Source organism: Leptodactylus fuscus, unplaced genomic scaffold (genome assembly GCF_031893055.1).
Source record: "Leptodactylus fuscus isolate aLepFus1 unplaced genomic scaffold, aLepFus1.hap2 HAP2_SCAFFOLD_98, whole genome shotgun sequence".
Lineage (NCBI taxonomy): Eukaryota > Metazoa > Chordata > Amphibia > Anura > Leptodactylidae > Leptodactylus > Leptodactylus fuscus.
In genome coordinates this window covers 95,713-164,575 of record NW_027441034.1, presented here as the reverse complement: position 1 = coordinate 164,575, position 68,863 = coordinate 95,713, and the positions used below count along the sequence as shown (strand labels likewise).

The window sequence follows — 68,863 nt, the reverse complement described above, 5'->3', positions numbered from 1 at the left end:
TGTATTCTATGTGTCCTCCTGTATTCTATGTGTTCCCCTGTATTCTATGTGTCCCCCTGTATTCTATGTGTCCCCCTGTGTTCTATGTGTCCTCCCTGTATTCTATGTGTCCTCCTGTGTTCTATTGCTTGTCCACCGTCTGTTTCTATGTGTCCCCCTGTATTCTATGTGTCCCCTGTTTCTATGTGTCCCCCCCCTGTATTCTATGTCCCCTGTATTCTATGTGTCCCCCCCTGTATTCTATGTGTCCCCCCTGTATTCTATGTGTCCCCCTGTATTCTATGTGTCCCCGCTGTTTCTATGTGTCCCCTGTATTCTATGTGTCCTCCTGTATTTATGTGTCCTCCCTGTATTCTATGTGTCCCACCTGTATTCTATGTGTCCCCCTGTATTCTATGTGTCCCCCCCTGTATTCTATGTGTCCCCCCTGTATTCTATGTGTCCCCCCCTGTATTTCTATTGTGTCCCTCCCTGTATTCTATGTGTCCTCCTGTATTCTATGTGTCCCCCCCTGTATTCTATGTGTCCCTCTGTATTCTATGTGTCCCCCTGTATTCTATGTGTCCCACCTGTATTCTATGTGTCCTCCTGTATTCTATGTGTCCCCCTGTATTCTATGTGTCTCCCCCCTGTATTCTATGTGTCCCCCTGTATTCTATGTGTCCCCTGTATTCTATGTGTCCCCCCCTGTATTCTATGTGTCCTCCCCTGTATTCTATGTGTCCCCCCCCTGTATTCTATGTGTCCTTCCCCCTGTATTCTATGTGTCCTCCCTGTATTCTATGTGTCCCCCTGTATTCTATGTGTCCTCCAGCTATTCTATGTGTCCCCCCTGTATTCTATGTGTCCCCCTGTATTATATGTGTCCTCCTGTTAATCTATGTGTCCTCCCCTGTATTCTATGTGTCCCCCCTGTATTCTATGTGTCCCCCCCTGTATTCTATGTGTCCCCCCTGTATTCTATGTGTCATGCCTCTTCTATGTGTCCCCCCTGCTATTCTATGTGTCCACTGTATATATGTATCCCTCCTGTATTCTATGTGTCCCCCTGAGTTCTAGTGTCTGTATTCTGTGCTCCCCCTGTATTCTATGTGTCCCCCCTGTTATTCTATGTGTCCCCCCCTGTATCTATGTGTTACTCTGTATTCTATGTGTCCTCCTGTCTATATGTATCCTCCTGTATTCTATGTGTCCCCCCTGTATTCTATGTGTCCCCCCTGTATTCTATGTGTCCCCCCTGCTATTCTATGTGTCCTCCCCTGTATTCTATGTGTCTCCTGCTACTATATGTATCCCCTTGTATTCTATGTGTCCCCCTGTATTCTATGTGTCTCCTCCTGTTCTATGTGTCTCCCCTGTTATTCTATGTGTCCCCCCTGTATTCTATGTGTCCCCCCCTGTATTCTATGTGTCCCCTGTATTCTATGTTGTCCCCCCTAGTATTCTATGTGTCCTCCTGTATTCTATGCGACCCTCCTGTATTCTATGTGTCCCCCTGTATACTATGTGTCCCCCTGTATTCTATGTGTCCCCCCTGTATTCTATGTGTCCTCCTTGTATTCTATGTGCCCCACCCTGTATTCTATGTGTCCTCCCCCCTGTATTCTATGTGTCCCTCCTGTATTCTATGTGCCCTCCCTCCCCTGTATTCTATGTGTCCCTCCTGTATTCTATGTGTCCCCCCCTGTATTTCTATGTGTCCTCCTGTATTCTATGTGTCCTCCCTGTATTCTATGTGTCCACTCCTGTATTCTATGTCCCCCCCCTGTTATTCTATGTGTCCACCTGATTCTATGTGTCCCCTGTATTCTATGTGTCCCTCCTTGTATTCTAATGTGCCCCCCCCTGTATTCTATGTGTCCCCCACTGTATTCTATGTGTCCCCCTGTATTCTATGTGTCCCACCCTGTATTCTATGTGGTCCCCCCTGTATTCTATGTGTCCCCCCTGTATTCTATGTGTCCTCCTGTATTCCTATGTGTCCCTCCTGTAATCTATGTGTCCTCCTGTATTCTATGTGTCCCCCTCCTGTATTCTATGTGCCCCCCCTGTATTCTATGTGTCCCCTGTATTCTATGTGTCCTCCTGTATTCTATGTGCCCCCCCCCCTGTATTCTATGTGTCCCCACAGTATTCTATGTGTCCACTCCTGTATTCTATGTGCCTCCCCCCCTGTATTCTATGTGTCCCCCTGTAATCTATGTGTCCTCCTGTATTCTATGTGTCCTCCCAGTATTCTATGTGTCCCCCTGTATTCTATGTGTCCCCTCCTGTATTCTATGTGTCCCCCCTGTATTCTAAGTGTCCCCCCCTGTATATCTATGTGTCCTCCTGTATTCTATGTGTCCCCCCCTGTATTCTATGTGTCCCCCCTGTATTCTATGTGTCCCCTCCTGTATTCTCTATGTGTCCTCCCTGTATTCTATGTGTCCCCCTGTATTCTATGTGTCCCCCTGTATTCTATGTGTCCTCCTGTATTCTATGTGTCCCCCCTGTATTCTATGTGTCCTCCTGTATTCTATGTGTCCCCCTGTATTCTATGTGTCCTCCTGTATTCTATGTGCCTCCCCCCCTGTATCCTATGTGTCCCCCTGTATTCTATGTGTCCCCCCTGTATTCTATGTGTCCCTCCTGTATTCTATGTGTCCCCCTGTATTCTATGTGTCCTCCTGTATTCTATGTGTCCTCCTGTATTCTATGTGCCCCCCCCTGTATTCTATGTGTCCTCCTGTATTCTATGTGTCCTCCTGTATTCTATGTGCCCCCCCCCTGTATCCTATGTGTCCCCCTGTATTCTATGTGTCCTCCTGTATTCTATGTGCCCCCCCCCCTGTATTCTATGTGTCCCCCTGTATTCTATGTGTCCTCCTGTATTCTATGTGCCCCCCCCTGTATTCTATGTGTCCCCCCTGTATTCTATGTGTCCTCCTGTATTCTATGTGTCCTCCTGTATTCTATGTCCCCCCCCTGTATCCTATGTGTTCCCCCTGTATTCTATGTGTCCTCCTGTATTCTATGTGCCCCCCCCCTGTATTCTATGTGTCCCCCCCTGTAATCTATGTGTCCCCCTGTATTCTATGTGTCCCCCCCTGTATTCTATGTGTCCTCCTGTATTCTATGTGTCCTCCTGTATTCTATGTCCCCCCCCTGTATCCTATGTGTCCCCCCTGTATTCTATGTGTCCTCCTGTATTCTATGTGTCCCCCCCCTGTATTCTATGTGTCCCCCCTGTATTCTATGTGTCCCCCTGTATTCTATGTGTCCTCCTGTATTCTATGTGCCCCCCCCCTGTATTCTATGTGTCCCCCCTGTATTCTATGTGTCCTCCCTGTATTCTATGTGTCCCCCCTGTATTCTATGTGTCCTCCTGTATTCTATGTGTTCCCCCTGTATTCTATGTGTCCCCCCCTGTATTCTATGTGTCCCCCCCCTGTATTCTATGTGTCCTCCTGTATTCTATGTGTTCCTCCTGTATTCTATGTGTCCCCCCCTGTATTCTATGTGTCCCCCCTGTATTCTATGTGTCCTCCTGTATTCTATGTGTTCCCCCTGTATTCTATGTGTCCCCCCCCTGTATTCTATGTGTCCCCTCCCCTGTATTCTATGTGTCCCCCCTGTATTCTATGTGTCCCCCCTGTATTCTATGTGTCCTCCTGTATTCTATGTGTTCCCCCTGTATTCTATGTGTCCTCCTGTATTCTATGTGTTCCCCCTGTATTCTATGTGCCCTCCTGTATTCTATGTGCCCTCCTGTATTCTATGTGTTCCCCCTGTATTCTATGTGTCCCCCTGTATTCTATGTGTCCCCCTGTATTCTATGTGTCCCCCCTGTATTCTATGTGTCCCCCCTGTATTTTATGTGTCCCCTCCTGTATTCTATGTGTCCTCCTGTATTCTATGTGCCCCCCCCCCTGTATTCTATGTGTCCCCCCTGTATTCTATGTGTCCTCCTGTATTCTATGTGCCCCCCCCCCTGTATTCTATGTGTCCTCCCTGTATTCTATGTGTCCCCCCTGTATTCTATGTGTCCCCCCTGTATTCTATGTGTCCCCCGTATTCTATGTGTCCTCCTGTATTCTATGTGTCCCCCCCCTGTATTCTATGTGTCCTCCTGTATTCTATGTCCTCCTGTATTCTATGTGTCCTCCTGTATTCTATGTGTTCCCCCTGTATTCTATGTGCCCTCCTGTATTCTATGTGTCCCCCCCCTGTATTCTATGTGTCCTCCCTGTATTCTATGTGTTCCCCCTGTATTCTATGTGCCCCCCCTGTATTCTATGTGCCCCCCCCTGTATTCTATGTGTCCTCCTGTATTCTATGTGCCCCCCCCTGTATTCTATGTGTCCCCCCCTGTATTCTATGTGTCCCCCTGTATTCTATGTGTCCTCCCTGTATTCTATGTGTCCTCCCTGTATTCTATGTGTCCCCCCCCCTGTATTCTATGTGTCCCCTCCTGTATTCTATGTGTCCCACCTGTATTCTATGTATCCTCCAGTTTTCTATGTGCCCCCCCTGTATTCTATGTGTCCTCCTGTATTCTATGTGTTCCCCCTGTATTCTATGTGTCCCCCTGTATTCTATGTGTCCCCCTGTATTCTATGTGTCCTCCCTGTATTCTATGTGTCCTCCTGTGTTCTATGTGTCCCCCGTGTTCTATGTGTCCCCCTGTATTCTATGTGTCCCCGTGTTCTATGTGTCCCCGTGTTCTATGTGTCCTCCTGTATTCTATGTGTCCCCCCTGTATTCTATGTGTCCCCCCTGTATTCTATGTGTCCCCCCTGTATTCTATGTGTCCCCTCCTGTATTCTATGTGTCCCCTCCTGTATTCTATGTGTCCCCCCTGTATTCTATGTGTCCCCCTGTATTCTATGTGTCCCCCCTGTATTCTATGTGTCCTCCCTGTATTCTATGTGTCCTCCCTGTATTCTATGTGTCCCCCCTGTATTCTATGTGTCCTCCTGTATTCTATGTGTCCCCCCTGTATTCTATGTGTCCCCCCTGTATTCTATGTGTCCTCCTGTATTCTATGTGTCCCCCCTGTATTCTATGTGTCCCCCCCTGTATTCTATGTGTCCCTCCTGTATTCTATGTGTCCCCCCTGTATTCTATGTGCCCCCCCTGTATTCTATGTGCCCCCCCTGTATTCTATGTGTCCCCCCTGTATTCTATGTGTCCCCCTATGTTCTGTGTGAGTCTCATCCGTCTGCAGAGAGATGTAGTATATATGAGCTGATCCTTTCATGTCTCTTCTCTGGATCCCCCCCCCTCCCCCCTGATGTCACTTCTCTTTGTCCTCATGTTCTGTCTCGCGCTCGGCTCTGCTACATCTGCACATAATGACTTGTATTATACAGAAGAGGAAGCTGATGAGGATGATGAGGACACAGACACTGGAATCACTGGCCGTGCACTGGGGACGGGACATGTTCCAGGCATTAGATTATCTCATCTAGTGAGGAAATCCCTCCCTGCTGCCAGGAAGACTTATCAGAGGCGCGCACTGCAGATACGGGGGCACAATGCTCTAAGTCAAACATTTCCAGACTTTTCACAATAGTATATTTAACCCCACGTAGACCAATAGAAAATTAAACAGATTTAGGAAAGCCGGAGTGAGAAAAACCAAATTCCTCCTGCAACTCTCCCTGGCGCTGTATCTGTTCTCAATGGAGAAAGTATATATATCACGACTGCCCCCTGTCCTGCAATGTATACACTTTAACCCCCACAAGACTGAGCCCATTTTAATTTTTGCATTTCCGCTTCCTCGTCCCCACAGTCCAGGAGCCGCCATTCTTTCAGTTCGGAGTCCCCTGATGGCTCTTACAATAGACTGTATAGTAAAATCCATTGACTTCTATTACTAATGACAAGCCCGGGGGTCTTCCATAGGCTCCCTGATGTCATGACAAGAGGTCGCCCCCTCCTGAGCCCTGTCCATAAACCCCCCACACCTAGTTATGTCTGTGTGAGGTATCCCAGAGGATGCAGGTGCTATAGTCTGACCTAATGGGGGCAGTAGTCCCTCCGACAGCTGAGCTTTGGTCACAGTAGCCGTAGTGGGGTCCTGACTGTGGGGTCCTGACTGCGGGGTCCTGACTGCGGGGTCCTGACTGCGGGCGCCTCTCATAGGAGACAGCAAGTCAAATGTCAAAAGTAGGATCACAGAAGACACCGTCCTATGTTACCCAAAAGTTTCTTTAGTGAGGACTGATATAGTGCCGCCATACCTCCCAGTGATACAGTCTCATGTACAATACAGCGGGTGCATGTGAGGAGGACTACCATATAGTGCCGCCATACCTCCCAGTGATACAGTCTCATGTACAATACAGCGGGGGCATGTGAGGAGGACTACCATATAGTGCCGCCATACCTCCCAGTGATACAGTCTCATGTACAATACAGCGGGTGTATGTGAGGAGGACTACCATATAGTGCCGCCATACCTCCCAGTGATACAGTCTCATGTACAATACAGCGGGTACATGTGAGGAGGACTACCATATAGTGCCGCCATACCTCCCAGTGATACAGTCTCATGTACAATACAGCGGGTGTATGTGAGGAGGACTACCATATAGTGCCGCCATACCTCACAGTGATACAGTCTCATGTACAATACAGCGGGTGTATGTGAGGAGGATACCATATAGAGCCGCCATACCTCACAGTGATACAGTCTCATGTACAATACAGCGGGGGCATGTGAGGAGGACTACCATATAGTGCCGCCATACCTCACAGTGATACAGTCTCATGTACAATACAGCGGGTGCATGTGAGGAGGATACCATATAGTGCCGCCATACCTCACAGTGATACAGTCTCATGTACAATACAGCGGGTGCGTGTGAGGAGGACTACCATATAGTGCCGCCATACCTCACAGTGATACAGTCTCATGTACAATACAGCGGGTACATGTGAGGAGGACTACCATATAGTGCCGCCATACCTCACAGTGATACAGTCTCATGTACAATACAGCGGGTGCATGTGCGGAGGACTACCATATAGTGCCGCCATACCTCACAGTGATACAGTCTCATGTACAATACAGCGGGTGCATGTGAGGAGGACTACCATATAGTGCCGCCATACCTCACAGTGATACAGTCTCATGTACAATACAGCGGGTGCATGTGAGGAGGACTACCATATAGTGCCGCCATACCTCACACTGATACAGTCTCATGTACAATACAGCGGGTGTATGTGCGGAGGACTACCATATAGTGCCGCCATACCTCACAGTGATACAGTCTCATGTACAATACAGCGGGTGCATGTGAGGAGGACTACCATATAGTGCCGCCATACCTCCCAGTGATACAGTCTCATGTACAATACAGCGGGTGTATGTGAGGAGGACTACCATATAGTGCCGCCATACCTCACAGTGATACAGTCTCATGTACAATACAGCGGGTGCATGTGAGGAGGACTACCATATAGTGCCGCCATACCTCACAGTGATACAGTCTCATGTACAATACAGCGGGTGCATGTGAGGAGGACTACCATATAGTGCCGCCATACCTCCCAGTGATACAGTCTCATGTACAATACAGCGGGTGCATGTGAGGAGGACTACCATATAGTGCCGCCATACCTCACAGTGATACAGTCTCATGTACAATACAGCGGGTGCATGTGAGGAGGATTACCATATAGTGCCGCCATACCTCACAGTGATACAGTCTCATGTACAATACAGCGGGGGCATGTGAGGAGGACTACCATATAGTGCCGCCATACCTCCCAGTGATACAGTCTCATGTACAATACAGCGGGGGCATGTGAGGAGGACTACCATATAGTGCCGCCATACCTCACACTGATACAGTCTCATGTACAATACAGCGGGTGCATGTGAGGACTACCATATAGTGCCGCCATACCTCACAGTGATACAGTCTCATGTACAATACAGCGGGGGCATGTGAGGAGGATTACCATATCGTGCCGCCATACCTCACAGTGATACAGTCTCATGTACAATACAGTGGGTGCATGTGAGGAGGACTACCATATAGTGCCGCCATACCTCCCAGTGATACAGTCTCATGTACAATACAGCGGGGGCATGTGAGGAGGACTACCATATAGTGCCGCCATACCTCACAGTGATACAGTCTCATGTACAATACAGCGGGTGCATGTGCGGAGGACTACCATATAGTGCCGCCATACCTCACAGTGATACAGTCTCATGTACAATACAGCGGGGGCATGTGAGGAGGACTACCATATAGTGCCGCCATACCTCACAGTGATACAGTCTCATGTACAATACAGCGGGTACATGTGAGGAGGACTACCATATAGTGCCGCCATACCTCACAGTGATACAGTCTCATGTACAATACAGCGGGTGCATGTGAGGAGGACTACCATATAGTGCCGCCATACCTCACACTGATACAGTCTCATGTACAATACAGCGGGTGTATGTGCGGAGGACTACCATATAGTGCCGCCATACCTCACAGTGATACAGTCTCATGTACAATACAGCGGGGGCGTGTGAGGAGGACTACCATATAGTGCCGCCATACCTCCCAGTGATACAGTCTCATGTACAATACAGCGGCTGCATGTGAGGAGGACTACCATATAGTGCCGCCATACCTCACAGTGATACAGTCTCATGTACAATACAGCGGGGGCGTGTGAGGAGGACTACCATATAGTGCCGCCATACCTCACAGTGATACAGTCTCATGTACAATACAGCAGGTGCATGTGCGGAGGACTACCATATAGTGCCGCCATACCTCACAGTGATACAGTCTCATGTACAATACAGCGGGGGCATGTGAGGAGGACTACCATATAGTGCCGCCATACCTCACAGTGATACAGTCTCATGTACAATACAGCGGGGGCATGTGAGGAGGACTACCATATAGTGCCGCCATACCTCACAGTGATACAGTCTCATGTACAATACAGCGGGTGTATGTGAGGAGGACTACCATATAGTGCCGCCATACCTCACAGTGATACAGTCTCATGTACAATACAGCGGGGGCATGTGAGGAGGACTACCATATAGTGCCGCCATACCTCACAGTGATACAGTCTCATGTACAATACAGCGGGTGCATGTGAGGAGGACTACCATATAGTGCCGCCATACCTCACAGTGATACAGTCTCATGTACAATACAGCGGGTGCATGTGAGGAGGACTACCATATAGTGCCGCCATACCTCACAGTGATACAGTCTCATGTACAATACAGCGGGTACATGTGAGGAGGACTACCATATAGTGCCGCCATACGTCACAGTGATACAGTCTCATGTACAATACAGCGGGTGCATGTGAGGAGGACTACCATATAGTGCCGCCATACCTCACAGTGATACAGTCTCATGTACAATACAGCGGGTACATGTGAGGAGGACTACCATATAGTGCCGCCATACCTCACAGTGATACAGTCTCATGTACAATACAGCGGGTGCATGTGAGGAGGACTACCATATAGTGCCGCCATACCTCACAGTGATACAGTCTCCTGTACAATACAGCGGGTGCATGTGAGGAGGACTACCATATAGTGCCGCCATACCTCACAGTGATACAGTCTCCTGTACAATACAGCGGGTGCATGTGAGGAGGACTACCATATAGTGCCGCCATACCTCACAGTGATACAGTCTCATGTACAATACAGCGGGGGCATGTGAGGAGGACTACCATATAGTGCCGCCATACCTCACAGTGATACAGTCTCATGTACAATACAGCGGATACATGTGAGGAGGACTACCATATAGTGCCGCCATACCTCCCAGTGATACAGTCTCATGTACAATACAGCGGGTGTATGTGAGGAGGACTACCATATAGTGCCGCCATACCTCACACTGATACAGTCTCATGTACAATACAGCGGGTGCATGTGAGGAGGACTACCATATAGTGCCGCCATACCTCACAGTGATACAGTCTCATGTACAATACAGCGGGTGTATGTGAGGAGGACTACCATATAGTGCCGCCATACCTCACAGTGATACAGTCTCATGTACAATACAGCGGGTGTATGTGAGGAGGACTACCATATAGTGCCGCCATACCTCACAGTGATACAGTCTCATGTACAATACAGCGGGTGCATGTGAGGAGGACTACCATATAGTGCCGCCATACCTCACAGTGATACAGTCTCATGTACAATATGGCGGGTGCATGTGAGGAGGACTACCATATAGTGCCGCCATACCTCACAGTGATACAGTCTCATGTACAATACAGCGGGTGTATGTGCGGAGGACTACCATATAGTGCCGCCATACCTCACAGTGATACAGTCTCATGTACAATACAGCGGGTGTATGTGAGGAGGACTACCATATAGTGCCGCCATACCTCACAGTGATACAGTCTCATGTACAATACAGCGGGGGCATGTGAGGAGGATACCATATAGTGCCGCCATACCTCACAGTGATACAGTCTCATGTACAATACAGCGGGTGTATGTGCGGAGGATTCCCTTATATACTGACAGGTAATGGCTGATGCTGACACAACTTTCCTCAGATTTCGGGGAGACACAGTCCAGGTTACGGCTACAGAGGAGGGATCTTCCCCGTTTGGCTCCCGGCGGTGACTGATTTGGGGTATATGTAGTTACTCACGGTTACTGGGCCGTGGTATCCGATAGCCGGACACAGACCTAAAATGGACAGGTGCATGGTCCTAGGAGACTCTGTATCTTACATGGCCTGTCAGGTTCACCATGTGGCTCCTGGGGTGCGGCCGGAGGAATCTGAAGGTCCGGCCTGGAGTCGGCCTAGCAGCAGGTGCCGTTACCTCACACACCAATCTCTACACAACATGGCCGCCCTGGATTCCTGTCACCTGCAAAGAGGAAGGCGGGGCTAAAGTCTCCACCCACATCCTGCTAGAAGCTTCTCTGGAGCTCGTGCTGTGTATGGAGAGATTGGGATCCGACCATCACATGCACCTACATAGAGGGACCCATAGGTGGCAGCAGAGTAGTTCATGGCAATAACTGCAGTGTATATACCCAGGAGATACAGAGTATACAAGAGATAGTGAGAGACATGACATTATATACCGTACAATATCAATTTGTTACAATGTATCAGGGCAGAGTGATCGGCCTGGAAACCTGGACAGGAAAGTCCACATGAAGACTCTAGAATTAGAAATGCCACATAGGAGGTGGGGGCGCCATTACAGTGAGCCATAGAGCGCCTCTTAGTGGTGGCTGCAGGTAACCAGAATTTATTATTTTAATGGGAATTTCTAAGAAAGTTCCCAACCGCGGGGCCCCTTAGTTATCATCAGAATGGGGGTCCCAGAGTATCTTGTGTCATTTATATCGGGTGTATTATACATGAGCACTAGTCCAGTCACTTCTATGGACTGACGGAGGACTGTGCAGGTATAAGTCCTAAGAGAGGGAATGCAATGGCGGCCACACATCCAAACCAGCGCCCCAGTCACACAGAGACTTGGGGACCCCTGTTCTTGTGATCAATGTCTTATAATACTCTTACCCTGTATCCTGCCAGTGGGGTAAGAGCAGTGCCGGAGAAGATCCCTTTAAATCTCTGTCTACAGTCATGGCCAAAAGTTCTGAGAATGCTACAAATAGTAATTGTTACAAAGTCTACGGCTTCAGTTTTCCTAATGACAATTTGCATATACTCCAGAATGTTATAAAGAGTGATCAGCTTAATAGCAATTACTTGTAAAGTCAATATTTGCCTAGAAAATGAACTTTATCCCCCAAAACACATTTCAACATCATTGCAGCCCTGCCTTAAAGGGATTCTACCACTAAAACACTTTTTTTTCTAGTTACCACGTCGGAATAGCCTTTAAAAAGGCTATTCGTCTCTTACCTGTGGAAGTGCTCTCCGCCGCGCCGTTCGTTCAAAATACCGGTTTGTACCGGTATGCTAATTAGTTCTCTTGCAGCGATGGGGGCGTCCCCATTGCAGCTCGAAAACCGACCGCAGCGCCGCCTCTCTGGTCTTCGCTGTCCTCCCCTTGCCTCTTCAGCGTCTGTCGGACGCCTGCGCAGTATGCTCTCTGTTCGGCGAAGATTGCCGAATGTACTGCGCATGCGCGAAAGTGCGGTGCCCGCACTATGGCTGGGACCGCACTTTCGCGCATGCGCAGTACGTTCCCAGCACTATGGCTGGGACCGCACTTTCGCGCATGCGCAGTACGTTCGGCAATCTTCGCCGAACAGAGAGCATACTGCGCAGGCGTCCGACAGACGCTGAAGAGGCAAGGGGAGGACACCGAAGACCAGAGAGGCGGCGCTGCGGTCGGTTTTTGAGCTGCAATGGGGACGCCCCCATCGCTGCAAGAGAACTAATTAGCATACCGGTACAAACCGGTATTTTGAACGAACGGCGCGGCGGAGAGCACTTCCACAGGTAAGAGACGAATAGCCTTTTTAAAGGCTATTCCGACGTGGTAACTAGAAAAAAAAGTGTTTTAGTGGTAGAATCCCTTTAAAAGGACCAGCTAACATGGTTTCAGTGATTGCTCCAGTAACACAGGTGTGGGTGTTGATGAGGACAGGGCTGGAGATCAATCTATCATGATTAAGTAAGAATGACACCACTGGACACTGTAAAAGGAGGCTGGTGCTTGGCATCATTGTTTCTCTTCTGTTAACCATGCTTATCTATAAAGAAACACGTGCAGTCATCATTGCACTGCACAAAAATGGCCTAACAGGGAAGAGTATCGCAGCTAGAAAGATTGCACCTCAGTCACCAATCTATTGCATCATCAAGATCTTCAAGGAGAGAGGTTCCATTGTTGGCAAAAAGGCTCCAGGGCGCCCAAGAAAAACCAGTAAGCGCCAGGACCGTCTCTTAAAAGTGTTTCAGCTGCAGGATCGGGCTACCAGCAGTGCAGAGCTTGCTCAGGAATGGCAGCAGGCAGGTGTGAGTGCATCTGCACGCACTGTGAGGCGGAGACTCTTGGAGCAAAGCCTGGTCTCAAGGAGGGCAGCAAAGAAGCCACTTCTCTCCAGAAAACACATCAGGGACAGACTGATATTCTGCAGAAGGTCCAGGGAGTGACTGCTGAGGACTGGGGGAAAGTCATTTTCTCTGATGAATCCCCTTTCCGATTGTTTGGGACATCTGGAAAACCGCTTATTGGGAGAAGACGAGGTGAGCGCTACCACCAGTCTTGTCTCATGCCAACTGTAAAGCATCCTGAAACCATTCATGTGTGGGGTGGCTTCTCCGCCAAGGGAATCGGCTCTCTCACAGTCTTGCCTAAAAACACAGCCATGAATAAAGAATGGGACCAGAATGTCCTCCAAGACCAACTTCTCCCAACCGGCCAAGAGCAGTTTGGCCACCAACAATGCCTTTTCCAGCATGATGGAGCACCTTGCCATAAAGCAAAGGGGAGAACTAAATGTCTCAGGGAACAAAACAGAGAGATTTTGGGTCCATGGCCTGGAAACTCCCCAGATCTTAATCCCATTGAGAACTTGTGGTCAATCATCAAGAGACGGCTGGACAAACAAAAACCTACAAATTCTGACAAAATGCAAGCATTGATTGTGCAAGAATGGACGGCTATCAGTCAGGATTTGGTCCAGAAGGTGATTGAGAGCATGCCAGGGAGAATTGCAGAGGTCCTGAAGAAGAAGGGTCAACACTGCAAATATTACACCGCTGCAGTAACTCCTTCTAACTGTCACTATAAGCTTTTATTACTCAGAATATGATTGCAATTCTATTTCTGTATGTGATAAAAACATCTGACAAACACACAGAAACCAGAGGGAGTAGATCATGTGACAAGAGAAGATTTGTGGCATTCTCTAAACTTTTGGCCATGACTGTATACTGGTGTGTAAAAGTATAAAAGCCATCAGACATCGTATACAGGAGGATATAGATTTATTATATATGTACAAAACAGTCTAGAAATCAGTATAAATATGACAGGACATAGACCTGCACCCCCCCCCCCCCCCCCCCCCCCTATACAACATACAAGGGGACAGGACATAGAGGACAGGAGAGGCGAGGGAAGAGGAGCAGGACTGTGCAATATGTGTCCTCCCCTAATCTCTGCTGTCTGAACACTGCCCTAGTTTCATAAGAACACTATAGTTCATCCTATACAATACTGGGGGGTGAATCTATCGGATATCTGCGGCTCGGGCTCGGTTCATGGACATGAGGATAAATGTGACGGACCTTGGAAAATTGGGAATTACCTGATCTATATTATTATGTCTGTTGGATATAAATTCACTGAGTCACAAAGGCAGTGCCCACGACTGTAGTAAGAAGGGGCCATGAGATGGGTGGGAGGAGCCAAGCGGTTAAATCCTATGGTGGGAGGAGCTATGCTGTTAGAACTCATAGTGGGAGGAGCTATGCTGTTGGAGCCATGGTGGGAGGAGCTATGCTGTTGGAGCCATGGTGGGAGGAGCCATGCTGTTAGATCCCATAGTGGGAGGGGCTATGCTGTTAGATCCCATAGTGGGAGGGGCTATGCTGTTAGAACCCATAGTGGGAGGAGCTATGCTGTTGGAGCCATGGTGGGGGGCAGGGGCAGAAACAACTGCTTTTCATCTCAAAACAAAGGTCAGGGACCTACCGATCAGGGCACCTGCCATCATTGATAGTCCCATAGAGTTGGAATGGAGTGACACTTTGCATGCACACCCACCACTTCATGGGGACATGCAACCCCTATTCTCATGATAGATGGGGGTCCCAGTGGTCAGACACATATCTATCCTACGGGATAGCACTTGGCTATCCATGACAATCCCATAGACTTTCAATGGGGCAGTATTGTGCATGCTTGACCACTACTCCATTAAAAGTGGGAGACAATTAACCCCCGCTATTCTGGTTGTGGGGTCTCAGTGGTCAGACTCCTACAGAGCAGACATATATCTATTGGGCTGTCCTATAGACACTGGAAGTATCTGCCTTGCACACGCCGGACATCCAGGACCCCTGTTCTCGTGATTAATGGCGGTCACAGTGGTTGGATCTCTATTGACTAGACAATGATCACCGATCCTGGAGACAAGTTGTGATTATAGGAAATTCCAATGTAATGGCCCCCCAAATCCCCCCCTCCGGGGGTAACAGGGGGCAGAAATTTTATAATTCCAAATAGAAGAGAAATAGTAAGAAATCCAATAGTAACATATAATGGACCTAAATACAGAATAGAGAGGCAGAGCGCATGTACCTGGGACTGACAATCCACAGGTGTTATGGACACTCATAGGAAAAGATATAAGGAAGGGTTAAATAAATATGTAAAAGACGTGTCGTCATCTTAAAGGGAATGTCACCAGACTCCCAACATATCAACCCAGCCCGGCAGATAGATAGGTTACAGACACCTGAGACTAACCCTGCCTCCCCCTGTGAATCGCTGACTCCATTGCTGAGATAGGAGTATTTTTTAGGAGCTCTTTTGTGCGATGGCCGAGCCCTTACGTATGGACAAGAAGGCGATGTCCCAGTAATGGAGGCAGCGATTCACAAGGGGAAATAGGGTATCACTCGGGTGACTGTAACCTATCTATCTGCCATGTTGGGCTGAGATGTTGCTCATCTAGAAACTCCCTTTAAGGAAAGTCCAGTGTCCTTGACATCTCTCTGTACTGTATATTAGCTCTTGGTGTAGCAGCATCATGTAGAAGACTCCACCGTGCACTGTACATACAGGCTGGAGCCCTCGGGGTGCACAAACATTTAGAGTACACACACTCATCTCTTCAGTGCTTTGATCATTGTAGTGTTTTACAGCACCGGCACCGGAACACTGAGCGAGGAATGGGATTTTCTGGAGAAATCTTCTTAGTTCCTGCATAGGCTTGAGCAGATCTTGAGATTTCAGGATCAATTTTAAAATCCAATTTCCGATCATTTTCCAGCAGATCCCGATCGCCCATCCCTATTAATGGTCTATACATGAATAGGGCTGAGCCGATCTTGAGATAACCTCTGACCTTGATCCCACCAGAAATGATTGGGATCGTAATTCCGATCGTGATTGGGAAATTTACTCGATCGCCGATCGGAATCTGATCTCTTCCAATCCCGTTCCGTCAACCGTATTCCTGCATTGTCCATTGTTTCATTCCTTCCTTCATTCATCCTTCATTCCTCCGCTGTAGTACAGGCCTGGTGTTCGGTGCGTAGAAACTCTCAGAGGAAGAAGATTTTGGTGAGCAGTAGACCTAGTAGGAGCGGGTGGACTTGGCATCGAGTTCCTTCAAAGCAAAAAGAAAGGAAATGAAGTCCCAAGAGGAGAATGGGAGCAGCGGAGTAACAAAGTAAGCGCCACCCCATTCACTAAGACGGGGGCCTTCACTTCCCTCTTCCTCTATCTACTGTATATACCTATCTACCTTCTGTACCTGCCTACCAGAATTCAGGACAGAGCTGTGTAGTAACCCTTTATGGGTTTCAGGACCAGGCTACATAATCCCATATAAATAACAAATAGGCAGCACCCCAAAAACTTCCATTCAAAAACAGATGGATTTATTCCAAAAAGCGACGTTTTCGCCCTTATAACACGTGACCCCCCTCTCGCCTTAGAAAAGTCCTTTATTGTGAGGACTTAGACGATGATTCTTGGAGTAAATCCATCTGTTTTATAACTGAAGTTTTTGGGGTGCTGCCTATGCTTTGGTCATATATCTACATACTAAGTGTATGAGGATCCCGGCAATCCCATAATACCCAATCTTAGGAGCCATTCATCCATTCATGGTAACATCTACCAGCAGGGAGGAAGTAAAGGGGACAGAGCTTTCATTTCTTTTTAATGGTGTGCCAGGGCCGAGGGGTGCGGGGGCTTCTTTTGTAAGTTAAAACTGAAACCGTTTCATATCTTATTTCAATCAGAATTCCCAATGTGCCGGAGTCTCCGACCTGCTAAATAATAAGGTCCTGTGATTCCGGCAGCATCAGCACCGATCCTTACAGGCAGTGTCAGGGGGATACAGAGCGCATGGTGAGGTGACCAGTGACCAGGACCCAGCAGAAGACGATAAAAAACCGTATGCTAATGACTAAAGAAGGAAAGGCGAAGAGCACGACTGGTGAACGTTAAAGTGTGCAGGTACGTAGTGTATTACTATGATATGTATGTCCCGTATACAGCACATACTCCCCACCCCATAGCATCCACAGGCAGCTGTTTCATGGATACTGGCCTGTAAGGAAAATCACAAAATCGCAAAATCACGGCCGCAAACTAGCGTGGCGCATACGATCCCCGCTCCCATTGAAATTAATGGGAGCGTGTACGGCCCGCAAAGGGTCCCGCGGCGTAGACGTACCACATCACGCGGCACGTTACACCGTGTGAACCCTCCCTTAAGGAGACATAAGGGATACTGGCCCATCACCCTACCAGCCACTACCCAGTTACAGTAAGTTAAGGAAGACTTATTTTTGTATTCTTTGCTGAGTTGCTTCTTCCTGAACATCCTAAAACACATAATATTAGTGAAGCCACATCCAGACTGCTCAGATAGTCACTTAAGGATTCTGAGCGCCCTTTAGGCCGGATACTGGAGCTTCAGCGAGGACATGTTGGGTATTTTTTGGTTTTCCGTCTCTTACCTGCCGACACATCGATGAGAGATTCTTCCCCCATGTAAAGGACTTTGCACCTTGGCATTTTCTTTGGGTTGCCGATCATTATCCAGCTTGTAACGGTCAGGAATCCATCGTAGGTGGTGTCGGTGAGAAATTCTCCATCCACATCCAACCAGGAGATCTTAGCGGGGGGCCAGCTACGGGCCACACACGTTACTTTGGCGCATCCGGTTAGCTGACTCTTCAATACAGTCACATTCAACGGCTCTAGAAGAAAAAGCCAAAAGTTTAGAGTTGGAGTCTCCGGACTGTGGATGGGTCAGTAATAAAACCTAGAAGAGTTGACTTCTGCCCAATCCCCGAGTTACTTGAAGACCTCAGGACACCCTCCAAAATGAAGACGACATGAAAAGGAGTTGTGAGAGTGAACGTACCGTAGACTTGTAAGGAGGTCTCTCCTATCGTTGCTCCTCCGGGAAAGATGTTGAAGAGACACTTGTAACTTCCTTCATCGCTCACATTGGCCCTGAGTATGGTCAGCGAGGACACGTTCATGCCTTCCGTAGTCACATCGATCAATCCTTGATATGCTTCCACAATGTACACGCTCTGCTCGTACGTTGCTATGTTTTTCCCATTTTTCTGCCATGATATCAGCACCAGCGTGGAGTCTTCTCTTATAGTTCTCTTGTAGCACTTCAATGTCACAGGATCAAAAAGTCTGACCCTGTAATGTTTCTTAATTAGCACCTCACCTACCAAGAAAAATCATTTTTGACTTTTTTTTTCTACAAAGATTACGTAGATATGTATCGTGAAGATGAAGCAGGTCAGCCATATTAATCCTTGGAAAAGCCCCTTTAAGCTGGCCATAAGTCCAATATCAGCAGCCACGTGGTCCGCTATACTGTCTAAGGATCCATTCACACGGAGTAACGTGGCGCGTGATGTGGCATGTATACGGCGTGTGAGACTTTGCGCGCCGGAAATGCTCCCATTGATTTCAAAAAAGTTTCAAACAATCTTTGTTTTCAGATCATTTGAGAGTTGTTTTGAGTAGCCCATGATGCCACTCTTCAGAGGAGATTCAAATAGGAGATCAACTTGCAATTGGCCACCTTAAATACCTTTTCTTATGATTGGATACATCTGGCTATGAAGTTCAAAGCTCACTGAGGTTACAAAACCAATTTTGTGCTTCAGTAAGTCAGTAAAAAGTAGTTAGGAGTATTCAAATCAATAAAATGATAAGGGTGCCCATACTTTTGCACCGGTCAAATTTTGGTTTAATGCATATTGCACATTTTCTGTTAGTACAATAAACCTCATTTCAATCCTGAAATATTACTGTGTCCATCAGTTATTAGATATATCAAACTGAAATGGCTGCTGCAAACACCAAAATATTTAAGATTAATAGGGGTGCCCAAACTTTTTCATAGGACTGTATATAGGACTGTATATAGTCCTAGGAGTCCTGACAGTGTCATATACTATGTATTATAGATATATATAGTCCTAGGAGCCCTGACAGTGTCATACACTATGTATTATAGATATATATAGTCCTAGGAGCCCTGACAGTGTCATACACTATGTATTATAGATATATATAGTCCTAGGAGCCCTGACAGTGTCATACACTATGTATTATAGATATATATAGTCCTAGGAGCCCTGACAGTGTCATACACTATGTATTATAGATATATGTAGTCCTAGGAGCCCTGACAGTGTCATACACTATGTATTATAGATATATATAGTCCTAGGAGCCCTGACAGTGTCATACACTATGTATTATAGATATATATAGTCCTAGGAGCCCTGACAGTGTCATACACTATGTATTATAGATATATATAGTCCTAGGAGTCCTGACAGTGTCATACACTATGTATTATAGATATATATAGTCCTAGGAGCCCTGACAGTGTCATACACTATGTATTATAGATATATATAGTCCTAGGAGCCCTGACCGTGTCATACACTATGTATTATAGATATATATAGTCCTAGGAGCCCTGACAGTGTCATACACTATGTATTATAGATATATATAGTCCTAGGAGCCCTGACAGTGTCATACACTATGTATTATAGATATATATAGTCCTAGGAGCCCTGACAGTGTCATACACTATGTATTATAGATATATGTAGTCCTAGGAGCCCTGACAGTGTCATAAACTATGTATTATAGATATATGTAGTCCTAGGAGCCCTGACAGTGTCATACACTATGTATTATAGATATATGTAGTCCTAGGAGCCCTGACAGTGTCATACACTATGTATTATAGATATATATAGTCCTAGGAGCCCTGACAGTGTCATACACTATGTATTATAGATATATGTAGTCCTAGGAGCCCTGACAGTGTCATAAACTATGTATTATAGATATATGTAGTCCTAGGAGCCCTGACAGTGTCATACACTATGTATTATAGATATACATAGTCCTAGGAGCCCTGACAGTGTCATACACTATGTATTATAGATATATATATAGTCCTAGGAGCCCTGACAGTGTCATACACTATGTATTATAGATATATATAGTCCTAGGAGCCCTGACAGTGTCATACACTATGTATTATATATATATGTAGTCCTAGGAGCCCTGACAGTGTCATACACTATGTATTATAGATATATATAGTCCTAGGAGCCCTGACAGTGTCATACACTATGTATTATAGATATATATAGTCCTAGGAGCCCTGACAGTGTCATACACTATGTATTATAGATATATATAGTCCTAGGAGCCCTGACAGTGTCATACACTATGTATTATGGATATATATAGTCCTAGGAGCCCTGACAGTGTCATACACTATGTATTATGGATATATATAGTCCTAGGAGCCCTGACAGTGTCATACACTATGTATTATGGATATATATAGTCCTAGGAGCCCTGACAGTGTCATACACTATGTATTATAGATATATATAGTCCTAGGAGCCCTGACAGTGTCATACACTATGTATTATAGATATATGTAGTCCTAGGAGCCCTGACAGTGTCATACACTATGTATTATAGATATATATATAGTCCTAGGAGCCCTGACAGTGTCGTACACTATGTATTATAGATATATATATAGTCCTAGGAGCCCTGACAGTGTCATACACTATGTATTATAGATATATATATATATAGTCCTAGGAGCCCTGCCAGTGTCATACACTATGTATTATAGATATATATATAGTCCTAGGAGCCCTAACAGTGTCATACACTATGTATTATAGATATACATAGTCCTAGGAGCCCTGCCAGTGTCATACACTATGTATTATAGATATATATAGTCCTAGGAGTCCTGACAGTGTCATACACTATGTATTATAGATATATATAGTCCTAGGAGCCCTGACAGTGTCATACACTATGTATTATAGATATATGTAGTCCTAGGAGCCCTGACAGTGTCATACACTATGTATTATAGATATATATAGTCCTAGGAGCCCTGACAGTGTCATACACTATGTATTATAGATATATATATAGTCCTAGGAGCCCTGACAGTGTCATACACTATGTATTATAGATATATATAGTCCTAGGAGCCCTGACAGTGTCATACACTATGTATTATAGATATATATATAGTCCTAGGAGCCCTAACAGTGTCATACACTATGTATTATAGATATACATAGTCCTAGGAGCCCTGACAGTGTCATACACTATGTATTATAGATATATATAGTCCTAGGAGTCCTGACAGTGTCATACACTATGTATTATAGATATATATAGTCCTAGGAGCCCTGACCGTGTCATACACTATGTATTATATATATATATATATATATATATATATATATATATATATATATAGTCCTAGGAGCCCTGACAGTGTCATACACTATGTATTATAGATATATGTAGTCCTAGGAGCCCTGACAGTGTCATACACTATGTATTATAGATATATATAGTCCTAGGAGCCCTGACAGTGTCATACACTATGTATTATAGATATTATATGTGAATCCTTTACCAGGAATAGTCAGACACATTTCTCCTTTCTTCGACCCTTGGCTGAGAGTACTGAAGATACATCTATAGCAGGCCTGGTCCTCGATATTGGCTTTGTACAGGGTGATGGCGTTCTGGTTCAGGCCCTCAGTGCTCATCCACAGACGATGCTTGTAACCTTTACTGATCTCAGCTCCGGAGGATGACGTGTATGTGGCTACAGGTGTTTCCTTGTCTCCTACCACCTTTGTCCAGGTCACTTGCACTGCAGTGTTGGGGGGTTGTAAGGAACATTTTAGTGTCACAGGTTCTTCATATTCTGTTCGGCCAACTTCACTTTTCACATCTGCAAAATAAACAAAAACCTCTTTGTGACTGGTGAGAATTTCTGTCTTCTCCATTGTATTTGGCACATAGAAGGGGAACTACAACCAGCAAAGTCATACAATTCTATATTGTGAGGCGAGAACGTGCCAGACTGACGGACTCCGTTATAGTCAATACTCTCTCAGGCGCCGCGTTGTTCTTGTTTAGTCCGACCCTCTGCTGGCCAGGGGATGACTTTTACAAAGACCGGATTTCACATGATAGAACCCCCACAAATCCAAAACTTTGAAAAAAAGTTTTTATTTTTACCACTTTGTGCAATGTCTGATGTTCTTATTCACATTTTTATGGGAGGCAGCACCATAGATTTTTCCTCTTTTTTTTAATGTTATTTTTCTACCCCTCTCCAAGGCGCTCGGTCACTAATACAATGCACTGTAATGCTAATGTCTTGTAAGATGCGTATGGTTCTGTCCCAGGAAGCCTATGGTAGAGGTAAGGATAAGCTCGGGCCCCTACAATAGGCTCCAGACTGTCATAACAACTGATCGCAGCCTCCGGATCTCGGTCTTGGGGACGGCAATCACAAGTAAGATGGTGGCGCCCGTGTATTGCTGGGACAATGCTCCCTAGGTCAGAAGGGCGCTGGCATTGTCACCGGGTCTCCAGTATAATACAGAGGACACTGGGCAGCGATGGTGATCCCTCAGCTCCTGAGCAGCCACCATGTTTAAAATCTCAACATCCACCTTAACCACTTCAGTACCGGGCCAATTTGTGGTCCAGGACCAGACACATTTTAGGTTTATGTATGTATGTGCGGTTTTGAGGGCTGTAAAATTTTTCTCGTATGTCTTAGTCAACTAATTTTTGCATCTTTTTTCGGGGACACATAGGGCTTTATTTTTATGTTATTTTTATTTTCAAATGTGTTTTAATTTTTTTTATATCCAGGAAAATATAAACAATATAGGAGGGAAATTGTGTCTGGTTTTCAATTTATAATTTTTTTTAAATTTAATAACACAAAGTGTCACTGAAAAACTTTATAAAATAGTTTTTCCTCTCCGTTACGGTAATTTTTATTTTGTATGGTGTCGTCGGGGGCGGGGCTATAACCTTTAATAACGGTGTTTTATTAGCGTATTATTTATTTATTTTTTATTATTTTATTTACATTTTTTTAAAACTTTTTTATTATATTTTTTTTTTTTTCCAGATTGTGTCCCCATAAGGTAATAAGAGACCTTTGGGGACATCTGATCACTTATTTTTTTGTACTGGAGGCTGATTTCTCCTATAACTGGGGCTGGTACATTTAGCCTCAGATACAGGAGGAATACAGCCATCTGCACACTGTATATACAGCTTACTGAGCTGGTCTGAGTCCTCTAGGACCCAGCAGCTCTGGTAAGACTCTGCTCCCGCGGATCACGTGTCCGCCGGGTCAGAGGGCAGCTGAATTATGGCTGCGTCCATAGCTGTGTATACAGCGCTCATTGAGCGCTGTATACACAGCGATCGAGAAGGCAGTGGAGGTAATAAATCTGCCCTGTCTTCTCTCTGGGAGCTCCGACTGAAGTTACAGCCGGCTCCTAGTAAAAGCAACTGCACGATCTCCGTGCAGCTGCTGTGTTCTGGTGGACGTACAGGTACGTCCTGGCAGAACTAGACAACCACTTCCCGGACGTATATAGTCTATGGGCGGTCCGGAAGTGGTTTATAGTACGGGGAATGTTAGGAAAGGGTTAAGAGGTGCATGCAGTAAAAATCCAAAACATTGTGTAAGCATAGCCTCAAGGGGTTAAAGTGTAATGCACAACTAGAGGAGACTTACCTAGTCCACTGGTGATACCGCACAATATCCAGAGCTGACAAGCCAGCACTATATACAGCTTCTGAAAGAAAGGACAAAGTATTAGATGGGCAAAAAACAGCAAAATGAATCTTCAGACTGGACAAGGGACTAAGAATAAACCATAGAAGATCTGCTGATCGCTGGAGAGGCTCGCCGATCACAAACTCCTCCCTAAACAGATCACCTGATCACTCATAGCCCCGCTGCCAGATCATGAGGCTCCATATACATGCGGCAATAGAGACCTGGAAAATCCAGCCAATGTATAGAGCAGATTTCCCTGCCCAAAACTAATCTACAGATCCTATAATCACTGTGACATTTGGCACATGGATAGATTTGTAAACTCAATTAACTCATCGGCTACTTTGTATCCCGGTACATGACATGGCTTCACTACTGTTCTGGATTTATGGGCACATACTATATTACACTGCTCCTGCAGCCGCTTATCTCAGCTCCCAGGTCTGTTATCTCTCTATGTAACACTCAGCTAACCCTCAGTCCATTGTGTACAAGCATCTGCATGTTATCTGATCTGCTCCAGGCAGTGCTGACACACTGGAGGGGAAAACACCTTTACTCCAAATTGTCAATTTGCTAATTTTCAACATGGAAAAAGAAAATCTAATTTGTCACAAACAACGAGAGATATGAAGGAGCCAGAAGTCACAGAGTTCTCCTCAAGTGGAGCAGACGGGATCATCGACAGCAAAAACACGCTCATTATATGGCGTCCCAGCGAGCTTCTGAGATGTCGGAACAATCACAGGCACAGTGTGAGGAACAAGTTCAGCCGCAGGACAGCTTGAGAGCTGCCGAAACACTGGAGCAGGCAAACCATCGACGGCAGCAATTTGCTGAGTATAGGCAGATCATCGACACCAACAACACACAGACAAAGTCATGGCCAAAGGCTAGTATATATAAATCTGCAGACGATTAACCCCTTCCCGCCACAACTGTTTTTTTTATTTTATTCCCCACTTTCAAAAAGCTGTAACTTTTTTATTTTTTCCATTCACAGAGTCATATGAGGGCTTTATTTTTTCATGACAAATTGTACTTTATAATGGCACCATTAATATTCTATACAATGTATTGGGAAGCTGGAAAAAATTCAGAATGGAGTGAAATTAGAGAAAAACTGTGTTTGTGTAACTTTCTACAGTCACTCTGCAGCTACAATGACATGTCAGCTATATCACGCGGTCTGTGCGACTACAGCACCACATTTGTGTAGTTTTCTTTTACATTTTAACCCCATACCAAAAAAATCTAAAACAATACAAAAATAAATTCTTAGAGTCTCCGTATTCTGACACCTGTAAATTTCGGATCGTTCCCATATCTTCCATTATATATCTAAGAATGGATTCGCATACGGCATCTTTTGTTTTTGTGGGACCAGATGTACTTTTTATATATACCAATTATACCCTTATGGGGGTGGGGGGGACTCAGGGTTTAAACACTATAGGTGAAGACAAGTTCAAGCCTCGTTTTAATGAAAAGAAGAAAGTCACGGCCAAACCCTGAGTGTGCGTCCGGTTCATGCAGTGGTTTATTTTAGTGACATCTAGTGAGTGTTTATACGGCCGAGACTGGAGTGACATCTGATAAAGGACAAGGCCAGGAAATGTGCAGGAAATGTCTCGAGAAATAGGACGGTAAATATTCAGCGCGGCCATGACTGGGGCACAAGAAGCCGCCACGAGTGGGGCACAAGGAGCCGCCCCACTACTCCGTGCCCAGACTTACTGACTTACTAAGACATCACTGTGTAGGTTTCATATAGAAGTCATTGTTTAGTAGTGAACCAATATCCTTCCTGGGCCCCAAACACACTGCAGGGGCCCCCATAACCAATCATCCGCCAGGATCTCACTGCTGCCTGAGCCAGGTTCGTTATGAATCAAAAATTTTGGGTTCAGGCAAACTCAAGACTTTTGGGGTTCACCCCTCAGACCCCTGAGTATAATAAACAGAGGCCCGAGGGAGGTCTGGGAAAATAATAAGCAGGGACACTCCCCTTTCATGGGCTTCTTCCTCCAGGGCTCCGTTGCAGTCATCATCCAGCCTCTGCCGGCCTCCTGGGTGATGTCATCAGCCGCTGAGGCCTGTGATTGGGCTTCAGCAGTCCCCTAGGGCTGTGATGTCACCAAGGAGGCTGGAAGAGGCCTGAAGACAACCAAGGAGGAGTCTCAAAGAGGTGAAGGATGGCGGTATCTATATCTATGTATCTGCTGCTTACTGGGGCCTCTGCTTATTACTTTCTGGTTTGTAAGGAGACCCCAGACTATAACGTCTGGAAGAAATTAGGACTGGACTTAAATCAGGAATTTTTTTAAAAAATGACAAATATGGAAAAGAAAAATTTAAATAATACAATGAGAGATGTGAGAGGCGAAGGATTGGAGCAGGTAACATCCTCAGAAGATCTGGGCTTAGTTCTCCAAGATGGAGGGAACATCTGCCCAGTTCTGCCAAAAACTGTCTGCAAGTACCGAGAAAAACTGAAGAAAGGCAAAGGGCAAAGGTCACACCGAATATTGATTGGATTTACATTGAACTTTTCTTAAATCATTTTGCTCCATACACTGTGTAACAGCCAAACTTCACTTGAACCATAAGGATTGCCAGTAATGTGAAGTCTAGGAGAGCCCCTGTATTCAGCTTCATACACAGAAGTCTATGGAGGGGGGGTTTGGGGAGGAGGCAGCTAGATATAGATATACAGTAGCAGCGTTGCGAGCTCTCTCTTACTCACAGTAATGTGTTATCTGCAGTTATTTCAGCCTCTCAGTGGCCTCCTCCTCCTCCTCCCCTCTTCATAGACTTCTTTGTAAGAAGTAACTTACCCTGATATTGGGAGAAGGAAACAGATTTCTTTAATACAATATATTACAAAGTTTCTTCTATTCACCTATACTATTGATGTTTGGGAAGTTATTTAATAATCGGAGGCATGCTTTATAATTGGAGGCATGCTTTATAATCGGAGGCATGCTTTATACCTGTATACTAGTGATAGTAAGCAAAGCGCGATACAGATCTGTCATAAATCATCATCTGCTGGACCACCAATGAGCCCCATTATAGTCAATGGGGCCCCTCAGGCTCCGCCCATGTCCGTTATTTTTGCGGCCCCTTTTTAGTTATTCTGGTCAGACCAGCACAGACATGAATGTGACCTTAGTCTCTGACTAACTGGGAAGATTATTTTCTTGGGAGAAGAGGAAGGTGGTAATACATTCTAATTACAGCTAATTAATATGACAGAACTTTTATTATTATATTAATTATCACTTCAGTTATTTTTAGGATTTATTCAGGCGTGTTCACACTGCTGTCATTGAAGTCCATTGTCCTGATTCATCATAGGATTAGAGCAATGGACCGAAATGCCAACAACATAGAGAGAATCCTCCGCCTGTATCCGTCACTACAATGTAACAAGCAAGTCAGCGATCTCTAATGGAGGATAAAACTCTACCGATGCGTCTCCTTAGTCTGAACGGTGAACAAATGCTGGGAATGGAGAGGGATATAAATGCAGGGAAATTGTCAGTATACGTGATAGTGTCAGTGCTTCAGTCTATTGATCTGTTCCTATGATGAATGAGAACAACGGACTTCAATGAGAGCAGTGTGAACGAAGCCTTATTAGATGGATTCTGCAGATGATTAAATGTAATTAATAATTTATTGTTTTTATTTTCTTAATATTTAATCAGATGAATATTTAATAACATTGGAAGCAGCAGAAAAACAAGAATAATAATAATAATAATAAAATATAATAAAGCGACCGAACCGTGGACGAAACGCTTATAATAATTCAGCAAGTGGATGATTTGTGAGATATTACTGCCAAAATTATTATTATTATTGTTATTATTATTATAATATTGTTATTTAATAATAATAATAAATTTTATTTATATAGCGCCAACATATTCCGCAGCGCTGTACAATTTGTAGGGTTCAGATACAGACATACATAACAAAGAACGTCATTTCACACAATGGGACTGAGGGCCCTGCTCACAAGAGCTTACAATCTATGAGGTAGAGGGGGTGACACAAGAGGTAGCAGGGGCGGCATTGCTTATACAGTGTTCAGACAATTTTGTAATAGAGGTTGCAGCCATTACACAAACAAAGCTTTATGGGCCGTCACTAGTAGTGTCCTGTAACATGTGGATAGAGCATGGACAAATATGTTAGGCTGAAAAGGCATCAAGAAGGGTTTGCATTAGGAATTGTGATAGGCCTGTCTGAAAAAAAATGCGTCTTTAGTTTGTGTTTGAAACTGTAGAAATTGGGAGTTCCTCTGATTGTCCGGGGTAGAGCATTCCAGAGAAGTGGTGCAGCTCGGGAGAAGTCTTGTATACGAGCATGGGAGGGTCTGATAATAGAGGATGGAAGTGTTAGGTCATTGAGTGAGCGGAGAGCACGGGTTGGGCGGTAGACAGAGATGAGGGAGGAAATGTAGGGAGGTGCGGCATTATGGAGAGCCTTGTGGGGGAGGGGGAGAACTTTATATTTTATTCTATATTGAATAGGCAGCCAATGTAACGACTGGCACAGACCAGAGGCATCACTGTAGCGTCTAGCCTGGTAGATGAGCCTGGCCGCTGCAATTATCAATGTTGTTTTTATTATTGTTATCATTGTTATTGATGTTTTTATTATTCATTGCTATGATCCTTAATAATAATAATACTAATAATAATAATAATAAATAATAAATAATAATAGTAATAATAATAATAATATAATAATAATAATAATAATAATAATAATAATAATAATAATAATAATAAATAACAATAATAATAATAATAATGTTAGTGCTGTGATCATATCAGAATATATTTGGGTTCTGTGATAACCATGATTAATAACATTATAACTATATCTGGAGGGAGATGTAATATTTGGTTCCAGAGTCTAGATAATGTTCACTATAATATAAGAGAAAATAAAGACGATAGAAAAATGGAAGAATCTGCACAAAACGAATACACAGGCAGTGAGGCCATATATATATATATATATATATATATATATATATATATATATATATGTGTATATAGCTATGGAGGAGTCAGACACTTCATATAGGCAGAAGAGCAGACAGGAAAATAAACTGGAGCCGCCAAAACCAAAATTCAAGAATCTGGTTATGGGTGACGAGGAGAACCTAATGTGTACTGAAGGGATCGCTGCCGAAATAATAGTAACTATAATACTAATAATAATAATAATAAAATATAATGATATAATAACTATAACATGGATAATAATACTACTAATAATACTGTCCATCATGGAAACAATAATATATAATAATAATAATAATAATAATAATAATAATCCTTCTTGCAATATTATATGAGAAGATTTTGGGACCCATAAGAAAAAAGTCCATTAAATCATAACAATAAAAGTAGAAAGTGTTAGAATAATTGAGTAAATAATTTGCTGAATTAATTATTTCTGTACATTAAACAACATTTATTTCATTGATTGGATTTACATAAATGAATCTCCCTGTAATGTTACCAGCCTTGGGATATCAATTCTATACATTTTGTGTTGTATCTTTTACTTGTCTTTTATATTTATATTGCACTATTATGCAAAAAAAATCCTGAGTGACATTTATCACCTATAGGTGGATGATATACATATGATTTTGGGGTGTGTAACGTCCCCCATTTGTCCCTATTACTTGACCAGAGAGTAATAGGACGGGCAGCGGAGCTCACAGACTGCGGCTCCATTCATAGTCTGATGGAAAGTCCCTCTAAGTATAATTAGATCACAGTACACACACGTATATATACTGTATATATATATAAGAGTGGCTGAGCTCCCCTTATAGGAACAGAATGGACTAAACATGGACTCATCTAATGATGGGAAACACCAGATTCTGGGAGACCCCCTGGCTTATGATGGAGGGTCGCCAGTTGTTTCCCCAGGTTTCGCCAGACCCGTTGCACTTGTCGGAGTTTTTCATCCTTGATTTTAGAAGGACTCTGATCTGAGCTGTGAATGTGGCCCTATATAGTCCCAGAATAAAGGATCAAGCTATAAAGTCTATAGGAATAAATCTCTGGGACTTGTACATGGAGCTGAGCTGCGGATTAAGCAAATATTGCAATGTGAACTTCAGATTCCAGATTTTTCCATGATGAGTTTGTCACTTTCTATCTGCAATAATTCATTAATAATAACATAATATAATATAATAAGTATGTACAACATCAGATAGTTGGTGTTAGCAGCGACGTCTTACCGTCTCCTCCATCGTACGCCTCTCATCGCTCTGATGGCCATTTCCTTTACAGCTCAAAACAAGAACTCCGTTTTTTTTTTCCTTTTCCCTTTTATTTTAAATCTTAATTGGAGACGACAGCCGACACTGCCATCTGCAGGCCCCGCATCTATACTCTGCTCCTAACAGCACATTGTGGGCACAGAGGCTTGAACGTTACAGTATTGTTCTATTTTGTCTATATGCGGTATTTATTTAGGAGTTCTGTAATGAGCTATATTGCAGGCTTAAAGGGATTTCTTAAAGATAAGACATAGAAGTAGTTATGTGTGTCTGAATGCTTACCCGGCAATGTCACCATAGCTCAGGAGCAGTTACTTTAGATTGTCCACCTCTGTGCAGCACTGTTGCTTTCATGCCGCCAGGGCTTGCTGTGGGTAGAATTTCCATGTAAGAGAAACCATAGTAATCTTATGCACAACAAGCCCTGGTAGCATGGAAACATCAGTGCTGCACAGTTACAGATATCCCGTCTTTATAGACAATACAGACCTCCTCTTCTGATCTGCTGCCCAGCTTGTGAAACATGGTTCATAGATTTAATGGGAGCGCTGGAGGTAACAGATGGAGAATAGGACGGGGTATGTGTATTATTACCATGAGGGGTAATAATATGTTATATTGTGTGACTATGAGGCAGACAGGGGCAGTACATCCAGACCAGGACTAGTAGAGATGTTATGGAGTTACCCCATTTTGGTTCCAGTGCCATACACGGAGCAGAGGGGTCCAATATCAAAAAGACTTTATTCAGGTTCTGCTTTACTCCCGCACACCCTTGTCCGTCTGAGACAGGAGGGTCTTCTTACTCCATTCCTTGCTTGTGACTTCAGTACTGTCTATAGTCACGTCCATATCTGCTGACATCAGCGAACCTATGAAGACCACAACTCTAAGCAGGTCCTCACCAGCCATTACAATTGGGATGAGACCACCATAGAATAAGCCACAGAAGTTATAGGGGCTGCGCTTATGGCTTAGTAGGGGAGTCCATCCTTATCCATCATCAAAGGTCTCTGCACAATTCCAATTGCTCCAAAAACATTAACCTGGAAATTTTTGAACATTTACCTTGTAATATTAGAGCTAGTAGCCTATGACGGTAATAAAACATCCTACACATCCTATCATTGTCAGAACCAACGTCTCCTACTGATATGGAAGAAGAAGTTTCCGCTGTTGCTCATAGTTCATTGTTCTCTTCTGTAAATGGTTAAAAGCTCGTTGTGACTGGAGGACGAGTCGCCTAAACCCCTTGCCGGTTCTTTCCCATTCACTATATGGCAGTAAGCAGGTACCCCTTGAACACTTTGATGGGTTGGGGTCTATCTGGAGGTTTGCTATGGGGCTTTATGATTTCTCTACCGGTTCCTGCCTTATGTGACATTGTCCTCATGTCCTGATATCTGTCATGGTAACTGGGCAGTACCGGGGTTGTACCTGGATCGCTAGGAGTCAATTCACCCATCTCTGGTCCTGTGCAATTTGGCTTTTCAGATTTACTCAAGAATAAGGGGGGAGGGGTCACCCCACAAATGTGTGCACAGACAAAGGCTAAAGGGTTAACAGGTTGGTATCCAACATCCAAAGCTCTCTAGTAGGGTATAATAAATTGTGCCCGAACCCACAATGGTGATGATGTCATGTTTTACAATCACTCACGTTCTATATATCACTTTATTTCAGCCTCTCCATAAGCGTATGGACGGAGCGGCCACCTCCACGAGCTTCTAGAGGTAAGTACTGGAGCGTCATACTCCACTGGGAAGCTCAGGGGTGGGGTTTAGAAGCTCAGGGGTGGGGTTTAGAAGCTCAGGGGTGGGGTTTAGAAGCTCAGGGGTGGGTTTTTTAGAAGCTATGGGGTGGGGCTTATAAGCTATGGGGTGGGGCTTAGAAGCTCAGGGGTGGGGCAAGGGTAGTCAGGGTGCAGTGGAGATAAATCATTTTGATTTTCCCTTTGTTTTTTTTATTTGCAGAAGTTCTTTACGCAAAGTCTTCTCCACACACAGGTGTTAGACTAGGGAATGGAGGGTTCCTTCCTTTAGATTGTAAGCTCCTTGGAGCAGGGCAGACATTAATGATGGTTTCCTTTAGATTGTAAGCTCAGAAGAGCAGGGCTGGTCTTATCATGGAAGGTTGGAAGGAACTCTCCGGAATAGATTGTAAGCCTTTGAAGTCAATACTGACTTTATTGGCAGGAATCCTCTCTTTAGTCTAGGGCTAATGGTCACCAGGATGGCTCCTATCTCTGAGGTCGGGACTACATGGCGGCTTTGGCTGCGGCATGTGGTTGGATATCGTAGTGTTAGCGCTTTTTCTGTTTAATGGAAGTGAATGTGGTTGGGTTATGACAAGCAAGTCATCTGCTATATTCTGGCAGTGGTTGCAATGGCGGTCTGACCGACATTGAGCCTTTGTGAGTCATCGAGACACAACCACATTCATGTCACTGGCGGTAATGCCGGTATTTGACCACGACGTGGTGGTCTCTGACTGTGTGATGTGTGTTGTGGCTGAAGTTGTTGTGTAGCCCCTGCACCGGGGATAAGCCGCCATCATGGTCACCATTTATTAGGTATCATCATAGAGAGGATTCCTTATATTAGTCTGTAAGCTCTCCGGATGGGGTTGTTTTATATTACATGCATGTCACTATATACATCTATACAGTATATACGTCGTGAGCGTTCAGGCTCCTGAACAGTATCTCTAGACTGTAAGCTCTTCGGAGCAGGTTTCAGGTTTCAGCTCAGCAGTAGGCAGAGGGATAGACATGGTCCAGGGTTATATCGCCGATCGCCATATTTGGGGTCAGGAAGGAATTATTTTTTTCCCCTGAGACTCAGATCTCCGGGGTTTTTCTTCGCCTTCCTCTGGATCATTGGGTTGGGATTCTTATCTCAGGAACTTATTTATGGAGGGTCAAATGGACCATCACAGGAGCTCCGATCGAATTGAATCCCATTATAGTATATGGGGAAAAATGCTCGTTTCAGGGGATCCCACCATTCGACTCAGGAGAGTCACCAAGTCCACTATGACACCTCAGCAAATAATGCCAACACCTCTGCAATGCAAATAGGACAGCAGGAGAAGCATGTCTGGGGGCATCTATCACACCAAAGACCCTCTATTACCCCATTAATAATGCCGGAGCTGACTTTTTCTCATAGGAATGCGTTGATTGGCTGAGTGCCATATAGTGTACAGCATTCAGCCAATCAACGCTGGTTCTGCCGGAGGAGGCGGAGTCTAAGATCGGTCCACAGCAGTCTCCATTGTGGTCCGATCTCAGATGTAGCCGAGTTGAGCGCACAGCTCTATTACATCTCAGGTATAGCAGGGTTGAGCGCACAGCTCTACTACATCTCAGGTATAGCAGGGTTGAGCGCACAGCTCTACTACATCTCAGGTATAGCAGGGTTGAGCGCACAGCTCTATTACATCTCAGGTATAGCAGGGTTGAGCGCACAGCTCTACTACATCTCAGGTATAGCAGGGTTGAGCGCACAGCTCTATTACATCTCAGGTATAGCAGGGTTGAGCGCACAGCTCTACTACATCTCAGGTATAGCAGGGTTGAGCACACAGCTCTATTACATCTCAGGTATAGCAAGGTTGAGCGCACAGCTCTACTACATCTCAGGTATAGCAGGGTTGAGCGCACAGCTCTACTACATCTCAGGTATAGCAGGGTTGAGCGCACAGCTCTATTACATCTCAGGTATAGCAGGGTTGAGCGCACAGCTCTATTACATCTCAGGTATAGCAGGGTTGAGCGCACAGCTCTATTACATCTCAGGTATAGCAGGGTTGAGCGCACAGCTCTATTACATCTCAGGTATAGCAGGGTTGAGCGCACAGCTCTATTACATCTCAGGTATAGCAGGGTTGAGCGCACAGCTCTATTACATCTCAGGTATAGCAGGGTTGAGCGCACAGCTCTATTACATCTCAGGTATAGCAGGGTTGAGCGCACAGCTCTATTACATCTCAGGTATAGCAGGGTTGAGCGCACAGCTCTATTACATCTCAGGTATAGCAGGGTTGAGCGCACAGCTCTATTACATCTCAGGTATAGCAGGGTTGAGCGCACAGCTCTACTACATCTCAGATGTAGCTGATGATAACTTCTATAAAACAGGCCAAAAGAATCTTCACCTTGTAAAGCTGCTGGTGACAGTAAGAGGAGAACTACTAGTAGCAGCAAGTCATCCTCGTACGCATTGTCAGGTCTGTTCAGGTCTGTACAATCTTCACCCTCTAAATCTGCATTAAACCTGAGAGAACAAGAACAAAATCATAGAAGAGGAAGAAATGAGAGGCAGCGGTCAGTGTGACAATACCCTCCATGTTGTATCATGTCAGTCAGTGAGAATACTTCATGCCAAGTAGATGTTGACTGTCAGTGATGAGATTGTCACATTAGGATGAATAACGATCCCTTCCCCCGTATAGATAAGACTCCTCTGCCGTCCTGCTGCAGTGACATCTCAGTAGTATCCTGTAATATCTTCTCCCATTACTTATATTATATTTCCTTCTCCTAGGTTCTAGAGTCGGCCGCTTGTTATCATCCCGCCGGCACGGATTATCCAGGTCTGTCCGTGCCATTAGAAGAGGCTGCTGTTCTGTGTGCTGTCGCTGTTCCAGCAGAAATGTCTAGAAGACGGAAACCTCCAAATCGAGAGCCCTGAAATACCACAAGTTCTAAGCAAGAAGAGAACACGTGTGTGGGTCTAAAAAAAAGAACAAAAGAACACCTTGTATCTAAGCCTGTCTATCGTCATCCAATGATCACATGAAGCTCAGAATGGTAAGGTAGTGTGATAACTAAAGCAGTTTTTGGGGATTTCCACCTCCCAATAAATAGCACTGTGTGCACACCCACATGCCATAACCTCAAATGTCCAAAGTGTGATGGTTCTTCCCAGGTGAAAAACACAAAGGGTTAAACGCTATAGTGAGAAGCATACATTGACGTGCTGCCTCTAGAGACACGCACCCCCTGTCATTTTGTGGATGAGATTTGGTTAACTCTAATCTGCTCTATGTAAAATACTTCAGGTCTGACCCATGGGGAAACACAAAACCAGTCTTTATTGATAGGAGGCACATCCTATTTGGGAACAATGCACCCCAATAATAGGAGTGCACATGGTCTTACAGCAATGGTCCAAACCTTTCTTACATTGTAAGCTTCATCCTATGTAAAGATTGTCCCAGTTTTTAGTATCCCTGCGCTATGCTGAGGAGGCCCAATAGGCCGAAACAGCGCTGTCCATAGCTGGGAATCTGCTCCTTTAGGAATAGAAATACTAATTTGGCAATTATATCCGCATCATGATAGTAGACTTATTAACTGAGTCATACATGATGTTAAGGAGGCTGCCCTCTAGAGGACGGTGTACAGAGTGCACTGATCTCCTAGTTACATCCTGGAGAATAGATTTGCATATTTTTTACCCTGTTTTTAGTGGTAAAATTAGGGGCCTCGGCTTATATTCGGGTCGGCTTATACTCGAGTATATATGGTATTTCTTCAGACCACAAAATATTATATGGTAATACCCGGGGGGGAGGGGGGTGACCTTTCCTCACATCTCAGGGGCTTCACCACCACATCCGGGCTTGTTCTGCTCTATCTTCTGACCTCCTCTGTCACCGGGGTCACTGCTGAGGCCTGTGATTGGTGGTCACTCGGGGGTCATTGACATCATGACACCAACATCCCCCACATGACCACTGAGAATCGATCAGGTCGGTCACCTGGGGATGATATTTAGGGGTTTGTTTTTTGGTCATTTCTTATTGAATTTTTCTATTCTCCACAATAAAGTTAGCTTTTTATGCTTTCAGGGTTCTTTTTTTAATACATTTTTTTAAAATAAATATTTTTCCCTCTCTATTATGGAAGTTTTTGTGGATAGAACTTGTGATGTGGAAAGTTTCTTTTTTATTTTAACTTTTTTTTTCTAAATTTTCCATACTAGACTTTTCTAGCGATACATTATTTTTGCTCTGTGAGTCTGGACAGATTTATGATCTTGTAGACTTTTCTCCACCCGTCGGACGAGGATTGTCTTCTATCTATCAGCAATGACATATGGGAATGGTGGGCAGAGGAAAGTCCTAGACTGATGAAGGGGCAGAACTTGGGATCTCCAAACATTTCATTGTGTACATTCCCATATATCATTGGTAAACCTAGATACATTATATCCATGTCCCTGCCCCCATTCCCATATATCATTGGTAAACTTAGATACATTATATCCATGTCCCTGCCCCCATTCCCATATATCATTGGTAAACCTAGATACATTATATCCATGTCCCTGCCCCCATTCCCATATATCATTGGTAAACCTAGATACATTATATCCATGTCCCTGCCCCCATTCCCATATATCATTGGTAAACCTAGATACATTATATCCATGTCTCTGCCCCCATTCCCATATATCATTGGTAAACCTAGATACATTATATCCATGTCCCTGCCCCCATTCCCATATATCATTGGTAAACCTAGATACATTATATCCATGTCTCTGCCCCCATTCCCATATATCATTGGTAAACTTAGATACATTATATCCATGTCCCTGCCCCCATTCCCATATATCATTGGTAAACCTAGATACATTATATCTATGTCCCTGCCCCCATTCCCATATATCATTGGTAAACCTAGATACATTATATCCATGTCCCTGCCCCCATTCCCATATATCATTGGTAAACCTAGATACATTATATCCATGTCCCTGCCCCCATTCCCATATATCATTGGTAAACCTAGATACATTATATCCATGTCTCTGCCCCCATTCCCATATATCATTGGTAAACCTAGATACATTATATCCATGTCTCTGCCCCCATTCCCATATATCATTGGTAAACTTAGATACATTATATCCATGTCCCTGCCCCCATTCCCATATATCATTGGTAAACCTAGATACATTATATCCATGTCCCTGCCCCCATTCCCATATATCATTGGTAAACCCAGATACATTATATCCATGTCCCTGCCCCCATTCCCATATATCATTGGTAAACCTAGATACATTATATCCATGTCCCTGCCCCCATTCCCATATATCATTGGTAAACCTAGATACATTATATCCATGTCCCTGCCCCCATTCCCATATATCATTGGTAAACCTAGATACATTATATCCATGTCTCTGCCCCCATTCCCATATATCATTGGTAAACCTAGATACATTATATCCATGTCTCTGCCCCCATTCCCATATATCATTGGTAAACCTAGATACATTATATCCATGTCCCTGCCCCCATTCCCATATATCATTGGTAAACCTAGATACATTATATCCATGTCCCTGCCCCCATTCCCATATATCATTGGCAAACCTAGATACTTTGTATCCATGTCCCTGCCCCCATTCCCATATATCATTGGTAAACCTAGATACTTTGTATCCATGTCCCTGCCCCCATTCCCATATATCATTGGTAAACCTAGATACATTATATCCATGTCCCTGCCCCCATTCCCATATATCATTGGCAAACCTAGATACTTTGTATCCATGTCCCTGCCCCCATTCCCATATATCATTGGTAAACCTAGATACTTTGTATCCATGTCCCTGCCCCCATTCCCATATATCATTGGTAAACCTAGATACTTTGTATCCATGTCCCTGCCCCCATTCCCATATATCATTGGCAAACCTAGATACTTTGTATCCATGTCCCTGCCCCCATTCCCATATATCATTGGTAAACCTAGATACATTATATCCATGTCCCTGCCCCCATACCCATATATCATTGGTAAACCTAGATACATTATATCCATGTCTCTGCCCCCATTCCCATATATCATTGGTAAACCTAGATACATTATATCCATGTCCCTGCCCCCATTCCCATATATCATTGGTAAACCTAGATACATTATATCCATGTCCCTGCCCCCATTCCCATATATCATTGGTAAACCCAGATACTTTGTATCCATGTCCCTGCCCCCATTCCCATATATCATTGGTAAACCTAGATACATTATATCCATGTCCCTGCCCCCATTCCCATATATCATTGTTAAACCTAGATACATTATATCCATGTCCCTGCCCCCATTCCCATATATCATTGGTAAACCTAGATACATTATATCCATGTCTCTGCCCCTATTCCCATATATCATTGGTAAACCTAGATACATTATATCCATGTCCCTGCCCCCATTCCCATATATCATTGGTAAACCTAGATACATTATATCCATGTCCCTGCCCCCATTCCCATATATCATTGGTAAACCTAGATACATTATATCCATGTCCCTGCCCCCATTCCCATATATCATTGGTAAACCTAGATACATTATATCCATGTCCCTGCCCCCATACCCATATATCATTGGTAAACCTATATACATTATATCCATGTCTCTGCCCCCATTCCCATATATCATTGGTAAACCTAGATACATTATATCCATGTCTCTGCCCCCATTCCCATATATCATTGGTAAACCTAGATACATTATATCCATGTCCCTGCCCCCATTCCCATATATCATTGGTAAACCTAGATACATTATATCCATGTCCCTGCCCCCATTCCCATATATCATTGGTAAACCTAGATACATTATATCCATGTCCCTGCCCCCATTCCCATATATCATTGGTAAACCCAGATACATTATATCCATGTCCCTGCCCCCATTCCCATATATCATTGGTAAACCTAGATACATTATATCCATGTCCCTGCCCCCATTCCCATATATCATTGGTAAACCCAGATACATTATATCCATGTCCCTGCCCCCATTCCCATATATCATTGGTAAACTTAGATACATTATATCCATGTCCCTGCCCCTATTCCCATATATCATTGGTAAACCTAGATACATTATATCCATGTCCCTGCCCCCATACCCATATATCATTGGTAAACCTAGATACATTATATCCATGTCTCTGCCCCCATTCCCATATATCATTGGTAAACCTAGATACATTATATCCATGTCTCTGCCCCCATTCCCATATATCATTGGTAAACCTAGATACATTATATCCATGTCCCTGCCCCCATTCCCATATATCATTGGTAAACCTAGATACATTATATCCATGTCCCTGCCCCCATTCCCATATATCATTGGTAAACCTAGATACATTATATCCATGTCCCTGCCCCCATTCCCATATATCATTGGTAAACCTAGATACATTATATCCATGTCCCTGCCCCCATTCCCATATATCATTGGTAAACCTAGATACATTATATCCATGTCTCTGCCCCCATTCCCATATATCATTGGTAAACTTAGATACATTATATCCATGTCCCTGCCCCCATTCCCATATATCATTGGTAAACCTAGATACATTATATCCATGTCCCTGCCCCCATTCCCATATATCATTGGTAAACCTAGATACATTATATCCATGTCCCTGCCCCCATTCCCATATATCATTGGTAAACCTAGATACATTATATCCATGTCCCTGCCCCCATTCCCATATATCATTGGTAAACCTAGATACATTATATCCATGTCCCTGCCCCCATTCCCATATATCATTGTTAAACCTAGATACATTATATCCATGTCCCTGCCCCCATTCCCATATATCATTGGTAAACCCAGATACTTTGTATCCATGTCCCTGCCCCCATTCCCTCCCACTATATGAGGCTCTGTAGTATTCGGGCAGTTCCCCTTTACATCCATAATCATCTTCTACTCTTATTTTTCTTCTTTGAACTTTGAGTTTTTTCTTTTTGTCTCAGATCCATAAATTCCAGTCGTGACCTTAATAAAGAAAAAAAATCAGAATCACAACTTACACTATATAATGAGTTTACTAGAGATGAGCGAGTAGTGAAATATTCGATATTCGTTTCGAGTAGCCCCTCCCCTCAATATTCGACTATTTGACCGAATATCGAACCCCATTATAGTCTATGGGGAATAAATGCTGGTTTCAGGGGAACCGTTTGTTACTTTTGCACATCTCCCCTGGGCCTGCACCAGTTATAACCCGGGGGCTGGAGAGAGCCCAAAATATAATAATTCCTCATCAGGTTTGTAACAAACTTATTCAACCTGAATCCAATCTATGGGCTGAACCATCCGGTACTAAAGTCTTCAGCGTCCGCCCATCTCTAGCCCCTGCCTTACTGTGGTTATTGTAATGTATAGACCTGTGAGATCAATGCACCCACCTCATCAGTGTTACTCAGAGCTCAGCCGGGGCCGGGTTATCCTACCAAATATTGCTTTGGGGTCTTTCCCTGACTCTTTTTTTCCTGTGTTGCGTCTCAGTTCTCTGGATCAACGGTTTTTCCTAAGGACCAAAAAATTTAAAATTCAGCCAAATTGCTAAAACCAGTCTGGCTAATATATCATATAGAAAATGCAACAACAGATACTTTTATAATGCAGATAGATTACAGATTGATACATCCATCTAGAATGACGAGTAACAACCGACCAACAGAACTTGTATTTGCATCCGTACGACATCTGATATTCTAATAATGAATATATTATATAAACCTACATCTATAAATCATACATTAATAATATATATCAGTGTCTGAATATATGAAAGTTCTATATTTTATACAAAAAGTGTTGTTGAATGCAAAATGGTATATAGGAAACATGGAGTAGGGGGATGGAGCTGCAGCGGTCAGGCTGTAAACTGTGATAGGGGAGGGGATCATGTTACTCAGTTTATCACAGATGTGATTGGCCAAAAAATCTGCTCAGCCTGGACTATAAGGTTGGTCTCTGTACAGTACCGTGCAGGACTCCATGTGCTATACATACTGAATGTACAGGGGGAGCTGCTTCTCGGGACATCAGGTGGGATCTGTACAGTACCGTGCAGGACTCCATGTGCTATACATACTGAATGTACAGGGGGAGCTGCTTCTCGGGACATCAGGTGGGCTCTGTACAGTACCGTGCAGGACTCCATGTTCTATACATACTGAATGTACAGGGGGAGCTGCTTCTCGGGACATCAGGTGGGCTCTGTACAGTACCATGCAGGACTCCATGTTCTATACATGCTGGATGTACAGGGGGAGCTGCTTCTCGGGACATCAGGTGGGCTCTGTACAGTACCGTGCAGGACTCCATGTTCTATACATGCTGGATGTACAGGGGGAGCTGCTTCTCTGGACATCAGGTGGGCTCTGTACAGTACCGTGCAGGACTCCATGTTCTATACATGCTGGATGTACAGGGGGAGCTGCTTCTCGGGACATCAGGTGGGCTCTGTACAGTACCGTGCAGGACTCCATGTTCTATACATACTGAATGTACAGGGGGAGCTGCTTCTCGGGACATCAGGTGGGCTCTGTACAGTACCATGCAGGACTCCATGTTCTATACATGCTGGATGTACAGGGGGAGCTGCTTCTCGGGACATCAGGTGGGCTCTGTACAGTACCGTGCAGGACTCCATGTTCTATACATACTGAATGTACAGGGGGAGCTGCTTCTCTGGACATCAGGTGGGCTCTGTACAGTACCGTGCAGGACTCCATGTTCTATACATACTGAATGTACAGGGGGAGCTGCTTCTCGGGACATCAGGTGGGCTCTGTACAGTACCGTGCAGGACTCCATGTTCTATACATGCTGGATGTACAGGGGGAGCTGCTTCTCGGGACATCAGGTGGGCTCTGTACAGTACCATGCAGGACTCCATGTTCTATACATACTGAATGTACAGGGGGAGCTGCTTCTCGGGACATCAGGTGGGCTCTGTACAGTACCGTGCAGGACTCCATGTTCTATACATACTGAATGTACAGGGGGAGCTGCTTCTCGGGACATCAGGTGGGCTCTGTACAGTACCATGCAGGACTCCATGTTCTATACATGCTGGATGTACAGGGGGAGCTGCTTCTCGGGACATCAGGTGGGCTCTGTACAGTACCATGCAGGACTCCATGTTCTATACATGCTGGATGTACAGGGGGAGCTGCTTCTCGGGACATCAGGTGGGCTCTGTACAGTACCATGCAGGACTCCATGTTCTATACATGCTGGATGTACAGGGGGAGCTGCTTCTCGGGACATCAGGTGGGCTCTGTACAGTACCATGCAGGACTCCATGTTCTATACATACTGAATGTACAGGGGGAGCTGCTTCTCGGGACATCAGGTGGGCTCTGTACAGTACCGTGCAGGACTCCATGTTCTATACATGCTGGATGTACAGGGGGAGCTGCTTCTCGGGACATCAGGTGGGATCTGTACAGTACCGTGCAGGACTCCATGTGCTATACATACTGAATGTACAGGGGGAGCTGCTTCTCAGGACATCAGGTGGGCTCTGTACAGTACCGTGCAGGACTCCATGTTCTATACATACTGAATGTACAGGGGGAGCTGCTTCTCGGGACATCAGGTGGGCTCTGTACAGTACCGTGCAGGACTCCATGTTCTATACATACTGAATGTACAGGGGGAGCTGCTTCTCGGGACATCAGGTGGGCTCTGTACAGTACCGTGCAGGACTCCATGTGCTATACATACTGAATGTACAGGGGGAGCTGCTTCTCAGGACATCAGGTGGGCTCTGTACAGTACCGTGCAGGACTCCATGTTCTATACATACTGAATGTACAGGGGGAGCTGCTTCTCTGGACATCAGGTGGGCTCTGTACAGTACCGTGCAGGACTCCATGTTCTATACATGCTGGATGTACAGGGGGAGCTGCTTCTCGGGACATCAGGTGGGCTCTGTACAGTACCGTGCAGGACTCCATGTTCTATACATACTGAATGTACAGGGGGAGCTGCTTCTCGGGACATCAGGTGGGCTCTGTACAGTACCGTGCAGGACTCCATGTTCTATACATGCTGGATGTACAGGGGGAGCTGCTTCTCGGGACATCAGGTGGGATCTGTACAGTACCATGCAGGACTCCATGTTCTATACATGCTGGATGTACAGGGGGAGCTGCTTCTCGGGACATCAGGTGGGCTCTGTACAGTACCGTGCAGGACTCCATGTGCTATACATACTGAATGTACAGGGGGAGCTGCTTCTCTGGACATCAGGTGGGCTCTGTACAGTACCGTGCAGGACTCCATGTTCTATACATACTGAATGTACAGGGGGAGCTGCTTCTCGGGACATCAGGTGGGCTCTGTACAGTACCATGCAGGACTCCATGTGCTATACATACTGAATGTACAGGGGGAGCTGCTTCTCGGGACATCAGGTGGGCTCTGTACAGTACCGTGCAGGACTCCATGTTCTATACATACTGAATGTACAGGGGGAGCTGCTTCTCTGGACATCAGGTGGGCTCTGTACAGTACCATGCAGGACTCCATGTGCTATACATGCTGGATGTACAGGGGGAGCAGCTTCTCGGGACATCAGGTGGGATCTGTACAGTACCGTGCAGGACTCCATGTGCTATACATACTGAATGTACAGGGGGAGCTGCTTCTCGGGACATCAGGTGGGCTCTGTACAGTACCGTGCAGGACTCCATGTTCTATACATACTGAATGTACAGGGGGAGCTGCTTCTCGGGACATCAGGTGGGATCTGTACAGTACCGTGCAGGACTCCACGTTCTATACATGCTGGATGTACAGGGGGAGCTGCTTATCGGGACATCAGGTGGGCTCTGTACAGTACCGTGCAGGACTCCATGTTCTATACATGCTGGATGTACAGGGGGAGCTGCTTCTCGGGACATCAGGTGGGCTCTGTACAGTACCGTGCAGGACTCCATGTTCTATACATACTGAATGTACAGGGGGAGCTGCTTCTCGGGACATCAGGTGGGCTCTGTACAGTACCATGCAGGACTCCATGTTCTATACATGCTGGATGTACAGGGGGAGCTGCTTCTCGGGACATCAGGTGGGCTCTGTACAGTACCGTGCAGGACTCCATGTTCTATACATACTGAATGTACAGGGGGAGCTGCTTCTCGGGACATCAGGTGGGCTCTGTACAGTACCGTGCAGGACTCCATGTTCTATACATGCTGGATGTACAGGGGGAGCTGCTTCTCGGGACATCAGGTGGGCTCTGTACAGTACCGTGCAGGACTCCATGTTCTATACATGCTGGATGTACAGGGGGAGCTGCTTCTCGGGACATCAGGTGGGCTCTGTACAGTACCGTGCAGGACTCCATGTTCTATACATGCTGGATGTACAGGGGGAGCTGCTTCTCGGGACATCAGGTGGGCTCTGTACAGTACCATGCAGGACTCCATGTTCTATACATGCTGGATGTACAGGGGGAGCTGCTTCTCGGGACATCAGGTGGGCTCTGTACAGTACCGTGCAGGACTCCATGTTCTATACATGCTGGATGTACAGGGGGAGCTGCTTCTCGGGACATCAGGTGGGCTCTGTACAGTACCGTGCAGGACTCCATGTTCTATACATGCTGGATGTACAGGGGGAGCTGCTTCTCGGGACATCAGGTGGGATCTGTACAGTACCATGCAGGACTCCATGTTCTATACATGCTGGATGTACAGGGGGAGCTGCTTCTCGGGACATCAGGTGGGATCTGTACAGTACCATGCAGGACTCCATGTTCTATACATACTGAATGTACAGGGGGAGCTGCTTCTCGGGACATCAGGTGGGCTCTGTACAGTACCATGCAGGACTCCATGTTCTATACATACTGAATGTACAGGGGGAGCTGCTTCTCTGGACATCAGGTGGGCTCTGTACAGTACCGTGCAGGACTCTATGTGCTATACATACTGAATGTACAGGGGGAGCTGCTTCTCGGGACATCAGGTGGGCTCTGTACAGTACCATGCAGGACTCCATGTTCTATACATGCTGGATGTACAGGGGGAGCTGCTTCTCGGGACATCAGGTGGGCTCTGTACAGTACCGTGCAGGACTCCATGTTCTATACATGCTGGATGTACAGGGGGAGCTGCTTCTCGGGACATCAGGTGGGCTCTGTACAGTACCGTGCAGGACTCTATGTGCTATACATACTGAATGTACAGGGGGAGCTGCTTCTCGGGACATCAGGTGGGCTCTGTACAGTACCATGCAGGACTCCATGTTCTATACATGCTGGATGTACAGGGGGAGCTGCTTCTCGGGACATCAGGTGGGCTCTGTACAGTACCGTGCAGGACTCCATGTTCTATACATGCTGGATGTACAGGGGGAGCTGCTTCTCGGGACATCAGGTGGGCTCTGTACAGTACCGTGCAGGACTCCATGTTCTATACATACTGAATGTACAGGGGGAGCTGCTTCTCGGGACATCAGGTGGGCTCTGTACAGTACCGTGCAGGACTCCATGTTCTATACATACTGAATGTACAGGGGGAGCTGCTTCTCGGGACATCAGGTGGGCTCTGTACAGTACCGTGCAGGACTCCATGTTCTATACATGCTGGATGTACAGGGGGAGCTGCTTATCGGGACATCAGGTGGGCTCTGTATAGTACCGTGCAGGACTCCATGTTCTATACATACTGAATGTACAGGGGGAGCTGCTTCTCGGGACATCAGGTGGGCTCTGTACAGTACCGTGCAGGACTCCATGTTCTATACATACTGAATGTACAGGGGGAGCTGCTTCTCGGGACATCAGGTGGGCTCTGTACAGTACCGTGCAGGACTCCATGTTCTATACATGCTGGATGTACAGGGGGAGCTGCTTCTCGGGACATCAGGTGGGCTCTGTACAGTACCGTGCAGGACTCCATGTTCTATACATACTGAATGTACAGGGGGAGCTGCTTCTCGGGACATCAGGTGGGCTCTGTACAGTACCGTGCAGGACTCCATGTTCTATACATACTGAATGTACAGGGGGAGCTGCTTCTCGGGACATCAGGTGGGCTCTGTACAGTACCGTGCAGGACTCCATGTTCTATACATACTGAATGTACAGGGGGAGCTGCTTCTCGGGACATCAGGTGGGCTCTGTACAGTACCGTGCAGGACTCCATGTGCTATACATACTGAATGTACAGGGGGAGCTGCTTCTCGGGACATCAGGTGGGCTCTGTACAGTACCGTGCAGGACTCCATGTTCTATACATGCTGGATGTACAGGGGGAGCTGCTTCTCGGGACATCAGGTGGGATCTGTACAGTACCGTGCAGGACTCCATGTTCTATACATACTGAATGTACAGGGGGAGCTGCTTCTCGGGACATCAGGTGGGATCTGTACAGTACCATGCAGGACTCCATGTTCTATACATGCTGGATGTACAGGGGGAGCTGCTTCTCGGGACATCAGGTTGCCTCTGTACAGTACCATGCAGGACTCCATGTTCTATACATGCTGGATGTACAGGGGGAGCTGCTTCTCGGGACATCAGGTGGGATCTGTACAGTACCGTGCAGGACTCCATGTTCTATACATGCTGGATGTACAGGGGGAGCTGCTTCTCGGGACATCAGGTGGGCTCTGTACAGTACCGTGCAGGACTCCATGTTCTATACATACTGAATGTACAGGGGGAGCTGCTTCTCGGGACATCAGGTGGGCTCTGTACAGTACCGTGCAGGACTCCATGTTCTATACATACTGAATGTACAGGGGGAGCTGCTTCTCGGGACATCAGGTGGGCTCTGTACAGTACCATGCAGGACTCCATGTTCTATACATGCTGGATGTACAGGGGGAGCTGCTTCTCGGGACATCAGGTGGGCTCTGTACAGTACCATGCAGGACTCCATGTTCTATACATGCTGGATGTACAGGGGGAGCTGCTTCTCTGGACATCAGGTGGGCTCTGTACAGTACCGTGCAGGACTCCATGTTCTATACATGCTGGATGTACAGGGGGAGCTGCTTCTCGGGACATCAGGTGGGCTCTGTACAGTACCGTGCAGGACTCCATGTTCTATACATACTGAATGTACAGGGGGAGCTGCTTCTCGGGACATCAGGTGGGCTCTGTACAGTACCATGCAGGACTCCATGTTCTATACATGCTGGATGTACAGGGGGAGCTGCTTCTCGGGACATCAGGTGGGCTCTGTACAGTACCGTGCAGGACTCCATGTTCTATACATACTGAATGTACAGGGGGAGCTGCTTCTCTGGACATCAGGTGGGCTCTGTACAGTACCGTGCAGGACTCCATGTTCTATACATACTGAATGTACAGGGGGAGCTGCTTCTCGGGACATCAGGTGGGCTCTGTACAGTACCGTGCAGGACTCCATGTTCTATACATGCTGGATGTACAGGGGGAGCTGCTTCTCGGGACATCAGGTGGGCTCTGTACAGTACCGTGCAGGACTGCATGTTCTATACATACTGAATGTACAGGGGGAGCTGCTTCTCGGGACATCAGGTGGGCTCTGTACAGTACCATGCAGGACTCCATGTTCTATACATGCTGGATGTACAGGGGGAGCTGCTTCTCGGGACATCAGGTGGGCTCTGTACAGTACCATGCAGGACTCCATGTTCTATACATGCTGGATGTACAGGGGGAGCTGCTTCTCGGGACATCAGGTGGGCTCTGTACAGTACCATGCAGGACTCCATGTTCTATACATGCTGGATGTACAGGGGGAGCTGCTTCTCGGGACATCAGGTGGGCTCTGTACAGTACCATGCAGGACTCCATGTTCTATACATACTGAATGTACAGGGGGAGCTGCTTCTCGGGACATCAGGTGGGCTCTGTACAGTACCGTGCAGGACTCCATGTTCTATACATGCTGGATGTACAGGGGGAGCTGCTTCTCGGGACATCAGGTGGGATCTGTACAGTACCGTGCAGGACTCCATGTTCTATACATACTGAATGTACAGGGGGAGCTGCTTCTCGGGACATCAGGTGGGCTCTGTACAGTACCGTGCAGGACTCCATGTGCTATACATACTGAATGTACAGGGGGAGCTGCTTCTCAGGACATCAGGTGGGCTCTGTACAGTACCGTGCAGGACTCCATGTTCTATACATACTGAATGTACAGGGGGAGCTGCTTCTCTGGACATCAGGTGGGCTCTGTACAGTACCGTGCAGGACTCCATGTTCTATACATGCTGGATGTACAGGGGGAGCTGCTTCTCGGGACATCAGGTGGGCTCTGTACAGTACCGTGCAGGACTCCATGTTCTATACATACTGAATGTACAGGGGGAGCTGCTTCTCGGGACATCAGGTGGGCTCTGTACAGTACCGTGCAGGACTCCATGTTCTATACATGCTGGATGTACAGGGGGAGCTGCTTCTCGGGACATCAGGTGGGATCTGTACAGTACCATGCAGGACTCCATGTTCTATACATGCTGGATGTACAGGGGGAGCTGCTTCTCGGGACATCAGGTGGGCTCTGTACAGTACCGTGCAGGACTCCATGTGCTATACATACTGAATGTACAGGGGGAGCTGCTTCTCTGGACATCAGGTGGGCTCTGTACAGTACCGTGCAGGACTCCATGTTCTATACATACTGAATGTACAGGGGGAGCTGCTTCTCGGGACATCAGGTGGGCTCTGTACAGTACCATGCAGGACTCCATGTGCTATACATACTGAATGTACAGGGGGAGCTGCTTCTCGGGACATCAGGTGGGCTCTGTACAGTACCGTGCAGGACTCCATGTTCTATACATACTGAATGTACAGGGGGAGCTGCTTCTCTGGACATCAGGTGGGCTCTGTACAGTACCGTGCAGGACTCTATGTGCTATACATACTGAATGTACAGGGGGAGCTGCTTCTCGGGACATCAGGTGGGCTCTGTACAGTACCGTGCAGGACTCCATGTTCTATACATGCTGGATGTACAGGGGGAGCTGCTTCTCGGGACATCAGGTGGGATCTGTACAATACCATGCAGGACTCCATGTTCTATACATGCTGGATGTACAGGGGGAGATGCTACTCGGGACATTAGGTGGGATCTGTACAGTACCATGCAGGACTCCATGTGCTATACATGCTGGATGTACAGGGGGAGCAGCTTCTCGGGACATCAGGTGGGATCTGTACAGTACCGTGCAGGACTCCATGTGCTATACATACTGAATGTACAGGGGGAGCTGCTTCTCGGGACATCAGGTGGGCTCTGTACAGTACCGTGCAGGACTCCATGTTCTATACATACTGAATGTACAGGGGGAGCTGCTTCTCGGGACATCAGGTGGGATCTGTACAGTACCGTGCAGGACTCCACGTTCTATACATGCTGGATGTACAGGGGGAGCTGCTTATCGGGACATCAGGTGGGCTCTGTACAGTACCGTGCAGGACTCCATGTTCTATACATGCTGGATGTACAGGGGGAGCTGCTTCTCGGGACATCAGGTGGGCTCTGTACAGTACCGTGCAGGACTCCATGTTCTATACATACTGAATGTACAGGGGGAGCTGCTTCTCGGGACATCAGGTGGGCTCTGTACAGTACCATGCAGGACTCCATGTTCTATACATGCTGGATGTACAGGGGGAGCTGCTTCTCGGGACATCAGGTGGGCTCTGTACAGTACCGTGCAGGACTCCATGTTCTATACATACTGAATGTACAGGGGGAGCTGCTTCTCGGGACATCAGGTGGGCTCTGTACAGTACCGTGCAGGACTCCATGTTCTATACATGCTGGATGTACAGGGGGAGCTGCTTCTCGGGACATCAGGTGGGCTCTGTACAGTACCGTGCAGGACTCCATGTTCTATACATACTGAATGTACAGGGGGAGCTGCTTCTCGGGACATCAGGTGGGCTCTGTACAGTACCATGCAGGACTCCATGTTCTATACATGCTGGATGTACAGGGGGAGCTGCTTCTCGGGACATCAGGTGGGCTCTGTACAGTACCGTGCAGGACTCCATGTTCTATACATGCTGGATGTACAGGGGGAGCTGCTTCTCGGGACATCAGGTGGGCTCTGTACAGTACCGTGCAGGACTCCATGTTCTATACATGCTGGATGTACAGGGGGAGCTGCTTCTCGGGACATCAGGTGGGATCTGTACAGTACCATGCAGGACTCCATGTTCTATACATGCTGGATGTACAGGGGGAGCTGCTTCTCGGGACATCAGGTGGGATCTGTACAGTACCATGCAGGACTCCATGTTCTATACATACTGAATGTACAGGGGGAGCTGCTTCTCGGGACATCAGGTGGGCTCTGTACAGTACCATGCAGGACTCCATGTTCTATACATACTGAATGTACAGGGGGAGCTGCTTCTCTGGACATCAGGTGGGCTCTGTACAGTACCGTGCAGGACTCTATGTGCTATACATACTGAATGTACAGGGGGAGCTGCTTCTCGGGACATCAGGTGGGCTCTGTACAGTACCATGCAGGACTCCATGTTCTATACATGCTGGATGTACAGGGGGAGCTGCTTCTCGGGACATCAGGTGGGCTCTGTACAGTACCGTGCAGGACTCCATGTTCTATACATGCTGGATGTACAGGGGGAGCTGCTTCTCGGGACATCAGGTGGGCTCTGTACAGTACCGTGCAGGACTCTATGTGCTATACATACTGAATGTACAGGGGGAGCTGCTTCTCGGGACATCAGGTGGGCTCTGTACAGTACCATGCAGGACTCCATGTTCTATACATGCTGGATGTACAGGGGGAGCTGCTTCTCGGGACATCAGGTGGGCTCTGTACAGTACCGTGCAGGACTCCATGTTCTATACATGCTGGATGTACAGGGGGAGCTGCTTCTCGGGACATCAGGTGGGCTCTGTACAGTACCGTGCAGGACTCCATGTTCTATACATACTGAATGTACAGGGGGAGCTGCTTCTCGGGACATCAGGTGGGCTCTGTACAGTACCGTGCAGGACTCCATGTTCTATACATACTGAATGTACAGGGGGAGCTGCTTCTCGGGACATCAGGTGGGCTCTGTACAGTACCGTGCAGGACTCCATGTTCTATACATGCTGGATGTACAGGGGGAGCTGCTTATCGGGACATCAGGTGGGCTCTGTATAGTACCGTGCAGGACTCCATGTTCTATACATACTGAATGTACAGGGGGAGCTGCTTCTCGGGACATCAGGTGGGCTCTGTACAGTACCGTGCAGGACTCCATGTTCTATACATACTGAATGTACAGGGGGAGCTGCTTCTCGGGACATCAGGTGGGCTCTGTACAGTACCGTGCAGGACTCCATGTTCTATACATACTGAATGTACAGGGGGAGCTGCTTCTCGGGACATCAGGTGGGCTCTGTACAGTACCGTGCAGGACTCCATGTTCTATACATACTGAATGTACAGGGGGAGCTGCTTCTCGGGACATCAGGTGGGCTCTGTACAGTACCGTGCAGGACTCCATGTTCTATACATACTGAATGTACAGGGGGAGCTGCTTCTCGGGACATCAGGTGGGCTCTGTACAGTACCGTGCAGGACTCCATGTTCTATACATACTGAATGTACAGGGGGAGCTGCTTCTCGGGACATCAGGTGGGCTCTGTACAGTACCGTGCAGGACTCCATGTGCTATACATACTGAATGTACAGGGGGAGCTGCTTCTCGGGACATCAGGTGGGCTCTGTACAGTACCGTGCAGGACTCCATGTTCTATATATACTGAATGTACAGGGGGAGCTGCTTCTCGGGACATCAGGTGGGCTCTGTACAGTACCATGCAGGACTCCATGTTCTATACATGCTGGATGTACAGGGGGAGCTGCTTCTCGGGACATCAGGTGGGCTCTGTACAGTACCATGCAGGACTCCATGTTCTATACATGCTGGATGTACAGGGGGAGCTGCTTCTCGGGACATCAGGTGGGATCTGTACAGTACCATGCAGGACTCCATGTTCTATACATACTGAATGTACAGGGGGAGCTGCTTCTCGGGACATCAGGTGGGCTCTGTACAGTACCGTGCAGGACTCCATGTTCTATACATACTGAATGTACAGGGGGAGCTGCTTCTCGGGACATCAGGTGGGCTCTGTACAGTACCGTGCAGGACTCCATGTTCTATACATGCTGGATGTACAGGGGGAGCTGCTTCTCGGGACATCAGGTGGGATCTGTACAGTACCGTGCAGGACTCCATGTTCTATACATACTGAATGTACAGGGGGAGCTGCTTCTCGGGACATCAGGTGGGCTCTGTACAGTACCGTGCAGGACTCCATGTTCTATACATGCTGGATGTACAGGGGGAGCTGCTTCTCGGGACATCAGGTGGGCTCTGTACAGTACCGTGCAGGACTCCATGTTCTATACATACTGAATGTACAGGGGGAGCTGCTTCTCGGGACATCAGGTGGGCTCTGTACAGTACCATGCAGGACTCCATGTTCTATACATGCTGGATGTACAGGGGGAGCTGCTTCTCGGGACATCAGGTGGGCTCTGTACAGTACCATGCAGGACTCCATGTTCTATACATGCTGGATGTACAGGGGGAGCTGCTTCTCGGGACATCAGGTGGGCTCTGTACAGTACCATGCAGGACTCCATGTTCTATACATACTGAATGTACAGGGGGAGCTGCTTCTCGGGACATCAGGTGGGCTCTGTACAGTACCGTGCAGGACTCCATGTTCTATACATGCTGGATGTACAGGGGGAGCTGCTTCTCGGGACATCAGGTGGGATCTGTACAGTACCGTGCAGGACTCCATGTTCTATACATACTGAATGTACAGGGGGAGCTGCTTCTCGGTACATCAGGTGGGCTCTGTACAGTACCGTGCAGGACTCCATGTGCTATACATACTAAATGTACAGGGGGAGCTGCTTCTCAGGACATCAGGTGGGCTCTGTACAGTACCGTGCAGGACTCCATGTTCTATACATACTGAATGTACAGGGGGAGCTGCTTCTCTGGACATCAGGTGGGCTCTGTACAGTACCGTGCAGGACTCCATGTTCTATACATGCTGGATGTACAGGGGGAGCTGCTTCTCGGGACATCAGGTGGGCTCTGTACAGTACCGTGCAGGACTCCATGTTCTATACATACTGAATGTACAGGGGGAGCTGCTTCTCGGGACATCAGGTGGGCTCTGTACAGTACCGTGCAGGACTCCATGTTCTATACATGCTGGATGTACAGGGGGAGCTGCTTCTCGGGACATCAGGTGGGATCTGTACAGTACCATGCAGGACTCCATGTTCTATACATGCTGGATGTACAGGGGGAGCTGCTTCTCGGGACATCAGGTGGGCTCTGTACAGTACCGTGCAGGACTCCATGTGCTATACATACTGAATGTACAGGGGGAGCTGCTTCTCTGGACATCAGGTGGGCTCTGTACAGTACCGTGCAGGACTCCATGTTCTATACATACTGAATGTACAGGGGGAGCTGCTTCTCGGGACATCAGGTGGGCTCTGTACAGTACCATGCAGGACTCCATGTGCTATACATACTGAATGTACAGGGGGAGCTGCTTCTCGGGACATCAGGTGGGCTCTGTACAGTACCGTGCAGGACTCCATGTTCTATACATACTGAATGTACAGGGGGAGCTGCTTCTCTGGACATCAGGTGGGCTCTGTACAGTACCGTGCAGGACTCTATGTGCTATACATACTGAATGTACAGGGGGAGCTGCTTCTCGGGACATCAGGTGGGCTCTGTACAGTACCGTGCAGGACTCCATGTTCTATACATGCTGTATGTACAGGGGGAGCTGCTTCTCGGGACATCAGGTGGGATCTGTACAGTACCATGCAGGACTCCATGTTCTATACATGCTGGATGTACAGGGGGAGCTGCTACTCGGGACATTAGGTGGGATCTGTACAGTACCATGCAGGACTCCATGTGCTATACATGCTGGATGTACAGGGGGAGCAGCTTCTCGGGACATCAGGTGGGATCTGTACAGTACCGTGCAGGACTCCATGTGCTATACATACTGAATGTACAGGGGGAGCTGCTTCTCGGGACATCAGGTGGGCTCTGTACAGTACCGTGCAGGACTCCATGTTCTATACATACTGAATGTACAGGGGGAGCTGCTTCTCGGGACATCAGGTGGGATCTGTACAGTACCGTGCAGGACTCCACGTTCTATACATGCTGGATGTACAGGGGGAGCTGCTTATCGGGACATCAGGTGGGCTCTGTACAGTACCGTGCAGGACTCCATGTTCTATACATGCTGGATGTACAGGGGGAGCTGCTTCTCGGGACATCAGGTGGGCTCTGTACAGTACCGTGCAGGACTCCATGTTCTATACATACTGAATGTACAGGGGGAGCTGCTTCTCGGGACATCAGGTGGGCTCTGTACAGTACCATGCAGGACTCCATGTTCTATACATGCTGGATGTACAGGGGGAGCTGCTTCTCGGGACATCAGGTGGGCTCTGTACAGTACCGTGCAGGACTCCATGTTCTATACATACTGAATGTACAGGGGGAGCTGCTTCTCGGGACATCAGGTGGGCTCTGTACAGTACCGTGCAGGACTCCATGTTCTATACATGCTGGATGTACAGGGGGAGCTGCTTCTCGGGACATCAGGTGGGCTCTGTACAGTACCGTGCAGGACTCCATGTTCTATACATACTGAATGTACAGGGGGAGCTGCTTCTCGGGACATCAGGTGGGCTCTGTACAGTACCATGCAGGACTCCATGTTCTATACATGCTGGATGTACAGGGGGAGCTGCTTCTCGGGACATCAGGTGGGCTCTGTACAGTACCGTGCAGGACTCCATGTTCTATACATACTGAATGTACAGGGGGAGCTGCTTCTCGGGACATCAGGTGGGCTCTGTACAGTACCATGCAGGACTCCATGTTCTATACATACTGAATGTACAGGGGGAGCTGCTTCTCGGGACATCAGGTGGGCTCTGTACAATACCGTGCAGGACTCCATGTTCTATACATACTGAATGTACAGGGGGAGCTGCTTCTCGGGACATCAGGTGGGCTCTGTACAGTACCATGCAGGACTCCATGTTCTATACATACTGAATGTACAGGGGGAGCTGCTTCTCGGGACATCAGGTGGGCTCTGTACAGTACCGTGCAGGACTCCATGTTCTATACATACTGAATGTACAGGGGGAGCTGCTTCTCGGGACATCAGGTGGGCTCTGTACAGTACCGTGCAGGACTCCATGTTCTATACATGCTGGATGTACAGGGGGAGCTGCTTCTCGGGACATCAGGTGAGATCTGTACAGTACCGTGCAGGACTCCATGTTCTATACATACTGAATGTACAGGGGGAGCTGCTTCTCGGGACATCAGGTGGGATCTGTACAGTACCGTGCAGGACTCCATGTTCTATACATGCTGGATGTACAGGGGGAGCTGCTTCTCGGGACATTAGGTGGGATCTGTACAGTACCATGCAGGACTCCATGTTCTATACATGCTGGATGTACAGGGGGAGCTGCTTCTCGGGACATTAGGTGGGATCTGTACAGTACCATGCAGGACTCCATGTGCTATACATGCTGGATGTACAGGGGGAGCTGCTTCTCGGGACATCAGGTGGGATCTGTACAGTACTGTGCAGGACTCCACGTTCTATACATACTGAATGTACAGGGGGAGCTGCTTCTGTAATATATGTGCACTGGATATATATAATATATGTGCACTGGATATATTTAATATATGTGCACTGGATATCTAATATATGTGCACTGGATATTTAATATATGTGCACTGGATATTTAATATTTGTGCACTGGATATCTAATATATGTGCACTGGATATTTAATATATGTGCACTGGATCTATAATATATGTGCACTGGACATATGTAATATATGTGCACTGGATATTGAATATATGTGCACTGAATATAAATAATATATGTGCACTGGATCTGTAATATATGTGCACTGGATATATATATAATATATGTGCACTGGATATATTTAATATATGTGCACTGGATATCTAATATATGTGTACTGGATATTTAATATATGTGCACTGGATATTTAATATTTGTGCACTGGATATCTAATTTATGTGCACTGGATATTTAATATATGTGCACTGGATATATATAATATATGTGCACTGGATATATATAATATATGTGCACTGGATATTTATTATTTGTGCACTGGATATTTAATATATGTGCACTGGATATTTGATATTTGTGCACTGGATATAAATAATATATGTGCACTGGATATGTAATATATGTGCACTGGATATAAATAATATATGTGCACTGGATCTATAATATATGTGCACTGGACATATATAATATATGGGCACTGGATATTGAATATATGTGCACTGAATATAAATAATATATGTGCACTGGATATCTAATATATGTGCACTGGATATTTAATATATGTGCACTGGATCTATAATATATGTGCACTGGACATATATAATATATGTGCACTGGATATTGAATATATGAGCACTGAATATAAATAATATATATGCACTGGATCTGTAATATGTGTGCACTGGATATATATAATATATGTGCACTGGATATATTTAATATATGTGCACTGGATATCTAATATATGTGCACTGGATATTTAATATATGTGCACTGGATATTTAATATTTGTGCACTGGTTATCTAATATATGTGCACTGGATATTTAATATACGTGCACTGGATATATATAATATATGTGCACTGGATATTTAATATATGTGCACTGGATATTTAATATATGTGCACTGGATATATTTAATATATGTGCACTGGATATTTAATATATGTGCACTGGATATATATAATATATGTGCACTGGATATTTTTAATATATGTGCACTGGATATCTAATATATGTGCACTGGATATTTAATATATGTGCACTGGATATTTAATATTTGTGCACTGGATATCTAATATATGTGCACTGGATATTTAATATATGTGCACTGAATCTATAATATATGTGCACTGGATATATATAATATTTGCACTGGATATTTAATATATGTGCACTGGATATTTAATATATGTGCACTTGATAAATATAATATATGTGCACTGGATATTTATTATTTGTGCACTGGATATTTAATATATGTGCACTGGATATTTGATATTTGTGCACTGGATATCTAATATATGTGCACTGGATATTTAATATATGTGCACTGGATATAAATAATATATGTGCACTGGATCTATAATATAAGTTCACTGGACATATATAATATATGTGCACTGGATATTGAATATATGTGCACTGAATATAAATAATATATGTGCACTGGATCTGTAATATATGTGCACTGGATATATATAATATATGTGCACTGGATATATTTAATATATGTGCACTGGATATCTAATATATGTGCACTGGATATTTAATATATGTGCACTGGATATTTAATATTTGTGCACTGGATATCTAATATATGTGCACTGGATATTTAATATATGTGCACTGGATTTATAATATATGTGCACTGGACATATGTAATATATGTGCACTGGATATTGAATATATGTGCACTGAATATAAATAATATATGTGCACTGGATCTGTAATATATGTGCACTGGATATATATATAATATATGTGCACTGGATATATTTAATATATGTGCACTGGATATCTAATATATGTGTACTGGATATTTAATATATGTGCACTGGATATTTAATATTTGTGCACTGGATATCTAATTTATGTGCACTGGATATTTAATATATGTGCACTGGATATATATAATATATGTGCACTGGATATATATAATATATGTGCATTGGATATTTATTATTTGTGCACTGGATATTTAATATATGTGCACTGGATATTTGATATTTGTGCACTGGATATAAATAATATATGTGCACTGGATATTTAATATATGTGCACTGGATATAAATAATATATGTGCACTGGATCTATAATATATGTGCACTGGACATATATAATATATGGGCACTGGATATTGAATATATGTGCACTGAATATAAATAATATATGTGCACTGGATATCTAATATATGTGCACTGGATATTTAATATATGTGCACTGGATCTATAATATATGTGCACTGGACATATATAATATATGTGCACTGGATATTGAATATATGTGCACTGAATATAAATAATATATATGCACTGGATCTGTAATATGTGTGCACTGGATATATATAATATATGTGCACTGGATATATTTAATATATGTGCACTGGATATCTAATATATGTGCACTGGATATTTAATATATGTGCACTGGATATTTAATATTTGTGCACTGGTTATCTAATATATGTGCACTGGATATTTAATATATGTGCACTGGATATATATAATATATGTGCACTGGATATTTAATATATGTGCACTGGATATATATAATATATGTGCAATGGATATTTAATATATGTGCACTGGATATTAAATATATGTGCACTGGATATCTAATATATGTGCACTGGATATTTAACATATGTGCACTGGATATCTAATAGATGTGCACTGAATATTTAATATATGTGCACTGGATATAAATATATATATATAATATATGCGCACTGGATATCTAATATATGTGCACTGAATATTTAATATATGTGCACTGGATATATATATATATATATAATATATGTGCACTGGATATTTAATATTTGTGCACTGGATATTTAATATATGTGCACTGGATATATTTAGTATATGTGCACTGGATCTATAATATATGTGCACTGGACATATATAATATATGTGCACTGGATATTGAATATATGTGCACTGAATATAAATAATTTATGTGCACTGGATCTTTAATATATGTGCATTCGATATATATAATATATGTGCACTGGATATATTTAATATATGTGCACTGGATATCTAATATATGGGCACTGATTATTTAATATATGTGCACTGGATATATATATAATATATGTGCACTGGATATTTAATATTTGTGCACTGGATATCTAATATATGTGCACTGGATATGTAATATATGTGCACTGGATATTTAATATATGTGCACTGGATATTTAATATATGTGTACTGGATATATTTAATATATTTGCACTGGATATTTAATATATGTGCACTGGATATCTAATATATGTGCACTGGATACATATAATATATGTGCACTGGATATTTAATATAAGTGCACTGGATATTTAATATATGTGCACTGGATATTTAATATATGTGCACTGGATATATATACCATATGTGCACTGGATATTTAATATATGTGCACTGGATATAAATACTATATGTGCACTGGATATTTAATATATGTGCACTGGATATCTAATATATGTGCACTGGATATTTATATGTGCACTGGATATATATAATATATGTGCACTGTATATTTATATGTGCACTGGATATATATAATATATGTGCACTGGATATTTAATATATGTGCACTGGATATAAATCTTATATGTGCACTGGATATTTAATATTTGTGCACTGGATATTTAATATATGTGCACTGGATATAAATAATATATGTGCAATGGATATTTAATATATTTGCACTGGATATCTAAAATATGTGCACTGGATATATATAATATATGTGCACTGGATATTTAATATATGTGCACTGGATATTTAATATATGTGCACTGGATATATATAATATATGTGCACTGGATATATATAATATATGTGCACTGGATATTTAATATATGTGCACTGGATATATTTAATATATGTGCACTGGATATCAAATATATGTGCACTGGATATTTAATATCTGTGCACTGATATATATAATATATGTGCACTGGATATATTTTTTATATGTGCACTGGATATTTAATATATGTGCACTGGATATATATAATATATGAGCATTGGATATTTAATATATGTGCACTGGATATATTTAATATATGTGAACTGCATATTTAATATATGTGAACTGCATATTTAATATATGTGCAGTGGATTTTTAATATATGTGCACTGGATATAAATAATATGTGCACTGGATATTTAATATATGTGCACTGGATATATATAATATATGTGCACTGGATATTTACTTGTGCACTGGATATTTAATATATGTGCACTGGATATAAATAATATGTGCACTGTATATTTAATATATGTGCACTGGATATATTTAATATATGTGCACTGGATATTTAATATATGTGCAATGGATATATAATATATGTGCACTGGATATATATAATATATTTGCACTGGATATTTAATATATGTGCACTGGATATTTAATATATGTGCACTGGATATATATAATATATGTGCACTGGATATTTATTATTTGTGCACTGGATATTTAATATATGTGCACTGGATATTTGATATTTGTGCACTGGAAATCTAATATATGTGCACTGGATATTTAATATATGTGCACTGGATATAAATAATATATGTGCACTGGATATTTAATATATGTGCACTGGATATAAATAATATATGTGCACTGGATCTATAATATATGTGCACTGGACATATATAATACATGTGCACTGGATATTGAATATATGTGCACTGAATAAAAATAATAAATGTGCACTGGATCTGTAATATATGTGCACTGGATATATATAATATATGTGCACTGGATATTTTTAATATATGTGCACTGGATATCTAATGTATGTGCACTGGATATTTAATATATGTGCACTGGATATATATAATATATGTGCACTGGATATTTAATATATGTGCACTGGATATATATAATATATGTGCACTGGATATTTAATATATGTGCACTGGATATTTAATATATATGCACTGGATATATTTAATATATGTGCACGGGGTATTTAATATATGTGCACTGGATATATTTTTTATATGTGCACTGGATATTTAATATATGTGCACTGGATATATATAATATATGTGCACTGGATATATAATATATGTGCATTGGAAATATATAATATATGTGCACTGGATATATTTAATATATGTGCACTGGATATCTAATATATGTGCACTGGATATTTAATATATGTGCACTGGATATATATAGTATATGTGCACTGGATATATTTTTTATATGTGCACTGGATCTATAATATATGTGCACTGGATATATATAATATATGTGCACTGGAAATATATAATATATGTGCACTGGATATTTTTAATATAGGTGCACTGGATATCTAATATATGTACACTGGATATTTAATATTTGAGCACTGGATATTTAATATATGTGCACTGGATATATTTAATATATGTGCACTGGATATATTTAATATATGTGCACTGGGTATTTAATATATGTGCACTGGATATCAAATATATGTGCACTGGATATTTAATATCTGTGCACTGGATATATATAATATATGTGCACTGGATATATTTTTTATATGTGCACTGAATATTTAATATATGTGCACTGGATATATATAATATATGAGCATTGGATATTTAATATATGTGCACTGGATATATTTAATATATGTGAACTGCATATTTAATATATGTGAAATGCATATTTTAGATATGTGCAGTGGATTTTTAATATATGTGCACTGGATATAAATAATATGTGCACTGGATATTTAATATATGTGCACTGGATATATATAATATATGTGCACTGGATATTTACTTGTGCACTGGATATTTAATATATGCGCACTGGATATAAATAATATGTGCACTGTATATGTAATATATGTGCACTGGATATATTTAATATATGTGCACTGGATATTTAATATATGTGCAATGGATATATAATATATGTGCACTGGATATATATAATATATTTGCACTGGATATTTAATATATGTGCACTGGATATTTAATATATGTGCACTGGATATATATAATATATGTACACTGGATATTTATTATTTGTGCACTGGATATTTAAAATATGTGCACTGGATATTTGAAATTTGTGCACTGGAAATCTAATATATGTGCACTGGATATTTAATATATGTGCACTGGATATAAATAATATATGTGCACTGGATATTTAATATATGTGCACTGGATATAAATAATATATGTGCACTGGATCTATAATATATGTGCACTGGACATATATAATACATGTGCACTGGATATTGAATATATGTGCACTGAATATAAATAATAAATGTGCACTGGATCTGTAATATATGTGCACTGGATATATATAATATATGTGCACTGGATATTTTTAATATATGTGCACTGGATATCTAATATATGTGCACTGGATATTTAATATATGTGCACTGGATATTTAATATTTGTGCACTGGATATCTAATATATGTGCACTGGATATTTAATATATGTGCACTGAATCTATAATATATGTGCACTGGATATATATAATATTTGCACTGGATATTTAATATATGTGCACTGGATATTTAATATATGTGCACTTGATAAATATAATATATGTGCACTGGATATTTATTATTTGTGCACTGGATATTTAATATATGTGCACTGGATATTTGATATTTGTGCACTGGATATCTAATATATGTGCACTGGATATTTAATATATGTGCACTGGATATAAATAATATATGTGCACTGGATCTATAATATAAGTTCACTGGACATATATAATATATGTGCACTGGATATTGAATATATGTGCACTGAATATAAATAATATATGTGCACTGGATCTGTAATATATGTGCACTGGATATATATAATATATGTGCACTGGATATATTTAATATATGTGCACTGGATATCTAATATATGTGCACTGGATATTTAATATATGTGCACTGGATATTTAATATTTGTGCACTGGATATCTAATATATGTGCACTGGATATTTAATATATGTGCACTGGATCTATAATATATGTGCACTGGACATATGTAATATATGTGCACTGGATATTGAATATATGTGCACTGAATATAAATAATATATGTGCACTGGATCTGTAATATATGTGCACTGGATATATATATAATATATGTGCACTGTATATATTTAATATATGTGCACTGGATATCTAATATATGTGTACTGGATATTTAATATATGTGCACTGGATATTTAATATTTGTGCACTGTATATCTAATTTATGTGCACTGGATATTTAATATATGTGCACTGGATATATATAATATATGTGCACTGGATATATATAATATATGTGCACTGGATATTTATTATTTGTGCACTGGATATTTAATATATGTGCACTGGATATTTGATATTTGTGCACTGGATATAAATAATATATGTGCACTGGATATGTAATATATGTGCACTGGATATAAATAATATATGTGCACTGGATCTATAATATATGTGCACTGGACATATATAATATATGGGCACTGGATATTGAATATATGTGCACTGAATATAAATAATATATGTGCACTGGATATCTAATATATGTGCACTGGACATTTAATATATGTGCACTGGATCTATAATATATGTGCACTGGACATATATAATATATGTGCACTGGATATTGAATATATGAGCACTGAATATAAATAATATATATGCAGTGGATCTGTAATATGTGTGCACTGGATATATATAATATATGTGCACTGGATATATTTAATATATGTGCACTGGATATCTAATATATGTGCACTGGATATTTAATATATGTGCACTGGATATTTAATATTTGTGCACTGGTTATCTAATATATGTGCACTGGATATTTAATATATGTGCACTGGATATATATAATATATGTGCACTGGATATTTAATATACGTGCACTGGATATATATAATATATGTGCACTGGATATTTAATATATGTGCACTGGATATTTAATATATGTGCACTGGATATATTTAATATATGTGCACTGGATATTTAATATATGTGCACTGGATATATATAATATATGTGCACTGGATATTTTTAATATATGTGCACTGGATATCTAATATATGTGCACTGGATATTTAATATATGTGCACTGGATATTTAATATTTGTGCACTGGATATCTAATATATGTGCACTGGATATTTAATATATGTGCACTGAATCTATAATATATGTGCACTGGATATATATAATATTTGCACTGGATATTTAATATATGTGCACTGGATATTTAATATATGTGCACTTGATAAATATAATATATGTGCACTGGATATTTATTATTTGTGCACTGGATATTTAATATATGTGCACTGGATATTTGATATTTGTGCACTGGATATCTAATATATGTGCACTGGATATTTAATATATGTGCACTGGATATAAATAATATATGTGCACTGGATCTATAATATAAGTTCACTGGACATATATAATATATGTGCACTGGATATTGAATATATGTGCACTGAATATAAATAATATATGTGCACTGGATCAGTAATATATGTGCACTGGATATATATAATATATGTGCACTGGATATATTTAATATATGTGCACTGGATATCTAATATATGTGCACTGGATATTTAATATATGTGCACTGGATATTTAATATTTGTGCACTGGATATCTAATATATGTGCACTGGATATTTAATATATGTGCACTGGATCTATAATATATTTGCACTGGACATATGTAATATATGTGCACTGGATATTGAATATATGTGCACTGAATATAAATAATATATGTGCACTGGATCTGTAATATATGTGCACTGGATATATATATAATATATGTGCACTGGATATATTTAATATATGTGCACTGGATATCTAATATATGTGTACTGGATATTTAATATATGTGCACTGGATATTTAATATTTGTGCACTGGATATCTAATTTATGTGCACTGGATATTTAATATATGTGCACTGGATATATATAATATATGTGCACTGGATATATATAATATATGTGCATTGGATATTTATTATTTGTGCACTGGATATTTAATATATGTGCACTGGATACTTGATATTTGTGCACTGGATATAAATAATATATGTGCACTGGATATTTAATATATGTGCACTGGATATAAATAATATATGTGCACTGGATCTATAATATATGTGCACTGGACATATATAATATATGGGCACTGGATATTGAATATATGTGCACTGAATATAAATAATATATGTGCACTGGATATCTAATATATGTGCACTGGATATTTAATATATGTGCACTGGATCTATAATATATGTGCACTGGACATATATAATATATGTGCACTGGATATTGAATATATGTGCACTGAATATAAATAATATATATGCACTGGATCTGTAATATGTGTGCACTGGATATATATAATATATGTGCACTGGATATATTTAATATATGTGCACTGGATATCTAATATATGTGCACTGGATATTTAATATATGTGCACTGGATATTTAATATTTGTGCACTGGTTATCTAATATATGTGCACTGGATATTTAATATATGTGCACTGGATATATATAATATATGTGCACTGGATATTTAATATATGTGCACTGGATATATATAATATATGTGCACTGGATATTTAATATATGTGCACTGGATATTTAATATATGTGCACTGGATATATTTAATATATGTGCACTGGATATTTAATATATGTGCACTGGATATTTAATATATGTGCACTGGATATATATAGTATATGTGCACTGGATATATTTTTTATATGTGCACTGGATCTATAATATATGTGCACTGGATATATATAATATATGTGCACTGGAAATATATGATATATGTGCACTGGATATTTTTAATATAGGTGCACTGGATATCTAATATATGTACACTGGATATTTAATATTTGAGCACTGGATATTTAATATATGTGCACTGGATATATTTAATATATGTGCACTGGATATTTATTATATATGCACTGGATATCTAATATATGTGCCTTGAATATTTAATATATGTGCACTGGGTATAAATAATATATGTGCACTGGATCTATAATATATGTGCACTCGATATATATAATATATGTGCACTGGATATATAATATATGTGCACTGGATATATAATATATGTGCACTGGATATTTAATATATGTGCACTGGATTTATTTAATATATGTGCACTGGATATTAAATATATGTGCACTGGATATCTAATATATGTGCACTGGATATTTAATAGATGTGCACTGAATATTTAATATATGTGCACTGGATATATATATATATATATATAATATATGCGCAATGGATATCTAATATATGTGCACTGAATATTTAATATATGTGCACTGGATATATATATATATATATATATATATATATATATATATATATATATATATATAATATGTGCACTGGATATTTAATATTTGTGCACTGGATATTTAATATATGTGCACTGGATATATTTAGTATATGTGCACTGGATCTATAATATATGTGCACTGGACATATATAATATATGTGCACTGGATATTGAATATATGTGCACTGAATATAAATAATTTATGTGCACTGGATCTTTAATATATGTGCACTCGATATATATAATATATGTGCACTGGATATATTTAATATATGTGCACTGGATATCTAATATATGGGCACTGATTATTTAATATATGTGCACTGGATATATATATATAATATATGTGCACTGGATATTTAATATTTGTGCACTGGATATCTAATATATGTGCACTGGATATGTAATATATGTGCACTGGATATTTAATATATGTGCACTGGATATTTAATATATGTGTACTGGATATATTTAATATATTTGCACTGGATATTTAATATATGTGCACTGGATATTTTTAATATAGGTGCACTGGATATCTAATATATGTACACTGGATATTTAATATTTGATCACTGGATATTTAATATATGTGCACTGGATATATTTAATATATGTGCACTGGATATTTAATATATGTGCACTGGATATCTAATATATGTGCCTTGAATATTTAATATATGTGCACTGGGTATAAATAATATATGTGCACTGGATCTATAATATATGTGCACTGGATATATATAATATATGTGCACTGGATATATAATATATGTGCACTGGATATATAATATATGTGCACTGGATATTTAATATATGTGCACTGGATATTAAATATATGTGCACTGGATATCTAATATATGTGCACTGGATATTTAATATATGTGCACTGGATATCTAATATATGTGCACTGAATATTTAATATATGTGCACTGGATATATATATATATAATATATGCGCACTGGATATCTAATATATGTGCACTGAATATTTAATATATGTGCACTGGATATATATATATATAATATATGTGCACTGGATATTTAATATTTGTGCACTGGATATTTAATATATGTGCACTGGATATATTTAGTATATGTGCACCGGATCTATAATATATGTGCACTGGACATATATAATATATGTGCACTGGATATTGAATATATGTGCACTGAATATAAATAATATATGTGCACTGAATCTTTAATATATGTGCACTCAATATATATAATATATGTGCACTGGATATATTTAATATATGTGCACTGGATATCTAATATATGGGCACTGATTATTTAATATATGTGCACTGGATATTTATATAATATATGTGCACTGGATATTTAATATTTGTGCACTGGATATCTAATATATGTGCACTGGATATGTAATATATGTGCACTGGATATTTAATATATGTGCACTGGATATTTAATATATGTGTACTGGATATATGTAATATATTTGCACTGGATATTTAATATATGTGCACTGGATATCTAATATATGTGCACTGGATACATATAATATATGTGCACTGGATATTTAATATAAGTGCACTGGCTATTTAATATATGTGCACTGGATATTTAATATATGTGCACTGGATATACATACCATATGTGCACTGGATATTTAATATATGTGCACTGGATATAAATAATATATGTGCAATGGATATTTAATATATGTGCACTGGATATCTAATATATGTGCACTGGATATTTATATGTGCACTGGATATATATAATATATGTGCACTGGATATTTATATGTGCACTGGATATATATAATATATGTGCACTGGATCTATAATATATGTGCACTGGATATAAATCTTATATGTGCACTGGATCTATAATATATGTGCACTGGATATTTAATATATGTGCACTGGATATAAATAATATATGTGCAATGGATATTTAATATTTGTGCACTGGATATTTAATATATGTGCACTGGATATATTTAATATATGTGCACTTGATATTTAATAAATGTGCACTGGATATCTAAAATATGTGCACTGGATATATATAATATATGTGCACTGGATATTTAATATATGTGCACTGGATATTTAATATATGTGCACTGGATATATATAATATATGTGCACTGGATATATATAATATATGTGCACTGGATATTTAATATATGTGCACTGGATATATTTAATATATGTGCACGGGGTATTTAATATATGTTCACTGGATATCAAATATATGTGCACTGGATATTTAATATCTGTGCACTGGATATATATAATATATGTGCACTGGATATATTTTTTATATGTGCACTGAATATTTAATATATGTGCACTGGATATATATAATATATGAGCATTGGATATTTAATATATGTGCACTGGATATATTTAATATATGTGAACTGCATATTTAATATATGTGAACTGCATATTTTATATATGTGCAGTGGATTTTTAATATATGTGCACTGGATATAAATAATATGTGCACTGGATATTTAATATATATGCACTGGATATATATAATATATGTGCACTGGATATTTACTTGTGCA

General features: G+C 42.9%; 1 protein-coding gene across 1 annotated transcript; it reads right to left on the bottom strand.

Annotated features, from left to right (window-relative positions):
- Nucleotides 1–14,036: 14,036 nt before the first annotated feature.
- LOC142189051 (OX-2 membrane glycoprotein-like) lies at nt 14,037–30,140 on the bottom strand. The gene is made up of 6 exons (XM_075262115.1): nt 30,123–30,140; nt 23,792–23,852; nt 21,650–21,973; nt 18,056–18,376; nt 17,646–17,888; nt 14,037–16,282 (listed from the first exon to the last, which is right to left on the bottom strand). Exons 1-6 carry the CDS (start codon nt 30,132–30,134, stop codon nt 16,218–16,220), a joined length of 1,026 nt encoding a protein of 341 aa, XP_075118216.1. The 5' UTR covers nt 30,135–30,140; the 3' UTR covers nt 14,037–16,217.
- Between the last annotated feature and the right edge of the window lie 38,723 nt (nt 30,141–68,863).

Excerpts from the sequence above, each read along its gene's own strand:
- LOC142189051 (XM_075262115.1), bottom strand. Across the intron at positions 21,974-23,791 it reads CGGTATCACCAGTGGACTAG|ATGTGAAAAGTGAAGTTGGC; the intron begins GTAAGTCTCCTC and ends TTTATTTTGCAG. Across the intron at positions 17,889-18,055 it reads GACCTCCTTACAAGTCTACG|AGCCGTTGAATGTGACTGTA; the intron begins GTACGTTCACTC and ends TTTTTCTTCTAG.